The sequence below is a fragment of the Sitophilus oryzae genome, unplaced genomic scaffold (assembly GCF_002938485.1).
Source record: "Sitophilus oryzae breed Bouriz unplaced genomic scaffold, Soryzae_2.0 scaffold_1441_pilon_pilon, whole genome shotgun sequence".
Taxonomy (NCBI): domain Eukaryota; kingdom Metazoa; phylum Arthropoda; class Insecta; order Coleoptera; family Curculionidae; genus Sitophilus; species Sitophilus oryzae.
Window position 1 is genome coordinate 424,450 of NW_022146106.1, and position 60,948 is coordinate 485,397.

Below are 60,948 nucleotides of genomic sequence, written 5' to 3' on the forward strand. Positions count from 1 at the left end.
GCACGAAAACGAAACTTGTAGTGTACCGAGCAACAATAATCCCCACCATGTTATATGGAAGCGAAACATGTGTGCCGTACCGTCGCGCCAGCACATGAATGCATTAAAAGAGTTGCAACAGAGACACCTTAGACAACTCTTAAGAATCAAATGGTGCCACCATGTCTCAAACTTATCGGTCCTTAAAAAAGCTAACTGCGAAAGCGCTGAAGTCATGATAATTAAATCCTGCTTAAGATGCGCTGGCCACATATGGGACCATATGGGCACCGGGTGGACAACTCAAAAAATACAAGGATATTCTCAACGAAAACTTAAAAGGGATGAATGATTGAATGTCCGGAGTGCGGAAGAGAGATAATATTACGTATCGAGCTTTTCACTCACAGTAAAAGCTCATGAAAGAAAACGCCTTGCGTAACCATCTTCTGATGCGTGTTAAATACTCGTCAGCAAGTAATGGCAGTAGTAAATTGTATTATATATGCCAATACTAAATACTGACAGTTTAGTGTTGACCGTAAGTATTCTCCTAATTTACCAAATTATAGATCTATTGTGGTCATCTTTCTTATCTCTAGATCACATTATCCAGTCGTATCTTTCTCAAAAACTTTAATAACTTGGAGACTAAACGTTTTTACAGCTCTTTACCGATAGATTATCATTTCCTAGTACCAAGAACAAGAGATTTGCCAGGCTGTCGCACTGACGTAGAATGTTTTCTATCGTTTTTTCTTCTGATTCACTGAATCTACATATGACTTTGTCTGTCAATCCCATGACGTCGGTTTAGAACCTATTGAACTTGCAATTGAACTGCCTATTGAACTTGCAATGCTCTGTTGTTAGAATCACTAGAGTTGTAGGATATTTTCTGTCTTTGCTTATCAGGATTTGTTTATATAGTGGTGCTTTAAGCCCTTATGGGATACAAACCTCGGAATTCATTTACTGTGAACGAATTTTTATAAAAAATTTTGCATTGTGTTGTTAATAAGATATATTACAAAATTTACCCATTTAAATACTTTCACTTTAGTATTTAAATAAACACACATATACAAATGCATATATACAAGATAGCTCCGTGTTCCGGAAAAGCTCTGTATCACGATTTCTATTTGAGATTTTCACTCCAAACCTTTTACAAAATATGTATTTAATGGTAGCTCAAATTTCAAAAATCATTTTATATATATACAGGGTGCGCCAAATATATTTTACTCTCAACTCTCGTTTTAGTTTTTCAAATGAAATGCTTTATATTTGTTTAGTTCAGTAAATTTGCTATAAAAATCCGGTTTTAAAATTATCTTAATACCATAGAGTATACTGAGTGGTTTTTTAATTATAACCATGGGGACATCAATCTAGACGTCCAGGAACCTTCGTATGAGAACTTCTAATCGAGACGATCGACTTATTGTAAGTTTATCGCTAAGAAACCGCCGTTTGCCAGCTTTTCAAATTTATAATGAATTGCACTTAAGGAACGTACATATTAACTAACGGACTATAAGAAGAAGATATATAAGAATCGATTTTAAAACGTCCTTCGGTGTTGTGCAATGCCTAGTAGCCATCCCAGGTTTCGTTCATCCCAGTCTCCGTCACGCAGAGCCCTTGAGCTCATCGCCTTCTTGACACCCTCCATCCAGTTTGTCCTTGGTCTTCCCCGTTTCCTTCTCTTTTGTGGAAGCCAGCTTAGTACCTTTTGCGTGTTGTCTATCCTTCCCACATGTCCATACCACTTCAGTTGGGCAATCTCTATTTCCTCTACTATAGTTTTCTGTCTACCCATTTTGTCCCTGAGTGTCTCGTTTCGTACTCTATCCAGCCTTGATGTCCGTGCTGATCTCCTTATCGCGTCCATTTCTACCGCCAGTAATTTTCTTTTGTTATTCTCCGTTAACCTCCATCCTCCCATATTTCCGCCCCAAATAACAGATTGCTCTTGATTATTGCATCATAAATCCTGAGTTTTCTATCTTTACCTATTTCGTTACTCTAGAGTATATTATTCAAACATTTTATTGCATTTCTGGCCTTGACTATTCAAGAAGAAGACTAAATGAAGACTAATAAAATCTTATGTCAAGAAGCTTCGGGACCAGAATTTACTAGATCTGTCAACTAGGACCAAAAGAAAAGGCATGGTTTTAATGTAAAAATTACGAAAAAATGTTAGTGTCTTCTTCAAAAGCGAATATCTCCAATAAAAATAAAGCTAATGAGTTGAACAAAAAACAAACTATCAAGAAAGGGTGTATCTAGACGATAAAATAATTTTTAAATTTCTTGCTGTTTTAACATACTCCGCAGGGTGTTTCAAACTTTCACCAAAATATCAACAATTTGTTTTCCCTCGTATAATTAACAGATGGGGAGTTTTATGTTTAATTTAGAAAGAGATACTAAAAGGAAAAGGTCAAATAATTTGGCTACATACTGCTTAAAAAATCATCAAAATCGGCACACTAGAAAAAAATATATTAAACTTTAAAATACATCAAATAATTCAGTAATATTATGGCTCAAATTGCGATATATTCGACAAAATTCATAAAGTTTTCAAAATTGGTGGAAATAATCAGGACATCATATGTATTAATAAACTGAAAAGTTCCCACTCCTAAATAGTGTGCGTCATCCCCCAGGACATCGTTTCTACCCTCATTTTGAGTTTTTTTATATAATCTCGGCAAAGGTGCAATTATCGACAAAAATACCTATATAGAAAATTGTTCTTCATAAAATTCTCTATCAAAAAGATAATTACATTTTGTTTCTAAAGTTATTAATAAAGTGGCAAATAGGGCGCAAGTATAAGGGTTGGTTATGACTAGCACGATCTGCAGTTCAATCTAATTTAAAGTTTAATGTTTAACGCTAACAAAAAGCAGTAACCACTAAATTATACTTAGAATTTTAATATACGTTCTTCTCTCACACTCCTCTACCCCTATAAAAAGGGCGATTTGTACTTATTTCCACATCACCCTAGAGGTAAAGTATTTGATGCGTTTTTTTTAAAGTGGTGTCCCCTGTAGGCCTAGTCCACTAGTTATCAAATGTTAAAGATGGGATTTTATTTAAAAGTTTAAAAGTGCGTCGTGCAAATCGTGTAAAGCCGATATTTAGTTAGAGCAATACAATGAAAATTAATGGCAATGATGTTCAAGTTGACTCAACATTACTATTTCAAAGAATTATTTGCACCGTTCATTCTAGCCTGGAGTTAAAAAAGTGCTTTAGTTTCGAATTAGCTTCAGTACCTCTTTCTCTTTTCGATGCGAAAGGCCTAATGAGGAAAACTAATAAAGCAGCTTTATATCAGATTGTCAATAAAGTTCCAGAACGAGACCATATTTTTGAAAACAGCGAGTATGTCATTGATGGAGGATATTTGCTTCGCCGCGTAATATGGCCAAAAAAAGGGACATTTAACATTGTTTACAACGCTTACGTTAGTTACATTAAAAACATTATGGGAATAGAGTAACTGTCGTGTTGATGGTTATATGGAAAATGCAAACACCACTAAGAGCCTAGAACGACAGAGGCGGCTACTTCAAAGAAGCTGTCCTCAAATTATGTTTGACCAGAATACTGTTGTCTCTGAAACTCAGCAGAACTTCCTAAGTAATTTGTTTAACAAATAACTTTTAATCACAGAACTGGTAAACAAATTTAGGTAAGAAGGTATAGAATTAAAAAAGCTAACTGTGAAAGCGCTGAAGTTTAAAAGTGCGTCGTGCAAATCGTGTAAAGCCGATATCTAGTTTGAGCAATACAATGAAAATTAATGGCAATGATTATAGAATTATTTGCTGCTGGGGATGACGCCGATTTATTAATAATTCAAACTGCTATAGAAAACTCTAATAATTGCGATGCAACTGTTATAGTAGGGCAAGATATTGACAAAGATATCAAATTTTTAAAAGAAAAACAGGGTAATACTTGCAAAAGGATTTACAGTTCTCAAGATTTACAATCCGCAACTTTTTTAAAAAATTACAAAAACACTATATTATTTGTACACACCATTAGCGGTTGTGACACAACCTCGGCTTTTTTTCCAAAGGAAATTTTAATGCAATCAATGTATTCGCTAAAAGAAGCGATTTACAACATATTGTGCAAACTTTCAATAATGAGAAATCTACTCATGAAGAAATTGCAAACGTAGGAGAGCAATTTATTTTAGCTTTACACAACTGTACCTCAGCAGAAAGCAGTCTAGATGAATACTGATTTATGTACTTCAACAAACTTGTTGGTAAAGCCAACAACATTGTCATGTTGTCGAAACTACCACCAACTGCTGCTGCAGCTCGGCAACACTCGTATCGGGTTTTTTACTACGGTTATGCTCGAACCTACCGACTGGGGGTGGAAAAAAGTTGGAGGTATATTAACCCCAACAATGACAAACAAAGAGCCAGCTCCCGTATCTGTTTTAACGCTTATTTCATGTTCATGCAAATTAGGGTGCGAATATAGATGTAGCTGCAGAAGAGCAGGCTTGCGTTGCTCTACAGTGTGTTATCATTGCCATGGACAGTCATGCTTGAATGTTGAACCTGTGGAAGATGACGAAGATTACTAGTTAACATTTGATAATTAGTGGATTAGGCCTACAGAGTATACCACTTTAAAAAAAAAACGCATCAAATACTTTACTTCTGGGTGATGTGGAAATAAGTACAAATCACCCTTTTTATAGGGGTAGAGGAGTGTGAGAGAAGAACGTATATTAAAATTCTAAGTATAATTTAGTGGTTACTGCTTTTTGTTAGCGTTAAATATTAAACTTTATATTAGATTGAACTGCAGATAGTGCTAGTCATAACCAACCCTTATACTTGCGCCCTATTTGCCACTTTATTAATAACTTTATAAACAAAATGTAATTATCTTTTTGATAGAGAATTTTATGAAGAACAATTTTCTAGAGATTACCTAAAAAAACTCAAAATGGGGGTAGAAACGATGTCCTGGGGGATGACGTACACTATTTAGGGGTGGGAACTTTTCGGTTTAGTAATCCTCGTGCTATCCCCAACATACCTACCAGTTTTCAAAACTTTCTGAATTTTGTCGGGTTTAAATCGTAATATTACTGGATTAAAAGTTTTAAGGTGTCTATTTTTCCTGCCGGTGAATGTATTTCAAAAACTATAATTTTAGTCGTATAATTTTCTAATAAATCTCGCCTTTATTTTTTTACCAGAATCCGAAAATCAATTAATATACAGGGTGTTTCATTACAAAAACACAACTTTAATGTGTAACTTTTTTTGGGGACGCCCTGTAGAACTCTATATAATTTTAGAAAATGCTTTAAATTGACTTGCATAAGCTCCCAAAATTTCACTTCAATACAAACTTTTGTTCTCCTTGCAAAAACCGCGTCGTATATGACGCGCCACCCTGTATGATTCGATTTCAATCAAAATTTCAATGATTAGAATATAAACAGAATAGGTATAGCTCATGCATTTGATTCATTTATTTCAATAAATTTATTTAGAAAACAAATTAAAAAAAGTCCAAAAATTAAGAAGGAAATAAATAAGAATTTACTAAAATTATTAAAATAAAAAATTAAAAGCAACGGAAAAAATGGGTAAACATTTTAATATATTATCTATAAAACACAATACAGAAGGTTTCACATTAATACATTTACAGTAATTGAATTCCGAGGTAAAAGTCTCTGGGCACTTCACTAATAGGTCACTCTATGAATGGCATTATTGATATACCTTGTTTGGACATTTCATCTGTTTAAAGAATTTAGAAGAAACTGTCACACAATACTAACCTCTAAAATATTTTTGATTTAATCTGATTTAGTTGAGATTTTAACACGGTAAGTATTTTGTGTCACAATAGATAACTTTTGCACACTAACCCACTTCAAATTTTGAAAAAAGTGAATTTTCACTTCAGCCTAATGCACACATTGCATTCCTATTATACACAGGAAACATTGTATATTATTTGTATATTATAATATAGAATTATAATCTCTATAGACCCGAGTATCTTTAACATTGTTTGGCTATCCGTGAGTCTTCACAGTGCAGATGACAAATTATACAGTGTGTTTACTGTGTTTCCTCCTACAATTCATCTAATCAACATAAAAGATACTATATCGCATGCTCTAAAAGTTTTATGATCAAGCGAGCTATGACTTTGACTACAAAAGACTCTTGATCATAAAGAAAGCTTAAGAATGTCACTTTATAAAGGTACCCACGGGGGTGTCACTTGTATGGGAAAACAGGCAACAGTCAAATTTAAACGTGCCAGGACCAACGACAAAGAAAGCAACATCTGCCAGGCATTGGCTTTCTTTGTCACTCACATTGCTTAAATCATGATACCGCGGCCATTTTGCCAACAAAGAAGCTGGCCGGGCTGTCCTGGCAAGTGATTTAAAACAATTTTGCTTTTACAATATTAAATTACCATTTGGATGTATTTAATGCGATTATTCAATTAACTGGTAAGTCAGAAATTACACACAAATACTTTATTCGTAAATACAACTAAGATGTAAACGTAGTTTTGTATTTTTAGATTTCAACTTTTGCAAAGACCCGCCATAGAACTTGCCTGGCAGCGTACCTGTTTAATTAAACGTATTATTTCCTGATAATAATATCAAAACACGTAAGTACCTCTATAATTTATGATGAAAAATGATTTTGATTATGTTTTATATTATTTAAATACTTTATAACCTCAAATAATAGTAAGATCCTTGTTTATATCGCACAGCCCGTTCAAAACTGTATTGTCTTCAAAAAATGTTTACAGAACAAACAATTATTACAAAAACAATGTCCTTTTAATCTGATTTATACCTCAGAAGGATGCCAGTTAAATTTTTATTAAATCAACATTACATTATTTGGCCATTAATATGCAAAAAGGAGCATATTGCGTTAACTTAAATTTTCTTTTACTTCTCCTGACAATGTTCTCTATATTCTCTATTTTGAGTTAGTAAACTTTTGAACGGGATGTGCGATATATAAAATACATAATATATCCAAGGGCATGATCTGATAAAAGTATTTTTTGATGCATTTTTTGGTTGTTTATGCACATTGGCTTGGTTTATGTTTTATTCAGCTTATATTTATTTGGTATAACAGTTTTTTTTGCCTTTGGAATGGCATGCATTGAGGCTAGATAGTGTTTCATTAGACCATTAAAGAAATTTAAATTAGCATATATTTTTTGTGATGTTAGTGTGTTATCATGATACAGGTAGTTGTATCATAGTGCCTTATGCATGTTATTTACCTATTATATACTTATGTATTATCAGTAAATAGATGATAACATACTACTAAAATGTCTTTTTGATAGTATGTTTATCTTTCCAATTCACTAGTTATTTGCAAAATGTATTTTGAACTAATTTAAGTCATTAATTGATCATCTTTCTTTTTCAGGTTCCGAGATATTCTTTTTCATTGTTAAAAAAATATATATATTTCAATATTATTGTAATATAAATCGCAGCTCTAACAAATAAATGATATTGTTTACTATAATAATGTGTAATTTATTTACTATGAATTTTCTCTGAAAATAATAAGTCTTTAATAACATCATTGATTTGCAGTGTAAAGTTAATAGACATATTTTTAAATACATTAAATTATATTAAAGTAATAAAAAATATGTTTATTAACTTTAAACAGTAAGTCAGTGATACTTATAACAATATTTTTTTAAAAATTTCCCCTCTTTAAGCCCCGCCCCTCCAATTCCCCTCAATTTAGCTAGTACTGCCAGGCGACACCAGATGGCGTCTGTTTCCATTTTTTAACATGAAGTTAGCATTTCTTTAATGTACCTATTCTCTGAAGGTACCTAATAATCAAGCGAGCCTTAAAATGTATGTACTGTTTGGCTCTTTAGTTGTAGTTGTCACTTTCTCCTTCGACGTCAATAAAATTACGCAATAAAAAGCACCGTTTGCGAATATTCTGCTTCAAAATAGAACTATAAAACGGATGGAGTCGAGACCATTTTGTGCAATTTTATACTTTTAGTGCCATCAATAAAGTTGAATTTGCAAAGTTCTGAAATGTATTAAAAACGAAGAACGAATTTCTGGGAAAGGATCGGCACGAATTGGTCTAGTTTTGCGTCGAGAGTTGAATGGGGTGGAAGCAGTGGCGGCGATCCTAAGGGTAATCTTAATTTGACATCTTGTAATATCTTTATTTAATATTATTTATAAATAATCCAGATTTTTTACGTATTCTTATTTAGGAAATTTGAGTGATTTTTATAAATTTTATCAATTCTTGGAATCCCCGTATATTTTATTTAATTTTATTTCTTTATAAGCCAGAATTATATTGAATGCTAACATTCAACTTCCTGAAACGATTTCTGTTCTTATCCTTTCTCGTTTCTTTCTTCTTCTGTTCGCCAATAGAAGAAATTCTACAAAATAAAAAGTTATTTTTTGTAAGCACCGCATTGAATCCAAACGGAAATAAAAATGGAAAGAAATAACTTATATCTTTAATTATGTTAAAATACTAACAAACCTTCTTAATTGTTTTAATGTGTTCCATTCAAATTTCTTACTAATTAACTATCAAAAATCCTCGACGCTATAAACGACGCATCGTAAACTTTGAACGCAAATGTCTTGAAAACCGTTTACCGTTTCAAACTAAAGGAGCACCTTTCTTACGTAAATAAGTCCTAACTTTTTATGGCATTTGTTGAAGTTACTGTGTCCATTAAAATAAAAAACATCCACCATTACTACTGATATGGAAAGCACATGTTCGGAACTTTCAGAACAAATACTTTGGCCATAAAATGGGTGTAAAGCTTCATTCAGAACCTCGCAGTTAGTGGAATACATTAGTAGTTTCAATTACACTTTATACTTTTTAGTTTACGATCATTCACAATGTATAAAAATAGAATATTTCATACTGAGGAGGGAAGTGTTTCATTACTGTCGAGAGAATTAACTAAATCTCGAGACAATAATGAAAACTTTCCTCCGAGGTTTGTATACTATTTTATTTACAACCACATCATTAATTAAAAAATAGAGACAGTATTTGATTTTGAAAAAAAAATAAATATGCGAAAATTTGTAGTTTTCTGTTTTGGCATTTCCATATTTATAGTTACCGGTACCAGTGGTTGTTATGGCGCAAACCTTGTTCTTGTTCACTTTTTCAAATATATATAACAAGAAAGCCAGAATGTTGTCGGAAAGTTCTGATAATCAAGACTACTTTAATATTGGTACTCCATCATAACATGGTTTACCCAGTGTTCTCAAAAACAAACAAAATATATTACTTTAATTTACCCATTCGATCTACCTCGGGAAGCATCTTAGAGCCTATATGTTTATAGGAACTTTTTGTTTTATTTTTATCTGTAGAATCCCCTCATCACCCAATTAAGTTTGTTAGAAGACAATAGAATGTAGAATGTTTAGGTGGGGCATTAATCACTGCGACCCCCTTTCCGAGTTTTAACGGGTTATAACTCATTATACAGTCTCGGGGCTTTGACAAAAGCCAGTATCAGAGGCGGCTTTCCAGAGGCCAGCTCTCCATCTCCGACATCAGCCACACAAAGTTTATGCCACGAATGGTTGTCGCCTCGGTGCACTCAGTGATGAGATGTTCTGGAGTTTCCCCATTTTCCTCACAAAATCTGCATTTGCACTAGTTTCTTAGCTTGAGTCTACTGAGATGTTCGTTGAGGAGACAGTGCCCTGTTAAAACACCCTTGACAATCCCAAGATTGTTTCCAAAATCCATTGGGAGTTGGAGGACTGGAATTTTCTTTTAAAGGGTGTTCCAGGTCTCTGACCTGACAATTCTCCCAGGACTGTTACTCATTGTCGCATTGACATATTTTATCTACCAACGACAATGGACAGTGGTTTTTGGTCTAAAATGACCTCCATTGCTGCTGTTGAGCATGTCCTCATGGCACCTGTAATGCAGATGCATGACAGTCTGTACTTTGCACAGGTTTTGCTCTAGTATATACGCTGCTCTAGTTTTATGTACCAAGCAACTGCCCCATAGGTAATCATGGGTCTTACTATCATGGTATACATCAAGAGCAAAATGTTAAGGGCGCAGCCCCATCTATATCTATTTCCCGCCAGTCTTCTACATATCATGTTCTTAATATGCATGTTCCATAGAAGTTTACTGTCCATGGTTATTCGCAGATATTTGACTTTCCGTAATGGCAGTATTTCCTTTCCTTTTTGACACCCTGTATAAACATAAAAGTAAATGTTAGTTTCAGATCTAGGAATATTATTTTTCATTGAATAAAGGAAAAAAGAACGGTCCGCCTCTGGGTGAAAGTAAGGACATTCCCTTAAACGACCCTTTAAAGTGGTACCATACTTAAGCGTAACTAATGGTGAATATATATATATATATATATATATATATATATATATATATATATATATATATATATATATATATATATATATATATATATATATATATATATATATATATATATAATGATAAATACATCGAAATAAGTACATACATATGGCCAAAACAAACAATGTTACCTACAAGACGTAATCAATGGAAATACATTTCATTAATGTGTGAAAACAACAAAATGTTTTATTTTGTTGTTGTAAATGTTTGTACAGTTTGTTGTTTTTTAATAGAATTAATTTCATTTATCATTTAACCTTTCATAGTCAGTCATATATATTTCTTAATTTACAATACCCTAAAAAGTTTTATGATCAAGTGAGCATTTTGGCAGTTAAAAAAAATGTAATGTAAAGATTTGTATACTTTTAATGAAATATCCAATATGATTTATTTTTTCTGTACTTACACAGCAAAAGTCTACTGATTTTTCATCAATTAATTATTATTACATTAGATAAAAAATGTACCAAAAAAGTATCCTACAAATTTCGAACAAACTAATTTTAGGGCACATGGAGTTGTAAAACACAGTTATGAAAATTCTGTCTTTACATTTTTGCATTGCTCCCCAGCCTTTTTATTCCAAACTTTATAAAAACCGGAGATAACGCAAGCATTATAGAAAAAGTAAAACCAATTATAAAAGTTTTAAAGTGAAGGAGTAAACTTTTTTTATGTTTTTTCCTCGTCGAAAGTCAGAAGTTACATTAAGATTTCATATTAAGATACTTGCAAAAGCTTTTCAACTTTTGTCGTAAAAGGAAAGTTTGGCTATAATAAAAGGTCGATGATCAAATAAATAATTCAGCATATTTGGCCAGCAAATAAATAGAAAATGAGTTTGAAAATGTTTTGGATATTATACCAAACAAAGTAAATATAAGTGAAATTTTTACACAGTGTCACAAGTTCCTTCCAAGCCCTTGTATTCTCAATAAATAATAATTTTATAAATCTGTGAATATGGCCATCAAAATAATCATCATAATATCTTTGAAATTCAAAAAGAAATATTGACGAAATAAAAAGACAGGGCTGTAAAGATGTTATATTCCTATATACCTCGCAATTAGTGGAATCAAAGAATATTTTAATTCTTTGGTGGAATAAATTAGTGGTTTCAATCTAAGCGGGTTTCAATTGGCGTAGAAGTTTGTTAATTTCAATATAAATAATGTTTGTTTAATTTCAATATAAGCATTCGGAATGTCAAAATTAGTGGTAGACATTTTCAATTAGTAGAAAAAGTCACTTCCTGTTTCACCGGAAATGACTATAACTTTTGATTTTTAAATGGCACCCTCGGTGTTTTTTTACTTTATTCGATAGAAGATGACATTTTGAATAGAATGACATATCATATGTCAACTTTTGACATTCTCGCTTAAAACAAAATTGAATTTTAAAATTCAATCTAGAGTGCCATGGTTATGTTAAAAACACTAATTCTTAATCAAAGAGCCTTGGAAAAATAGATTTGATTGTCTAATATTTTTTGGAAAATGCTCAAATCACATTTTTAATCATATCTCAATTTTTTCAAATGGAACGTGGGTGGCTCATTACCATATTTGGAAAAGGCATTTTTTTACGAATAATTTGGTACCACACACTTGGTATTTCGAGTCAAATTTTCGTTACGAACCGCAAGTTATAATTTCAAATAAACCATATGCCAAAATGTCAAAAGTTGACATATGATATGTCATTCTATTAAGAGTGTTATTTCGTATCGAATAAAGTAAAAAAGTACCGAAGGTGCCACTTAAAAATCAAAAGTTGTAGTAATTTCCGGTGAAACAGGAAGTGACCGAAAACAATTGAATAAGTCAATCAATCCTAATTTATGTCATATACATACCAAATCTCATTTTTTTGACTGTAAAAATAAAAATATTATAGGGTTGAGCCACTTTTGAGACGCGCCCGGTATACGGTGACATATAGTATTACACCAAAGTTATATTAATTTAAATGCAAAACTTTATACAGGGTGCCCCAATATTCCGTGGACATAGAACTACTACGTATTTTTGGAATCAAAAAAAGTCTATTGGACACAATTTACTTTTATACAGAAGTGCTTCGTTTGTTAAGCTAGAGGGTATCAATCAAAAATAAACCCGAATATACTGGTATATGTTGGTATATTCCTGGTAATATTAGAATCCCCTTAAAAAACTAGCAGGTATTCATCTAAATTGCGTTAGGCTGTCGTGTTTTGATTGGCTTCTGTGCAATCTTTGTCTAACTGGTGATTGTATGAACTTTTAGATATTTCTTTGATGTCGAATTTAACTACAAATTGTTAAAGTTTGCTAGAGTATCTAAAATTAACAAAGTAAGTATACTTGGGTATATACCGGGTATAATAGTCTTTACCCAAATTCAATATACCAGGTATTTACCCGTTGGATATATTCCAGATATTTATCCGTTGGGTATATTTCGGTATTTAAACATATTTCATTATACCGGGGATTTGCCCATCACTGTATGTCACATTTCAACGATATACATAAATACAGTTTGTATATAATAATACAAGTGAGAACCAAAAATTCATGGCCAACAAAAATACCGGGTGCGTCTCGAATGTTCCTCACCTCTATACGCCTCTACTTTTTTATGTTTTCAGATAAAAAAAAACGAGATTTAGTATGTTAGTACATGACATAAATTAGAATTGATGGACGCATTCAATTGTTTTTGGTCACTTAGTTTTGGTTTCACCATAAATGACTACAAATTTTGATTTTTAAATGGCACCCTCGGTATTTTCCATCACTTTATTCCATAGAAAATGACACTCTGAATAGAATGACATATCATATGTCAACTTTTGACATTTTCGCTTAAAAAAATCCTATTTTAAATATCAATCTAGAGTGCCATGGTTGTGTTAAAAACACTAACTTTTAACAAGGAGCCTTGGAAAAATAGATTTGATCATCTGATGTTTTTAGTGTCTTGTCCTGGCCGGTTAAAAGATGCCCAAATCGTATTTTTAATCATATATCAATTTTTTTAAATGGAACGAGGGTGGCTCATTAGCATATTTGGAAAAAGCATTTTTTACGAATAATTTGGTACCACACATGTCATTCTATTCAGAGTGTCATTTTCTATTGAATAAAGTAAAAAAATACCATTTGATGGGTGCCATTTAAGAATCAAAAAGTGACCGAAAACAATTGAGCGTCCGGATTGCACAACGACCTTAGCGCGTGGCTGCAGGCAGCCCAGTAGGCAGGCGAGACAGCAACGCGCCGATTTAACAAAATAAATAATTTTCAACCTGCCGTCATTTCGTTAATAATTATCGTATCGTGTTGATTTTTGCATAGAAATACTCATGAGTGTTTAGCGCTTCCGACAAGCCTAAATAACTGGATTATTTTTTATATTTTCGATTTGTTTACATTGCCCGAGCATATTATAACTTTGAGATAAAAATCTCTGTTATAAATTTTAAAACTCACAGATATGAATACTATCATTTAATTAATTATACATTTAGTTACAACATATTCAAAATTTAGGTCTATCGGTTTATGCTAGCAGTAATAACGAGTATAAATAAAAAAATGTTCAGTACAACGCACGCCGTTTTTAGCGCACGTTCAGCTTTTTGGTTTTAGTTTTAGCGCTATTTTTACAGAAAATAAATTCTGAACTTTGATCAAATGACAAGAACATTATCACTGCCGATATCTTCTGGTTATAATGTAGTTCTTTTTTCAAAATATTGCATTGTTTTAGCTTTAAAAAAACTTGAATTATGCGGATTTTTTGTTAGAGCTGCCGGCGCGGCGCTGCGTTAATAAAGAGATGACTATGTACATCAATCGAAAGACAGTATTTGCGATAGTCTTTTGTTTACAAGGAGTATAGATAATTTTTGCCACAGCTTGTTTACTACCAGTTTGTGCGTTTTTTAAAATTATTTATTATTAAATAAAGGGAAATGGCGGCCGAAAAGAAAGGTCAAAAGTTAGTAGAAATCCGGATAAATAGTAGTGCATTATTTCCCAAAAATCTCGTGACGAGGTAAAATTACAGTCTATTGTGGCTATGATTGACGTACATAGCCATTTCTTTATTAACGCAGCTCCGGTAGCTCTCGCAAAAAAAACGCATAATTCAATTTTTTTAGGCTAAAACAATGCAATATTTTGAAAAAAGAACTACGTTATAACCATGAGATATTAGCAATGATAATATTCTTGTCATTTGATCAAAGTTCAGAATTTATTTTCTGTAAAAATAGCGCTAAAACTAAACCCAAAGCTGAACGTGCGCTAAAAATGGCGAGCGTTGTACTGACCATTTTTTTTATTTATACTCGTTATTACTGCTAGCTTAAACCGATAGACCTAAATTTTGAATATGTTGTAACTAAATGTATAACTAATTAAATGATAGTATTCATATTTGTCAGTTTTAAAATTTATAACAGCGATTCTTATCTCAAAGTTATAATATGCTCGGGCAATGTAAACAAATCGAAAATTTAAAAAATAATCCAGTTATTTAGGCTTGTCGGAAGCGCTAAAGACTCAAGAGTATTTCTATGCAAAAATCAGCACGATACGATAATTATTAACGAAATGAAGGCAGTTTTAAAATTATTTATTTTGTTAAATCGGCGCGCAGCATAGCGTCGATGTCTCGCTTGCCTACTGGGCTGCCCGCCGCCACACTCTAAGGTCGTTGTGCAATCCGGACGCTCAAATGAATACGAATACTAATATACAAAATATGTTTCTTTTACCTGAAAAAATAAAAAAATTATAGAGGTGAGCCACTTTGAGACGCACCCGGTATATAGAAATTATGATTTTGATTTTATAATCTACTAAATATATAAATGACCATAAATAATAATTTGGGTTTTAACTTTTTCCACTGCCTGAATATACACAAAATATTTGATACGTCTCAGTGTTAAATTAAAATTTCCATCATCAGTCTTGCTTCGTCCCTTTATAACTTTTTGAGAGAAAGTTCCCTGTAATTCCAGCCCCCTATTTACGGGTCTGGGCGATAAGGAAATAAGAATCTAATTTCCCTTTTCGTAACATTGATCAATGATTCCAAGATGGCCGCAGCCTCCGCCGCCCGCCGAATTAATTATTTATCCTTTATATTGCGTTTCCCCCTTTTTAACCATTTTGTTTTTTCCTGTCAGTTTCGGATCGCTATTTCCATGAACAATTGCCAGTTTTCTCTAAAGAAAAAAGGAGAAGAGAAAGACGCTCTGCGATATCTGGAATGGTGCTTTTATTAACGGCATCGCCATACCGTTCAAAGAGAATTCATTAATTCAGTTTCAAAAGGAACATGTTGATCTTTCAAGAAATTCTGTCGAAAATAATTAATTTTATCTGATTTATATGATTTTGACGTCTTTTGGCTTAAATTAAAAAAGGAGTCTTCAAAAAAGGATCCGTATCTGTTTTGTTTTGATTCTACATCCGTTCAATGTGTACAATATTAAAATAAGTACCTAGTGTAAAATTCGAACTATTAAATTGGTACATGAAGATCATTTCGATCGTGTACAGGATATCCCATTTTCGCGTGTTTTATGCGTTTTGTCGTTTAAGAGTAGATATATAAAGCGCAGGTTTTCACATGACGGGCTACTTTTAAGTGAAATTAAAGATGCTACACACAGATTTGTCCTAGCCCTCTTCGTTCCTGATATACAGGGCGAATTTGAAAATAGAAATATAGAATAGAATTTGCAGCTTTCGACGATCGACGGTTATATTATATCTTTTCAAAAAAGTGAAAACTGAGTACCGTAGATTTTTTCGCAAGTGAGTGGCGTAACTTTTTGTTTTTTCTTATCAGTTTCAGATAGTTATTTCCATGAACATTTTCCAACGGCGTATTTTAAGCGTGCCAGTTTTCTCTACCATAAAGAAAAAAAGAGAAAAGAAATACGCTCTGAGATATCTGGAATGGTGCTTTTATTAACGGCATCGCCATACCGTTCAAAGAGAATTCATTAATTCAGTTTCAAAAGGAACATGTTGACTTTTCAAGAAATTTTGTCGAAAATAATTAATTTTATCTGATTTATATGAATTTGACATCTTTTGGCTTAAATTAAAAAAGAGTGTTTAAATCAGGTTTCTTATCTGTTTTGTTTAATGCATAATAATATAATCGTTGATGTTTTTTTATACAGGGGTTTAGGTAATCTGCTGGCAGACTGTCCCCACCTGTTGGTCTAGCGGCGGGGGTTGTGTCGGGTTTGCTTGTACATCCTTTCAATGATACACATAAAAAATTTTTAATATACAACTGAGAACCAAACATTCATGACCATCAAAAAAATATAGAATGAAATTTTATTTTGATTTTATAATCTGCTAAATAAAATATAAATGACCCTAAAAGAATAATTTAGGTTTTTCTTTTTTACACTGCCTGAATATACACAAAATATTTGAAACGTCTCAGTGTTAAATTAAAATTTCGATCATCAGTCTTGCTTCCTCCCATTATAACTTTTTGAGAGAAAGTGTCCTGTAATTCCAGCCCCCTATTTACGGGTCTTGGCGATAAGAAAATAAGAATCTAATTTCCCTTTTCGTAACATTGATCAATGATTCCAAGATGGCCGCTGCCTCTGCCGCCCCCGCCCGCCGAATTAATTAGTTATCCTTTATATTGCGTTTCCCCCTTTTTAACCATTTTGTTTTTTCCTGTCAGTTTCGGATCGCTATTTCCATGAACATTTTCCAACGGCGTATTTTAAGCTTGCCAGTTTTCTTTACCATAAAGAAAAAAAGAGAAAAGAAATACGCTCTGAGATATCTGGAATGGTGCTTTTATTAACGGCATCGATATACCGTTCAAAGAGAATTCATTCATTCAGTTTCAAAAAGAACATGTTGACCTTTCAAGAAATTTTGTCGAAAATAATTAATTTTATCTGATTTATATGAATTTGACATCTTTTGGCTAAAATTAAAAAAGAGTGTTTAAATAAGGTTTCTTATCTGTTTTGTTTAATGCATAATAATATAATCGTTGATGTTTTTTTATACAGGGGTTTAGGTAATCTGCTGGCAGACTGTCCCCACCTGTTGGTCTAGCGGCGGGGGTTGTGTCGGGTTTGCTTGTACAGCCTTTCAATGATACACATAAAAATTTTCTAATATACAACTGAGAACCAAACATTCATGACCATCAAAAAAATATAGAATAAAATTTTATTTTGATTTTATAATCTGCTAAATAAAATATAAATGACCCTAAAAGAATAATTTAGGTTTTTCTTTTTTACACTGCCTGAATATACACAAAATATTTGAAACGTCTCAGTGTTAAATTAAAATTTCGATTATCAGTTTTGCTTCTTTCCATTATAACTTTTTGAGAGAAAGTTCCCTGTAATTCCAACCCCCTATTTACGAGTCTTGGCGATAAGGAAATAAGAATCTAATTTCCCTTTTGGTAACATTGATCAATGATTCCAAGATGGCCGCTGCCTCCGCCGCCCCCGCCAGCCGAATTAATTATTTATCCTTTATATTGCGCTTCCCCCTTTTTAAGCATTTTGTTTTTTCCTGTCAGTTTCGGATCGCTATTTCCATGAACATTTTCCAACGGCGTATTTTAAGCTTGCCAGTTTTCTCTAAAGAAAAAAAGAGAAGAGAAAGACGCTCTGAAATATCTGGAATGGTGCTTTTATTAACGGCATCGCCATACCGTTCAAAGAGAATTCATTAATTCAGTTTCAAAAGGAACATGCTGACCTTACAAGAAATTTTGTCGAAAATAATTAATTTTATCTGATTTATATGAATTTGAAGTCTTTTGGCTTAAATTAAAAATGGAGTCTTCAAAAAAGTATTCTTATCTGCTTTGTTTTGATTCTTTATTAGTTTAATGCGTATAGTATTAAACTAGGTAGTATAAAATTCGAACTATTAAATTGGTACATAAAGATTCTATCGATGGTGTACAGGGTGTCCTCGTCGGTGTTTTCTGGTTTAAGAGTAAAGATGTAAAGATGAGGTTTTCACATCACGGGCTACTTTTTAGTGAAATTAAAGATGCTACACATATTATAGATGTCCTAGCCCTCTTAGTTCCTGAAATACAGAACAAATATAATAATTTTGCAGTTTTCGAAGCTCCTCATATCTTGGTTGTGTTATACCTTCTCAAAAAGGTGAAAACTGAGTCCAGTAGATTTTTTCACGTAGAAATCAGTGGCATCACTTTTTGTTTTTTTCCTGTCAGTTTCTGATAGATATTTCCTTTTTTTTTGTTTATATTAAAAAAAGAGTCTTCTCAAGAAAGGATTTTTAACTGTTTTGTTTAATGCGTATAATATTAAAATGAGTACACTAAAATTCGAACTATTAAATTGGTACATGAAGATTCTTTCCATCATGTACCATTTTCGTGTGTTTTATGGGTTTTCTCGTTCAAGAGTAGATATATGAGGGGGAGTAACATTTTCCAACGGTGTATTTTAAGCTTGCCAGTTTTCTCTAAACAAAAAAGGAGAAGAGAAAGACGCCCTGAGATATCTGGAATGGTGCTTTTTTTAACGGCATCGCCATACCGCTCAAAGAGAATTCATTAATTCAGTTTCAAAAGGAACATGTTGTGAAATAACTGTTGTGCTAATGTTGTGTTCGAAAATAATAAATTTTATCTGATTTATATGAATTTGACGTCTTTTGACTTAAATTAAAAAAGACTGTTCAAATAAGGCTTCTTATCTGTTTTGTTAAATGCGTATAATCGTTGATTGAAGGAATAAGAAGATACGCAACCTTATGGGCGATTTCGTGACACACAACATGTCCGAGATGTAGCTTGCGTGTTACATATCCGAGATTTAGTTTAGCTCTGCGCCGCAGTCAGTCGACAGAGTGGGTGGTTGCGGGAGACAGAGTTTCCAGAACTACTAATTAATCCGTTGATTTACGGATTTTGGGTACAGTACTTTAATAATGGGGATTTTTTATCATTATACAATTTAAAATAATATTATATGATTAAACAAAAAACGGCGTCAGAGTTGGCTTTGAAATGAAGATCACTGTTATTTCATATGTAAAATATTAGCTATGGTAAATGTCAATAGTCACAATTTCCAAGCCAACTAAACGTCTAGAACTAGTTGTCTAGAATCGTATCTATTCAAATAACAACAAAAAGATCGAAGAAAAACAGATTTTATAAAAATGTTGCACTTCAAAAATGGCTTATTGAATGAACGTTAATAAATTCCTTTATTAAATATATTTTGAGGATATATAATATATAATAATAAATGAATTTAATATGTAATAATGTTGATCAGCGTAACTAAATATAGAATTATTTGATTTATAACTCTTCTACTTATGTTTATTCACTTAGTCCCGTATTCTCAGAAAAATAATAGTAGAATCTATTTTTTTTTGAGAACCGATATTTTTTTCACATTATTAACTACCCTATATCCACATTATCTACCCGTTCAACCGTTTCTTGACCCATTTAGCTACAGAGTGCCCTAGCAGCAGCGAACGTCGAAAAAAATTCCGACAAAAACTTTTGCATAAAAACGTAACGACACGGTCACTAAATAATAGTTCGGACAACAGAAAAGATTACGAAGGGGTGTGCGTTTCGGGAAAATGGCGTCCATTGCACACAGGAGGATATTTTTTATAGTGCCGGCTGCACGCCGGCCACCCTTTTATGTGGACCGGGTCCGGTGGCTACGGATCGCCATAAATTACGATGGCCAAGGAACGAGTGGACAACAACCCTTGGCGAGAGGGTAGATCTCGATACGCAACTACCGCTACGAGGGGTCCGAATTGCGAGGGTACTCTTTCGTCAGGTATCAGATTAGCATTATTGACCAGTCGCATATACTAAAATCGAATATATGTAGGCATTATACAGGATGGCCAACCAGTATACAGGGTGATTCACGGCTATGGCACGGTAGACGTTTCTGGAGAACCTGTGATAGGATTTTTTGAAAATTTGGATTTTTGCATAAAGGCACCTGCTCCATCTGCCAGGGGCGTAGATAGGTGTATGCTATGGGGGTGGTACTATGATTAAGTCGCAAAAAAATCGCCGTCGGAATTTTTTTGTCGAATTAAAACGACGGCGATTTTTTTGTCTTCAAAAAGATATAAAAACATAACACAAAAATTAAAATATAGATTTGTAAATAACATAAACAAAAATAAAACGTTTATTAGTTAATTTTCTATAAACTATAAAAAAAAACTCTAAACTATCAAAAAAAACTATAAAAACTATAAACTATAAATAAAACTACAAAACAAAATCAAGTTTTCTAGTACGCTGTTTGGAAAACCTATCAATAACAGCATCAACATTTATTTCAATATCTTTATGGATATTGATTAGAGTTAACCCCACTAATCTGTCCTGGTTAATAAGAACACTTTGTGTGCTTTTAATTAGGTCGAACATATTATAAACGATAAATCAACATAATTAAAAGCATACAAAGTGTTCTTATATATCGGATTTTAATTTAAAAAAATCCTTTCATAGTCAATGACTATTTCAATTCTCGTATCTCGTCAAGCGTCAGGGGGGTACTGTCCCCCAGTACCCCCCCTTATCTACGCCCTTGCCATCTGCCTAAATTATTTTTAAGATTACAGTGTTGCCGCTTCATACTAAAAGTGGTAACATATATTATTATAGTTTTACTAACAAAACTACTTCCATAACTCAAAATTTTTCCTTTATTCTAACCTATACCAATATCTAATAGTTTTCGAGATAAAAAATAAAACGTGTAAAATTGGCAAAAACAAGATCTTAAATCAGCATTGGTTAAATCATAAATTCGGCATATATTGAAAGCTGAAATTGGGTTTATAGGTTAAGGAAAGTCAACATATCCGATCCATATACGTATTATTTACAAATATACTCAGGGTTCCCTATTTAACCCCGTGTGCAATTTCTGTGCCGTAAGAAAAAGACAACATAATCCAGCTCCATATTAAAACTGCATAAGTCTATTTCACCCGGATATGGATTGAACTGCGATTGCGCCAAACTCCGATTGATTGTTGTTTTAGTTCTGTTTGGATTACATTTGTGCGCGTAAAAGAGTGATTTTGTTTAGTTTATTGTTTCCAACTATTTTTTGATATTTTTCCAACTCCCATGATAATGTGTTATAAATAATAAAAATATAAATAAAATTAAAGGTTAGGTGAAATGTCAACCACTTCCCTTTAAAAACATCGACCAATGAAAACTTCTTCAGGTGAGGCATGCTCAGTTAAATGAATATCCGGGTGAAATAGACTTATGCAGAATTCCATATTGTTCTTTCACTGTTTGGGCTTCACTTTTTGGAGATTAGGCTGAGTATATTTGTAAAAAGTAATACGTATATGATCCGATCTGCTTAACTCAACTGATTGGATATCAAACAGGGAGGTCAGAAAAAATAATTTATTTCCGTTTGTTATAAAATCGTTGAAATTATTGTTATTTTAAATTCAAGCCTATGTATATTATTTAAAAAATCGAAACCCAAATAAAATTGCTTTTCATCGATATATCAAGTTCCTGTACCAAAACCCTCCGGTTTCTTCAGTAAAGCCGTTTAAAAAATAATAATTCTATTAAAATCGTTTCGTTGAAAGAAAATCTTACGACCATGACAAATATTCAAACTTTATAAGTATTAATTAGACTTTGCGTGCTAAATTTCTAAAAGTGTCTCCATACTTTGAATAAGATACCTAAGGAAGGAGCATAATGCTATCCATGTATTCATGCATGGTGGGCGGAAAAAGCACTCCAGGGTGGGGATCTTTGACAGTTCTGTTTGACGATTCATTTGACACATTTGAATTTGATTTGAAATTTTGTGGATTTGTCAGTCTTTACATTGTTAATCTAAGATCTTTACTGAGCTTATTTTATGTTATTTATTATTTATTCTACTACTGATAGTTGTATAAAGGTAGTAAATCTAGATGGAAATTGTGGCAGAACTTAAATTAACAGTGTATCGCGATTTATCGAAAAAGACTCTAAAATAGTTGGTTGTGTAGCGTGCGGTAGATCTCGGCAAAAATTGAATGAAATAATGGAACAACTTTTCGCTAGTAAGTGACTATATAATATACATACGTGTAGTAAACCGATCATTTATGAAATTCACTTGAATTAACTAAATTACATATTTTTCTTGCATTTTAGCTTTTATTTATTACTTGTCAAAGATTAGATGTCAAAGAATTTAGATACGTTAATTTGACTTACCTGCTTCTATCGGATGTTTGTGTTAATAAATACTTATTATAACTTATCTATTTTTATTAGAATTATATATTTTTATAACAATTTTAATAACTACCAACATTTATTCACAACGTAAAATAAAACAACAAATTATTGAGTCTACCCCACGTCTACCCTACATCATAGTTTTACATTTTTTAAATAAAATTAGAACGACACTGATAAACCGGAATTTAAGTCAGCCATATTTGAGGCCCATCGCGGTGTACCTAAGATTTTTGATATGCTCCTTCCTTAGTCTTCTTATTCAAAGTCTCCATAAACGTCTAACGTACCATCGCCGTGAATCACTCTCTATAGGATCTGGCAACAGTGCGTCGGGCATCTCTAGTTCCTTTAATAAAAACTTTAAAATTTTGTTCAAACCTATAGTACAGTTAAGTACGTCTGCTGGATCTGTGGCTATGAAAGGAATGCGGACAAAAAACATTTAAATAAACAGCAATATATTTTATACGTCGACTTGACGAGTACGTCACCGCAAATCGCTCCGCCCACTCATTTTATTGGCTACTTGCAAATTTGTCGAATTTTTATTGATGGGACGCGTCGTCTAATTTTTTATGAAAAATATCGAGAGAATATCGTTTCCCCTCTCACGGATACCCCGTAGCTACAGAACGGACAGACGTACTGTATATATTAGCGTTATTAGGATGCATTTCAGCAAAATATTTTAACTTCTACAGGGTGGCTCAAAAAAGTGTGATATTATTGCATTTCTGGCTCCCTTTCTGGTCACTTTATATAATCCTAAGATAGTATTAAATACGTTTTGATAGTTTGAAGATATTAATAAAAAAATATTTTTCAGCTTTATAAAAAGAAATATTAAAAATACAAGAAATGTCCTGAAATCAAAACTATACTAGGTAATTACTATAGTTGGTATGTATTTACTTTGTTACAAATATCGTAATCTTATAAACCAAAAGGGTGTTCAAAGTTCTAGGCCTGACATTCTAAAATATAAAACACTTATTCTTCGGTTTTTTAAATGGAACACACTGTATATTATTTCTTTGTTAGATAGAGAATTAAAAAATACATTTTTTATATTTAAAATATTTTAAATTTTTGATCGGTTTCGCAAATATTCCTGGTTTTATTACATATGGCTCTTACAACGGTAAAATATACCATACAAAAATCATTAGGTTGCGTTGGTAAAAAATAACTGTTAAAAAACCCATATGTAATATAATAACAATAACACGAATATCCGCAAACTATTAATAATTTTGAAATATTTTAAATACAAAAGTGTATTTTAATTCCCCATTTAACAAAAGAATAATATACAGGGTGTTCCATTAAAAAAAACGAAGAAAAACTTATTTACATTTTAGAAAGTTTGGCATAGAATTTTGAGCACCCTGTATGGTCTAAGATTACGATATTTATAGCAAAGCACGTACAGACGAACTACAGTAAATACGTAGTATAGTTTTGATTTCAGGGCATTTCTTGTATTTTTAATAATTTCTTTAAAAAAGGTGGAAACTCGGGTGGAAACAAATATTTTTTTAGTTATTTATCTCTCTTCAAAACTATTAAAACATATTTAATACTATCTTAAGATTATGTAAAGTGATCAAAAAGGAAGTCAAAAATGTATTAGTATATAGGGTGTTCCATTTGGAATTATTATAATTTCAAACATGTAGTAAGTTCTTTTTAAAATAAAATATTTTTAATCCAGTTTTAAATTGGGAACGCATAGGTATACATACTTTAAGAATGTAATAAATGATAATATTAAAATTATATGAATAGATTTTTTAACAAGATAAGTATTAGAAAAAACATCTTAAATAGAAAAATAATTAAATTGGAAGAAAAAAAAAGGAATTATTTTGATTTAAACGCATATTTTTTAATTATGATATTTTTTTTATTTCGTTATAAATCATAATATAATAAAATGTCCACTAATAGTACTTAACATTATGCAAGCTTACACCTAATACAACCAGTAAATAAATAAGTAAAATCAGTTTTTAACATCCCAAAACTAGCATTCTATAACATTCAAACAAAATAATAATAATAAGTCATTTAAGTCAATGTCAAAAACTTCTTTCTTAGCTCTATTAGACAATTTTTGTTAACTAAAAATAAATAAATTAATAATAATTAGTAGATAGTACGTTAAAATTAAATTATAATAAATCAAAAACACTCAATTACTAACAACATAAACTTACTAACGATGTCAATAACAAATATTAGGTAAAAACAAATCTGTAAAAATAATATTAAAGAATAAACAAAATTGACGAAAAAGGTGCATCAAAAATAAAATATATTTATACCAATCAATCCAAAGACTTTTCGCAGTTTCTAAGCCGAATTTTGAGTTTTCACGATGCCACCCGAAAAACAAAACAATCTAGCGTCTGCAGCAGCCTCCGGATTTCTTGGAGTAGCGACAATCGTCTGAGTAATCGGAATCTGAGTATGAGCAAGTGGAACACGAGTCGTAACAATCTGAGTCGCTGGAGTAATCTGAGCTGCAGGAGGAGTAGTCGCAGCATCGACTCGTGCGTTTATAAGCTGGTTTTTTAATAGGAGCCTGTAAAAAATATATTTGAATTTGTAGAAATTAGACAACTCTAATATGTAAAATGTAGTTAAAATACAATATGATCGAAAAAAAACGGCGTCAGCGATGGCTATGAAATGAAAATCGCTATAATTTTATATGTAAGCCAACTAGACACCGTTTTTTTTAAAGAACCACCCTGTAGATTATTACATTTTAATTTTGTACGATTAAAATAACGGAAAAATTAAATGCCATTGTTTTATAAATCTCATCATTTTTCAATTAGTTATTTAAAATTTTGTGAAAATGCACTAATTTTGTAAAAATGCAACTATTCAAATGCTTCATTTCTTTTAGTGTATTTACTTTTTTAACGTGTACTGAAGATTTTTTATTTGCTAAGCATTGCCGTGTTGGCAAAAACAATTCCATACGATTGAAAAAAAATGGTGTCAAAGGCAGCTCCGTCACGTTGGAACTGGCTTTAAAATAAACTATTCGTTTTTTTGGGTTATGATCAACTACAACTACTTTTTTGTAGTACTAATAATTAGTGAGTAAAAGTAAACAATTGAGTGCAATGTAATGAAGAGAAAAAATATTGTTTTAACAAATGTCTAAAAATCTTCAAAATTGTCTGTAGTTTTATGTTAGTAGCAAAAAAATTCAATGAAAGTTTCTTGGAATTAATGAAGTTAATAGTCAGTTCTAATTACTAGTGCTACAAAAAAATTGGATTTACTGCAATCAATTGCATCGTTTGTAGTTTGTATACAACTAAAGACATTATGTCAAACTATGTTAATTTCCAAATTTTTTTTCCAAGAAACTTTCTTTGAGTTTTTTACTACTACATAAAACTATAAACGATTTTGAAGATTTTTAGTAAATGACGTCTAGAGATTGGCCTCGCCAAAATTATCGTCGATTGTCAGTCCCCAGCCGACTTTGGCGTTTTTTTTTCGGTCATACGGTACTAGCTTATGCAATATCTAAACATTAATTCTAAATAATTACTAACTTTAACCACCAGTAATTTATTTAATTTAAATTGAATACATTTTGCAAGTATTTAAGGCCAATATCGTCGTTGATAGCAAACATGAAAAAAATGTTTTATATCAACATTGCATGAATTTTAAAGGTGCATACCCTAAAAAATATTTCGTTGTACCTATACATGGTGTTCCAAAAAGTAACGATAAGGTTTTAAGTTTTTTTAATCCGCAGCCCCTTTTTTTCTGCTCAGAATTGGCTTCATCATAAAATTCTGCATATAGTACAGTACACTATTTTTATTGGAACACTATGCGATGTTGCCATGATATTTCTTATTTACTGAAATTTTCGTTAAAAACAGTATAACCGAAAAGTGGTTAGAAGCTGGATTTAATTTAACTTTTTTAATACTTAGCTGTATTTTTCTAAACATCAACAATATGTCTCCGATTTATCCTTACAAGAGAAAAAACTTTTTGGTTAATAACATTTTGAGAATCTTTTGAAAAATACCTTCTTTATAAAAAAAATTTGTTTGTTCTAAAATGGTTAATAATCCCGTTTATACTTTTTCAAATTTCCATAATGTTTTAGAAAAAAATAAAAAAAATTGGTTGAATTTTTCCTAAAAATTAAAACGCGTTTCTATGGTAATATATAGTCGTTTTCATTCTTTGATAAATGGTTATTATCATAGGTTATTATAGTAAACGCCACGAATGTTTGGGAGTGATTTATCGCTTGATGAAGTTAGAATCGACACGAGCGCTATCATTTTTACTTTAAAAACGTAAATTTTTACCGCAGACGTAGGTTTTTAAAGGCCCGGTCTAATCATCTACCTGCGCTCCTCCTACTTTTGTACATGCATGAGTAACATCCTTGTAAAATGTTAGCATGATTGACAAAGACGATATTATATCGCGTTTCTTTTATTGATTCGTTTTTGTGCGTCAGTCTATTGATGTGCTTGCAGTGCGACCAATGGGGCATTCCATTTTATATTTATAACCAAATATATGTTTTGACAAGACTTTGACAGTTAAAACAACAAATTACAACAGATTATATATTGATTATTATATGACTTGAAACACCACGTCACTGGAATTAAGTTTTATGTGACCTTGAACAGATTAGTTCACATGGTAGCGACCGATGAATCACTCCCAAACATTCGTGGCGTAAGGCTCTTTTTTTTTATTAAAGATTTATAGAAAGAGGAAATGAAATTAAAGTGTAGATCTAGTGGGGTCCTAAACCCCAAAAACTTGTCAATTCTCATCATTATAAATAAAAATTTAATTTATAAAGATTAAAATGATCTTAAATTAACATTATTAATAAAAGCTTAAAACTAAAACTAAAATAGCTAAAAAATAGCAAAAAAATTATATCTACGGGAGGGTTTGGATGTATCCGTAATACGTCGTCCGCCATTGACTTTATGCATTTTTATTGGTTTATTTCAAAAATGAAATCTCATACTTAAATACAATATGATCGAAATAAAACGGCGCGGCGCGGCGCGGCGTCAGCGATGGTTATGAAATAAAGATCGCCGTCATTTTATATGTAAATATTTATGGGGAATGTCATAGATGTTCATTTCCAAGCCAACTAGACGCCCTTTTTTTCGATCATACAGTACAAATGGATGCATATAAACTCACCTCAATTTAAAAAAACAATGTAGTAATACCAAAGACAATACAATCGAAAAAAAGGGCGTCAAAGAAAGCTAGAGAATCACAGCCGATGATAATTTTAGCGAGGTCAAGCTCTAGGCGTCATTACTTTGCCAGTACTCTTCTTTATTTTTTAATGGCGCTTACTGGCAGTTGGTCTTGTAAGATGGTTGTAATTTATTTTTATATTGATTAAAAATAATTATTATTAAATGGTGTAGTTTAAAATTCGAGAAAAATATTTTTTTTGGAAACAGATTTGTGTTTCTGGAAACGTTATATCCTTTTTTAATCTTTCTATAATTAGTGTTAATTTTTGACAAGTTTTATGCCAATTTTTAGTAAATGACGTCTAGCGATTGACCTCGCCAAAATTATCATCGATTGTCATTCCCCAGCCGTCTCTGACGCCGTTTTTATTCGATCATAGGGTTTTATAAAAATTATTTTAGCGAGGTTCAGTAATACTCCACGAAAAAATTGCTGTCAAGTTTCTATTGGAAAAATATTGATATACGATCCTACCTTTTTAACAGGCCTGGAACATCCTCCTGACGATTTTCTACATGACGATGACGGAGCCTTTTTGGAAGCGGACTTCTTTTTCGGCTTCGAAGACGACTTTTTGGTAGCGCTCCTCTTTGAAGGTTTGCAGGGTCCGCATGGTCCACATGGTCCACATGGTCCGCAACCGCCCGGCATTTCGTCAGATTATAGAGCAGTGATCTGCAAATATAATATTAAAAACTTTTATTATGTCATAATATGGTAAAAAAATGGAAAATAAACGGTTTATTTCGATAAAACCAAAAAATATAAAAAAGGTGTCAAATTGAAATTTTACACGAAAAAGTATATGGTGAATGTCATCAATCGTTATTTCTAGGTAGGTTGATGCTGTCTTGTTTTTTTGGATCATACGGTATTTGTTGAACTTAATTAAGAATTATTTATCTTGAAAAAATTTGACGGTACATTTTTTTAAACTATATCACAGCAAACTGCATTAGTGTAACTAGCAATTCATCCAGGGGGGGGGGGGCTAAGGCGCTTTTGTTTTTTAACAAATGAAAAATAATAATGTTAAGAAATAACCACATTTTTTGAATAAAAGGTTTACATGAATTTCCTATCAATAAATTTAATAGACTTAGTTATCAACTCATGTTCCCGTGGATTATTTAAATACCTAAAAAGTAACACACAATTTTTGAACAAAACAAAATAATATTAACTAAACAAAACTAGAAAAAGTAATTTTACTACATCACAAGCAAATGCCGTATGATCGAAAAAAACGGCGTCCAGTTGGCTTGGAAATGACGATCGATGACATTTCCCATATAAAATGACACCTATCTTTATTTCATAGCCATCGCTGACGCCGTTTTTATTCGATCATACGGTAAAATTGATGTTTGATAAAAAAAATACAATATTTCATACATAATCAAGAAGCCTTAGAACAATAGATAATAACACTAACTATCTAAGTAGAAGATTGAAATTTAAAATACAATTTTGTTTTAAGCGAAAATGTCAAAGATTGATATATGATATGTCATTATATATTCAGAGTGTCATTTTCTATTGAATAAAGTAAAAAAATACCGAGTGTACCACTTAAAAATCAAAAGTTTTAGCAATTTCCGGCGAAACAGGAAGTGGCCGAAAAGAATAATTAAATGCGTCAATCAATCCTAATTTATGTCATATACAAACATACCAAATCTCTTTTTTTATCTGAAAATATAAAAAAGTTATAGGGGTGAGCCACTTTTGAGACGCACCCGGTATAGTAAAAGTAATCAATCGTTATTTCTAAAATTAAATTGAAACTGATATTTGTGACAGGGATAAAAAAAGTAAAAAAAAACGCTAAATTTAGTAAGCATTATTTCAATCTATCAAATTTATTTATAAAAATAAAAGTATATATTTAAGAAGACCTTTTTGAAAGGCAACTTTATAATTTAAAAAAAAACTCACCCGTTTAAAAGTTGAAACTATATGGTAATGCACCGACAATAAGGTAAATATAAAACGAGATAGATGGTTGTACTTCAATTTATAAATTTTGTAGAATCTCTATAAAAAAATGTATAAGGTAGGGATAAAGAATGCAAATAGAAGCAAAAAGGATGTGGTACCAAAAGTCTAAAAAATACCACGATAAGGAACTATCCTCCAAATAAGTAACATTTAGAATATTTTTATTTTAAAATTATTATTACATTTTATTATTATTTGTTAGAATATTTTGAATCTCTCTTGAATTTTTACATATACCTAAAACAAGTTTTTTTATAAGTGCAACCAAACAAATTTTAAATTAAATAAATAATAAATAAAAATAAATAAGTAGGTAACGATTATAATAAATACAATTAGTTGTCACAAATATTATAAATGTATTTCAAATTTCAATTCGTATTATTTATATGTATTTCTAAGGTATTTCAAAAGATACTCTTTGTAGAAGTGTATCAAATTATAATTTTATACTTGTGGCTCCATCTATGAGGATGAATTGGCACCAAATAATACAGTTATGCAGGTGTCTTAAATTTCTATATGTGACAGTAGTATCCCCTATGAGTAGATGGCACTCGCATAAAAAATTTAAACAATCAAGTTTAGAGAACAAGAGTTGACTTCCTTTTAATAATAATTAATAATAATCATTTTACATAACAAAAATATAATAAACGTTAATAGTTTTACATTACAAATTATTGGTATTTCAAAAAGTTTAAATTAAATTAGGTATATTTTTATTTCAAGAAATTTCTATTTTAAAACTCATAGGTCCATCTATGAAGCACTTTTGACAACTGCCAAAACAATTTTACAGTGTGCTACGTCCGGAAATTCTGGTATAAATATAGTACGATGTGCTGCCCACAGAGGACGCGATGTTAGGAAATTCATGTGGCCAAGTTTGGATCGATTCGACTTTAATACACTTTTTAATAAATTATTATATTTAAACGTTAATTTAATAATTGGCCGATATTTTTTGTAATACATTAATACATACAATATACCATTTTTTGTTTTATTTAACTGATCAATAATAGTATTTCCCTTAAAAAAATAGATATACCTAGACACCGTTAGATGTCTTTATTATAATTTGTTAAGTTATATATTAATTGATAATTAGCTAAATTACATTAACAAAGGTATATACGCTTATATGTTTGGTAAACCATATGTTTAATTAATTAACACCAATAATTCAAATTAAACATTAAAATAGAGATATATTTTATTTTTTATTATATCTCTATAATAGGATTAAAGAGCTCTTTAATTATATACCTACTCTGCGATGTGACCTCTAGAGAACATTGGTAAAAAAATAGAATTTTTTTAATTCGCTTAATTAATTTCCTATATCTGTAAAACAGTGATCCTATATTATATTCTTTCCCTATATGAAGGTATAAGTTTTAAAGGGTTAAATTTACCTATTCATTGCAGAAAAATATAGTTACTGTAGTAAGCATTTTTATAACAACTATTTTTTAGGTATTTTGAATTATATTTTTTACATTACATTATTTTATTTATATTATTATATTTTAATATGAAAATTAAGGGTATTCTTCTATTTTATTTAAAGGTGTATTTATCAAACCTGTATTACTGGTTGCCTATACAAAAATATAGAATCCTTATAAAATCAATTTGTCTTCTAGACGAATAAATTGCTAATCTGATAAATTGTAATTTGATGTTATTATATTTGAAATAAAATGCTGTACGTATTATTATATTAATTAGGGCTTTATTTTTTAGAAACAAAACCAAATGAACAACGTAACTTATTAGTTTTATGTATTTATAGCAAAATATTAAGATAATATTTAAAATTATAAACGGGTAAATAATATTTTTTTTTAAATGTATAACTTAAAAAAAATATAAAATAATTAAAAAAAAATTATCAAGTCTCTATCTCAATGACGAAGTAAGAAATTTAACCATGAACTGCTAGTTTGTACAAAAAGCACATGATCTTTAAATCATATGAGATCTAATTTGTAAGTTATCCTTAATTCGGTAAATAACGTTTTAACAATAAAATAACCTTTTTTAAAATCAAAGTAATTTTGTGGAAAAACTTTAAATCATATAAAAAAATTAAATAATACGTCAGTATTAGAAAAATAAATAATGCATATTGGAAAAAATCATTTAAGAAAATTTTATAACATAATTTAGTTAAAATATGTTATGATGAGAAAGAAAAAAAAATAATTAAATTTTTATCACAACATTTTTACTTGCAATTGTTTTAGAATTATCAGGAGACAAATTATAAATAAATAATTACAAAATATTAAATAAATTTAAAATACAATATTTAAAAATTCAATTTATATTTCCCGCAAAAATATGCTTCCGGAGGAAATACCATCAGTCATCTGTCATGTGACTCAAATTAAGGTCTTTTGTAGTAAAAAAGGTTGAAAACCCCTTTTTACACTTTGATAGAAATTGATTAAAAATTATGCCAGAAATTTATAACGTACATAATTAATGTCTTCTTATGATATTTCCTGAGATAAAAATTCACGTCTGTGACGTAAACCCGTGACATCATCACTTATCGGCACCAATTGTCTCTGATTCGCTAAAATTCGACCTTAGATGGAAAAATAGCCAATAGGAAGTCAGAGTTCGTCCGCACTCCACCTGAATATTCTCTTATCGTCATATGACCTATTGCTGGTGCCAGTCGTGTAGGCCATATTAATAAGTAGTTTGTCTAATTCAGTGCTGTGTTGTGCACCTTTTGAAACCGTTCCCATTACCTGTAAATACTCCCCCAAATAAAACTTTACCATGGCTGACGCATTTACTGAAGCAGGCCCAGTCTACGGACCATTTTTTGGTGTTATGGGGGCCGCCTCTGCAATTATTTTCAGCTGTAAGTATAATCTTTCTGGCCTGTCTGCGAGATTATCGATTTATCCGTTTGTTCTTTTCTCTTCACTAATCTGTTAATATGTTCATATTAAACTTCATTGTTATAGTTAACAATGTAAAGAACAATTGGATTAGATGTCGATAATGTTAAAAACAGCGAAAAAGTGTAATTTTATGTGAAACAATTCATGGGCGTAGCATAAGTCATACCAAATTTGCTAACAAGAATCTTTCCTTATTGTTTTAGAAAACTAATGCATAAGTCATATTTTATAAGAATGAAAGAACTTTTCTGCGAAAATCTGTAATTACTAACATTATGTTTGAATGGTATTTACTTATTTGACGACTTTACATGGTCACATGCTTGCGTAGACCCACCCGTACCCCGTGCCCTTCAATTGAATATACCTAAATTTTTAACTTAAAACCTTTATAAATGATAGTAATTCATAGTTTCTAATAATATTAAGACATTTTTGCACCACAATTTATAACTGATATTGAATATAATCTTTGGTTAGAATCAATACTTTGTCCATACTTATTAATGCAGGCAAGCTCTTTTGTATCTGAAGACACTGTTGTAGTTACTACAAATAATAAGAATAATCATAGTAAATCGTATTTTCTAGGATACAGGTGTTTTTATATCTATATAAAAGAACCTCCTCTAATCATTTTTAGTGATAAATATAAAATACAATAAAACTTGTAAAAAGGCGTGTAACAAAACATCTGATTGCTAGGGTCATGTGACTTAAATTTTATTGATATCACATGAATGTTTTTTTTATCAGATTTCATTTACTGATGGCATGCTGTTCTCTAATTCTGGATAAAGAAGATTCTTCAGATTTTTAAATATAGTTTGCTCATAGCAGCAGTAATAAAATACCTACTACACATACAACTAGTCTAATGAAAAGAAAGTCATTTAACGATATAATAAATTATCCCTAGGAACACAGCGATGATTTTTTTACAGAAAAATTTAAGAGCAATATTATTTTTATATGACTGAATCTGTATTTTAAGCTTTTTAAACTCTTTAGATTCAAATTAGTAATAGAAAAAGCTTTTATTGCTTCTATAATATTAATTATTTTGTATGTTACAAGTAGGTATCATTGAATTCCAACCTAGTAATTGATGTCATTTGACTTTAGGGAGTGTAGTCATGTGACTTTAAAAGTAACATGATTAAATTAGGTTATGATATTTGTAAGTTTTTATCACTGAATTCTTGAATATTATAGATATATTTGACTTTATGAACGATTTATTAAAGCCATAATATAATATATTTGTTCTATTTTATGTTAAAAAGTACAAACGTTTCAAATTGTATTCTAAATATGCATTTTTTCTAGTCATATGACTTAAGTAATCCTAGATAAACATAAATTAATTCAGTCACAAGGGAATCAATTTAAGGTAAAAGATTTAGCTACACCAATAATTACTTTTAATTTTACAAAATAATTTGCAATAATTGAGGTAATTATAATAATGCTTCAGTGATTGACTGCTTATAAAAATTCAAGGTCTTACCATGAGATCAAATAGATTCAATTTTTTGATAGAAAATAGAATTTGATTTAATAGTTTTATGATCAAGTGTGCGTTGTAGCCTAACAATCTTTATGAGAAATTAACTGCCAAAGTTCAAGCACGCTTGATCATAAAACTTTTGAATCATACTGTACATCTCGATATTAATTTATACAATATAGGGGTATTTGTTTGACGTTCTTTTTGTAGAAGTACCTACTTTATTTCATGGGTATAACGTGTAATTATATTATGAAAAATAAGTTGAGTTGCTATATTCTTCAGTGATGAAAAATATTCAGGTGAAATGCTATTTTTAACTTGTGTTTAAAATCATTGTTTATATTTAAAGTATTAACTGATATAATCCAGTTTCAAACTCTAGTATGTAGTTTATAGTAAGTCCAGAAACTCAAAGTTATCCATTTTTTGTTAATAATATAATATAAATAATTAACGTTAACGTTATTGTAAAAAATCTTTTGATAGATTTTGTAGATTCATAGATTGATGTAGCATATCTAAAAAAATGTAAAATAAGTCTTTTAAAGTCTTAAATTAAGATTAAATTAACAAATATGTTTATGTAAATCCGATGAGAAACCAATAGTAAATCCAATGAGGTTTTGTCGTACTTGAAAGTATTTTTATACAATATTCGAACTAACTTCTCTTACGTATATTTATTTTTTCATTATATTATGTTTGTTAAACTGTCAATTTTGCTTTAAATATATTTTTACGATGAGGATCATGATGTGTGTCCAAAGACAGATCCATAATTTTGAGAAAAGGTCAAAAACCTTAATGTCATGTTATCATAAATAAATATAATTAAGGCCTTATGTCGAAATAAATATCATTCTCAATTTGATATTCTCTATTCTGTTGCTTGTGGCTCATTTATTTTTTTTTTAAATTTATTAACAATTTAATACACAGAGTCCAGCAATAGTGTGTCGAACATCTGTAGCTCCTAGAATAAAAACTTAGAAATTTTGTTTAAGTGCAAACCTAAAGTATGTACGAGGATGTATTTCAGGAAAATATTTCTATAGGGTGGATAAAAAAAAGTGCGCGTGGATCGGGAGGATTTTTTTTAAATGGAACACCCTGTATATTATTGCATTTTTGGTTTCCTTTCAGATCACTTTACATAATCCTAAGAGATGAGTAAATATATTTGGATAATTTTAGAGATATTAATAAATAAATAAAAATATATATTTTTCAACATTCCTTAAAAAAATTGTTAAAATACAAGAGTTGTCCTGAAATCATAACTATATCTATTAGGTATTTACTTTAAATGGTCTACTTACTTTACTATAAATATTGTAATCTTAAATCATACAGGGTGTTCAAAACTTATATTTTTTTTAATTGGAACACCCAGTATATAATTTTTTTGTTAGAGAGTTAAAAAATGACATCAATTTATCTTGGCAATTGGACGATATGATATTCTATTCTAATTAAAAAACTTTATTTTTAAGGGCTCTGTTTAGATTTACTTAGTAATCAAAATGGTAGATTATTCTTTTATAATGGTGCTGTGCAATTGCCAAGTCATTATAATTATTACAGAAATAAAGATGACGAATATTGATACTAACAATTTATAACAAAATTGTTGAATAGGTGATTCAATAGAAACTAAATAAAATAAACTTGACTTGGTTTTACATGAGATCTAACAACTTTTTATAGTGGAAGAATTTTGTTGCGAGACTTGGCATTTTTTACATTCTATGTTTTTGATGTTATTGTATTTGCTGTTTATATATTTCATAGATCCTTAATGATTTACATCAGATTTAGTTGAAAGAAATTAGCTAATGTGTTAAGGTTAAGTAAATTTATATGAAGTCTCGTCTTTTAAATTATATTGATTTCAACAGAAATGTAAATGTTAATCTGGCTTGTAATCTAATTAAAACACTTTTTTACACTATTTTATGTCCAGAACGTAATTCATTTTACACTATTTTAAGTAAGTAACCTTTTACTAAATAAAACATTACACTATATATTACACGATCAGTGACAGCTTTGTCAAAAATGACTACCATATGTCATTACAACATGGAATGTTTCTATGAATAATCGCCGATTAAGATAAATTTTATCTGAAATCAATAAGCTATTTTAAGACTAGCCAGCTTCTTTACAAGTTCATTTGATGCGAACTATCAGTTATTTATTTTTTATAACAAGGAAAAAGAACATAAATCTGTTATCACCTTCTTATTTAAGTTAGATCTCAAGAGAAATGTAAATATTCTTTCAGCACATTCATATAGTTAAAACATTTTTTCATCTTACATTATTTTAAATAAAGAAAAAGATCTATTTATTCGAAAACAGTTTAAAAGATCGTAATGGATTTTAAACATTAGTCCAAGAAAATAGGCCTTTAAAGTTAAAAAAGTTGCTTTGAAAGATCTAAAAACGAAGTGTGAAAGATTTTTTTTAAATTCACTCCCAAAAAGGGGTGAAATCAAAGACATTATAAAGATAGACCGAACATTTCATTCATAAATACTCGTTGGTAGTGTATCAAACATTCCAATGTGTCAGACAAGGACAGAAAGATAGAGAAGTCTAAAATTTCCGACCCCGGCAACTAGGCGCATTTGGATTGTTCTAATAGCCAGTGGCGTATCGTTTTTTGGAACGAATTTAATTAGTAAAGTAAAAGTAAAATAATTAGTAAAATTTTTACTCCATATTAATATACTACATTAACACTTTTTCGTCAGATGCGTTTTGTTCCGTTTGCCCCGAAGGGGCAGATACAAGATATAATTAAGCAATAAAATGTAATAAGGTCGGGTAAACACCTTTGTTTATTTGTTGAGCAAAATTCCTTTAGAATATCGTATATAATGACCAAAATATGACGCAATTAAAAAAAATGTTTCAAATGCAACGTTTATATTCAAATTTGTTATGATCTACAACAGTTAGGTAGTAATTGAGACGAATTATAATTCAATTACCGGCTACTATGTTCTTGTTTTAATAGATCAAAATTCAACAAATATAATTAGAAATTATTTTAATTTTGAGAGGCTCTCTTGTGGGACGCCTATGTACGATTACGGCGGAAACAAATACCTACCTGTGAAAAGACAAATTCCGGTAATTTGAGCTTATTTTTCCACACATTTGACACTGTCCTACCATATTGAAAATTCGCAGATTCAAAAGTACTTTAAACAAAAACAAAAACTACTGAACACCACTGAAAAGTTCACTTCGGCCTTGATTCCGACTTCAAACACACCGTAAGCTAAACGTAGTACGCTATAACGGACCAAGGGCCGGCGCGAGGGGTGGTAGGACGGACGGCTCATTTCATTCTGGAAGACTAGCAGCGACGTTGCCAATAGTTCTAGACGTTTCAGCACATTAAACAGTAAACATGTCCTTTAATAGTAACGCATATATCCTCTGGTTAATAACCATATTATTACGCATGCTTCTTTAAAAATAAACTATTATTTTAATTAAGAAATTGAGATTTATTGATATCCGGTGAATGTTTTAAAGTCACCTTTTCTGCAAATCAAACTAAGTAGATAGGCGCAAATTTGAGATGTGGCAATGTCGCCTTCTCTATCTCAGTTGGTTTTTACAGTACGTAGTCAACCTCCGGTTGTTTGATCGAGTTAAAATGCATAATGTGATATCTGTTCTTACTAAATCTATGGGTGAAATAAATAAATCTATTTTCTCGAAATTTCGGAGAAACGGTAAGAACTAGAAAAAAAGTTAAAATAAAAGTTGTAGAGCGTCCAATAAGCAGAAAGTATAGAGGCAATGAGAATTGCCTCTATACTTTTTTTGCTTAAATTAAAATTAAAATAAGGTGGCTAGAAGCTAGGGGATGATAGTAGAAATTTAAAAAATATATATATAAGTTGCTGAAAAATTCATATATTTAACATTTTTATTCAATTGTTTTGGAAAATTATAAATTTCAATTGAAAAAAATGTTTCAATAAAAGCTTTCCCCTAGCTTTTAGACACCCTATCTCGGTTAATTTTGATTTCAGCAAAAAAGTATAGAGACCATTTTTATGTAAAATTCCTCAACTCTTCCTACCCGCTACAGCTTTTTGAACTTTTCTTTCTAGTCCTTACCGTTTCTCCGAAATTTCGAAAAAATAATTTTATTTATTTATTTCACCCCTTCTCGGGGGTGAATTTAAAAGAATCTTTCACACTTCGTTTTTAGATCTTTCAAAGTACTTATATCAAAAATTTAAGTTTTTGCCAAAACTTCGTATTTAAAGGCTTATTTTCTTGGACTAATATCACAGTTTAATGAATATAAAATATATATTTTATATTCTTTAAACTGTGCTAATATTTTGCTCAGTATGTTTGGAATTAATATACTATACGATCAGAAGAAAGTGACGTCTGAATATACATAGAAATAATTTTGAGTTCAAGTTTTACTGTATCCCAGAAAGCTTATTACAAGGGTCGTCTTATATTCTTTTATGTTTACTCCTATTTCATCTAACCGTCCAAATAGTACTATAGGTGTATTTATCAACTAAATAGTTAATTTTCTTAAGACTTAAGTTATGACTCCCCGTTCGTCAAAAAGCTTTGTTCATTTATTGTCTACTATTTTATTTGTTCTTTGCTGAATAAATATAAATGACTGGGAGCTAAATCTGGCGATTACAAAGGGTGATTTGGCAGTTTAAACTCTTAAGTCGCACATTTTCGCCATGGCAACCGGTGAGGTGTAAGAGGTGCATTTTTTGGCGAAATAAAACTTTCTCCTTCGACAGATGAGGCTGTTTTGCTGTAGTGTTTTTTTGAACCTTTCTGAAGATAATCGATTAGGGACTCCACCGCGAAAAACAATCAGTATCAACTTACTTTGAAGCCATTTTTTAGCAGCGCACATTTGTGTGTAATAATGTATTCTATTCATGTTTCGTCTACAGTGATTAATCGGCGCCAAAATTCTCATTTATTTCATCTAAAATGCGCCAACAGAACGTTAGAAATTTTCATTCGAATATACTAGATGTAGACAGCTTTCTTGTGCTCAAATTTTTACTGAATACGTGACAAACGCGATCTTTAGGTATCGTCTGGGTTACTTTAATCCGACAATTGTCTTGCTCCATTTGGTGAACTTGGGCAATATTATCAGCAGAAGTTGGAGGTTTTTGACATACTTCAACTCGCAAGCTTCCGCCAAATCTAAATTCAACTGCCCAAAATATTAACAGTGATTAATTATGATGTAGAGTGTTATTATTCACTTGCACGATTCACCCAAACACTATACCTTTAAACATTGGACGTGCGTTTTGTTAACCATCATCAGCAGAGATTAATCACGTTTTGCTGATCATGTTGATTATCAGCAACTGTTTGGTTAGGTTGCTGGGGTTTGGGATTATGTTTGAACCCTCACTTGGGGGCCTTGGGCCCATTGCGATATCCCTGTATTGTTGTACCAAACCTTCCTCTCATTATTTCTTTGCGTTAAAGTTCCTGATGTCGCTGATGTTGGCTTCTGCTCCTCTAGTCCAAAAAACCTTGCCCTAAAGTTTTAAAGCGTCGGTACTCCAGTGCCGGACAGTGGCTCAGCAGATGCTCTATGGTTTCTTCTCCACTTCTCATTATCTGCAGTAGTCGTGGTGGATGGTCGTTAGTGATGACGCCTACAATTATGCGTACTAGTTTATTTTTGTGCTCTAGTAGTTTTGTCTTTTTGCTATCTACCACTGGTCATAGTCTTCGAGCTGTAGCGCAGTCCTCACGGTGTTGCCACGTCTCTAGCTGCTTGGTCTTGATGGTAGTTCCTATAATTTCCTTCAGTGTGTTGATCGTCAGAAGTGGTGGGTCATCTACCACAGCCTCTCCCCTGGCCCCCTCTTTGGCGAGTCTGTCTGCTTCTGGATTGACAATCACCACAATACACCAAAACACTTTTACTTTTACACTGGACGCGCGTTTCGCTAACCATGTTAGCATCATCAGCAGATGATTATAAACTAAAGTACAATCTACAAGTTGAGCGTTTATATACTCGCTCAGTGGGCACCGAGTGGGCGTGGCAAAATCTAGCCAACCGAGTCAGAGCCAACTGAGCGTAACAGTTAGATCTCCGCCACTAGAGTAGTAGGAACAAAGAACTTGAAGGAATTGGACCGTTGACTCTGTTCATACTATCTTTACATTTATTAATTCTGATGCTTTCATATGCATCAAAATTGCCTGTAATTTGAGACTTGTTTAATTATTATTATTACTCGGTGCCCACTGAGCGAGTATATAAACGCTTAACTTGTAGATTGTACTTTAGTTTATAATCATCTGCTGATGATGCTAACATGGTTAGCGAAACGCGCGTCCAGTGTAAAAGTAAAAGTGTTTTGGTGTATTGTGGTGATTTAGTGTTTTTATTTTGCTGTGTAATACCAAAGGTTCCAACCCTCAACTGTAATTATTATATTTGTAAAAGTAGATATGTTCAACCTTAAAACATTACCCTAGGTCAAAGTTTATAGAATAAAATATCCTAGGTCTTATAGTAACAGCTGATTGTTAAAAACTGACTTAAGATTTGTATTTCTATAATCAATAAAATATTTCAAGGCAAACACACGTCTCTGCAAATTTATTGGACGTTGAACTATCACTATATTTTATTTCGATTCATTAATTTATTTCATACACCGAGAAAAAGACCATACATGTGTTATTAAGTTATTATCAGTGTCTCTTTTAAGACTGTAGGGATTCGTAATTATCTTAAATATTATTGGAGCGGCGCCAAACGTCTATAGCGACGGTCTAGCCCGCTAAGTTTTCGAAATTCTTGGACACATCTCGTTTTTTGCCTACACAGTTGTAAATGTTTTGTAGTGACCACACACTGTGCGGGTTATCAAAACGCGACCGATATTTATACAGCAAATTATATAACTATTAACGGTTTTTTGAGGGTATTTTGAGGAAATCATCATTTCCGATATTAAATTGGAAGATTTTCACTTTTGCGTTGTTTTTTTTTTGGCTGGTGATCCGTCTAACCTCGAAAACATTTTTGGAACCTTTCTCTGGTCCAACGAAATTTAGAAATGAAATAATTACATTTCTACCGTAATTTATGCGTTTGTAATATTCATATTGTTCGAAGTAACAATGAAAAATGTTTCCTTGCGCATTGGAAGAAGCCTAGCAGATTATGAAGCCGTAATTTTTAAGCTAATCTATTACTTCAACATAAATGTTGAATTCATCACATTTTCTGTATCTATTTCAACTGACAATTATTGATCATAAGCTTGCTTTTATTAAAATTGATTTAACACATTTTAATATCAGCTACTAATATTTTTATATTACTACATTTTCTGCGTTTGACTAGCAAGAATGTGTCGAACTCTTGATTATAGACAACATTTTGATTTCTAATATATTATGTCTGATAATTTTTTACAATTAACATCTAAAACTATATGTTTATATTCTAAGCTGGATAATGGTAAACCCTAAATATTTGAAATAATTTATCATAAATCATAAGTGTGTAGCAGAGAATAATTATCATTTTGTTTTAACTTTGTCTCAGTGTTGATATATATTTGTGGCACAGTAGTCTTAATAGTAACTATAGTCAGTCCAGTGCAGAGAGCGAAGTATTTTATACGACATTTGACTTTGACATTTGTCAAATGATACAGAATTACTGTCGTCTATCCAATTAATTCTATATAGATTAATTAAGATCCCCAGTGTAAAAAATCAAATCGCCACTCTTAAATAATTATAGAAACAATAAAGATTTGAAACCAGTTATATTCATAATTCATCATGGTATAATGAATTCAGAGAAATATTACAGCATGATATAGCAATGATTGAATGAAACTGTGAATACGGGGTGCGTCGCAAAAGTGACTCACCTCTATAACTTTTTATTTTTTTATATAAAAAAACAAGATTTGGTATGTTAGTATATAACATAAATTAGGATCGATTGACGTATTCAATTGTTTTCGATCACTTCCTGTTCACCGGAAATAACTACAAATTTTGATTTTTAAATGACGTTGTCGGTATTTTTTTACATTATTCGATAGAACATGACCCTCCGAATAGAAGGATATATCACATGTCAACTTTTGACATTTTCGCATATGGTTTATTTGAAATTGTAACATGCAGTTCATAACGACAATTTGACTCGAAATACCAAGTGTGTGGTACCAAATTATTTGTAAAAAAATGCTTTTCCAAATAGGCTAATGAACCACTCTTGTTCCATTTGAAAAAAATGAGATATGATTAAAAATACGATTTGAGCATCTTTCAACCGGTCAGGACAAGACACGAAAAACATTAGACGATCAAATCTATTTTTTCAAGGCTCATTGATTAAAAATTTGTGTTTTTAACACAGCCATGGCACTCTAGATTGAAGTTTAAAATACAATATTTTTTTAAGTGAAAATGTCAAAAGTTGACATGTGATATGTCATTCTATTCAGAGTGTCATTTTCTATCGAATAAAGTAAAAATAAACCGAGGGTGCCATTTAAAAATCATAAGTTGTAGTTGTAGTCATTTCCGGTGAAACAAGAAGTGACCAAAAACAATTGAGTACGTCAATCAGTCCTAATTTATGTCATACACAAACATACCAAATCTAGTTTTTTTATCTGAAAAAATAAAAAAAAGTTATAGAGATGAGCCACTTTCGATGCGCACCTGGTATAGTATTATTTTGCGTTTGAAAAGTAGTACCGTAGTACATACCAGTCACATAAAATACAACGGATTTACAAAATATAATTATAAGCGAATCATATTTTATGACAGATACTAACAATGTTCTATCTATATCCAAGTTCTTGTTGTATATTGAAGTCAATAATTTCAACTCTAGTTCTGACAAATTACAATTTCAAAATCTCTTGATTTTTTTTAGCTAATTCCGTCTAATTTGAATGGTTATTTAATTAATAAATCTGTATTTTTAGCACTTGGTGCAGCCTATGGAACCGCCAAGTCAGGTACCGGTATTGCCGCCATGTCGGTGATGAGACCGGAGCTCATAATGAAATGTATTATCCCAGTTGTCATGGCTGGTATCATTGCCATCTACGGATTGGTCATATCAGTACTTATCGTCAGTAGTATCTCTACAGCACCGACTTACACGCTGTATAAGTAAGTATTTTTCATATTATTTTTCCCTACTTATTGAATTTTTTCAATAATAAAATCTTAGTCCTTATTATAAGTAGTAATCATACCTTAGCAGCCATATAATATATAAAATAGCTGAATGAAGAGTGACAAATACAATCTCCAGTCAGTAACGGTCAATTTATTTATATAAATAGAATAATTATCTAGAGTGGCCATCGGTCCTCACCTCTTGGAAGCTCGAAGGCAATGAAACTACTATTGTTGCCTTAGTAAAATATGGCGGATATTTATTTAAATTTAACATCCTATTTTTATTATATTTTTAGATTTTGCGCAAAACTCCATATTATTTTATATGTATATACAGGGTGTCCCAATATTCCCTGGACATGGATTAAATTAGATTCTTATAGGTGGCTTTCGGCCTGATCCACTGCGACCTTCTAGGATCTATTGTGTCTTCTGATCCTTAGATTACATTCTCCAATCCTATCCTTTTCACAAAGTTTAGCAACTTGGAGACTGAACCCTCCATGTAGCTCCCTGGCACTGGCCTATCATTGCCTATTACCAATAATCGCACAATTGTCAAGCTGTCGCACCGACATAAAATGTGTTCTGTCGTTTCTTCTTCAGAGCCTACATATAGCTTCGTCTGTCAGTCCCATCAGCTTTAGATACCTATTCAGCTTACAATGCCCTGTTAGTAGACCTACTACAGCTTTGACTGTCTTTCTGTCCTTGCTTATCAGGTCTACCTTGAATTTTGGTGAGTGTTCTACAATGAACTGTTTCGCCTGTCTCTGCCCTGGTGAGTTTCTCCACTATTCTAGAGATTTGTTGGCCACCCATTGTTCTGTGGCCATTCTCGTGACCGCCTTTGCAATGCCGCAGAAGGGTTCTGGGGCTATGAATGGCATTGATAAGCCTTTCCTGGCCCTTTCATCTGCCTTTTCGTTACCCTTGTGACTCTCGTGCCCTTTCACCCAGGCCAACGCAATAATGCTACGTTCGCCTAAAGTATTCAGAACACGCACACAGTTCCACTATTCTAAAATTGACCTCCGCGGAGCCGAGTGCCTTTAACGCTGCTTGGCTGTCTGTGAAGATGGCCACAGAACGATTTGTTCTTTGTTGCCTTGTTATTTCTTCTACACAATAGTGGATTGCAGTTATTTCTGCCTGGAAAATTGTGATATCCTTAGATAGGCTTGCGTGGAAGAATCTCCCTTGTTTCGGCTCTACTATCCCAGTTCTAACGTTTTTAAGGCGTCTGTATACCAGGTTGCCTCAGCTTGAATGGGACATCTTTACTCCAGTCCTGGTATGGTTATATTAAATTTGTTGTTGGAGCTATAACTTGTAGCTGTTGCATCAATTCAACACAGGCTTGCGTGCCTGTGTGTAACGGGGGCCATAAAAACCACTTCCACAAATGTGATGGAAGTCTTGTTGAACTTACCACCACTACATATTTTCATACAAGGCGAAGCCAGATCTGTTTTGCACAGGTTAATTCATGGTCAGCAGCACATAAGCCAGACGCATAGTGCTGAAAACCAGAAGCTAATCGAAGAGCTAAAAGCAAAGTATTGGGATTACCCTGGACTACTACGTATTTTTCGAATCAAAATAAGTATATTTGACACAGTTTACCTAGTCTTTATTTTAGTAGTTTATCTAGTAGGTATGCGCTAATAATCTAGTTGGCGAAAATATGGGATGTTATGTTAATATCAGAAATGATATTTGACAATATCCTTTTAAATTAATTAACGTACGGGCTATTTAACTGAAGCCCTCTAACGGATAAACGAAGTACTTTTGTACAGAGGTAAATTGTGTTCTTATTTTGATTCCAAAAATACGTAGTAGTTCTATGTCTACGGAATATTGGGACACCCTGTATACGTTTTTTAAATATTTCAATTTGTAACATTTCAGTGGTAGTCCTACTACCGCCGACTATTATTTACTATAATGTGTATAAAACAATGTACCACTTTAGAATTAAAGATTATTGATTTGTTTAAAATGTTAGATTTCAGTAGGGTAATAAATTGTTAGTGGCTCTGATCTATCCAATTTTGGTAGGAGAATTTTATAGAGAGGAAAAAAAGATATACCGATCTGGTCATCATCCGGTCTGCATGGTCTGGATTGTAACGTCTAAGACAGTGATGTAGACAGCTTAATGGAAAATCAAATGTACTAAAAAAAGATAAAAGTTGGGTTGATACATCTATTCTATGCGGTATTGCCGGATTTGACATCAAAATTTCAAACCGCACATGTAGGCGTTTATGAAAAATGTTGCATTTAGGGTTGGGGGTTGGAACTTTACTTTTTACAATTAGTTACTCATTTTACTACAGCTCTAATAGATTATTATTTATTTATTTTATTTTATTTTATATTATTATTACATATTAATATTATTAAAATACAGACCACGCAGATGAAGTGTCCAGGACGGTATGTAAAGAAATTTGAGTTTCATTCCGACAGGGTGTACAAAATATATTTATTTATATTGTAATTTTTTTTGGTATAGATTTTATAAAACAAAAGCATATCGTCTGTCTACAAGCAAAGATCATTAAACCCAATTTTTTTAATTTCTGACTTATACCGGGTGCGTCTCAAAAGTGGCTCAACCCTATAACTTTATTTTTTCAGATAAAAAACGAGATTTGGTATATTAGTATATGACATAAATTAGGATTGATTGACGTATTCAGTTGTTTTTGGTCACTTCCTATTTCACCAGAAATGACTACGACTTTTGATTTTTAAATGGCACCCTCGGTATTTTTTACTTTATTCGATAGAAAATGACATTCTGAATAGAATGACATGACATATCATATGTCAAATTTTGACATTCTCGCTTAAAACAAAATTCAATTTTAAAATTTAATCTAGAGTGCCATGACTGCCATGGTTATGTTAAAAACACTAATTCTTAATCAAGGAGCCTTGGAAAAATAGATTTGACTGTCTAATGTTTTTAGTGTCTTGTCCTGGCCAGTTAGAAAATGCTCAAATCGTATTTTTAATCATATCTCAATTTTTTCAAATGGAACGAGGGTGGCTCATTAACATATTTGGAAAAAGCATTTATTTATGAATAATTTGGTACCACATTCTTGATATTTCGAGTCAAATTTTCGTTACGAACCGCAAGTTATAATTTCAAATAAACCATATGCGAAAATGTCAAAAGTTGACATATGATATGTCATTCTATTCAGAGGGTTATTTTCTATTCAAAGAAGTAAAAAAATACCGAGGGTGCCATTCTTCCAAGTCTTCTAAAAACTATTACTTCAGTATAACATTATAATGCATTAAAAATTTATTTTATCTGTTAGACCTCATTTGCTTGTAGACATATGTACAGTACCGGCCAAAAGTGGAGAAACTTTTAATATTTTTACTATTTCAAAATACAGTTTACTCTCTGCAGAATAGGATATCAAGAAAATATTTCGCATTTAATCTGCTTTGTATAGCCATATAAAAACTGCTTATTTTGTGAATAAATTTGCAGGCAAAAAATTATTTACAAATTCCAGCGGACATAAGTGGAGAAACCTTATCTTCTTCTTAACATTCTGTGAGATATTCTCTTGTTAAAGCGTCTAGATCGTGGTATTGGGTTCACAGAGCGTTAAAAATATGCCGCGCGGGATAAATTTGACAGATCAAATAAAAAAATCATAACTGAGAAGTATCATTCAAGAATTAAACAAATTGATATTGCTAGTCACTTCAATTTACATAAAAGTGTTGTGTGCAAATAAATTAATTTGTATAGAAATCGTGGGACAACTGCCAGTATACCCAAGCCCGGAAGACCCAAAAAAAACAACTTTGGCGACAGAGAAAATAATAAGATATTCACTTAGAAATCCATTTTGCACTGCGGAGGATATAAGGAACGAATATCCCTTTATTTCAATATCTGTTAGGTCCATTAGACGGCGTCTGAAACAGGCACAACGAAATGCCAGAACACCTGCCCGAAAGCCGTTTATTTCTAAGAAAAATAGGCAGGCCCGACTACAATTTGCATTGGAACATGCAAATTGGACCTACAAGCAGTGGAAAAATGTACTCTGGTCAGACGAAAGCAAGTACAATCTTTTTGGTTCGGATGGTATTAGGTGGGTGAGACGGTCCTGCCAATGAGAGATTCAATCCCAAGTACACCATACCCACCATAAAACACGGAGGTGGGAACGTTCTAGTCTAGAGTTATTTTTCTGGGCATGGGGTCGGGCCCCTTGTTCAAATAAATGGAATTATGGATCGCTATATGTATTTAAATATTTTGCAAGAAACAATGGTACCTTATGCTGAATCCTCTCTCTCATTAACCTGGAAATTTATGCACCATAATGATCCGAAACACACTGCCAAACTTATTAAGGAATTTTTAACCGAGGAAAAAGTTGAAATGATCAAATGGCCAGCTCAAAGCTCCGACCTGAACCCTATAGAGAACCTATGGGATCAACTAGAAGTCGATGTTAGGCGTAAAAACAGGGACAAATTTAAAAATAATGACGTTTTGTTCGCTGCCCTATTACAAGCCTGGAATGAAATATCCGGGGACGTAATAAAGAACTTGATTGAGTCTATGCCCAAAAGGTGCCAAGCAGTTATCAAAAGTAAAGGCTATGCAGCCACATACTGAGACTACGACTACAAATGTATAAAAAATACCAGTTTCTCCATTTTTGTCCTCATAGAAATTAGTTTAATTTTTTCAAAATTTAATAGAGGCTTTTTCCAAAAAAATCTTGTGTGTATTTTTATGAGACAGTTATCCTATGTATAAATATATATGCTTTATAAACATTTTCGTTCTTGTAAAACGGCAGCAAATAAATTTAAAAAGTTTTTCCACTTTTGGCCGGTAATGTATATGTTATAACCGCCACACTTTTTTGAAGCATTTTGTATACTTAAAAATAATGTTGAATTGTGTAACTTAACACATACCCTAAAACTTTTCTAGTTAACATTTTTTGGTAATTCTTAAAACCAACAAGTTAATTAATTTTACTATATCGTTAACTGACCCTGTACTGTTTGATAATTTTTTTATGAACAAACGTGCTTTGACTTTTAAAATTAAATAAACATTTCTATATATATATGTTATTATATTTATATAATCTAATATTATATTTTAATATAAATTATATTAAAATCAAAATTTTAACGTAATTTTCTATAAGAAATGTTTATCTGTCATCACACAAAGCACGCTTCATCATAAAAATGTTTGATCATATTGTACATTTCGAGTTCAAATTTAAGTGTAGCTTAGATTATCTACTGTCAGTTGTTGTTACTAAAAACTACACTGTAAATTTATGACTTGGTTGTTATAGGACCATTACTTTTTTCATTCTATATTTTTTTTCGATTTCATTTTTTTTTATGCATATGTTTATTTTTATTAGATTTTGCAATTTCAATACAATGAAAACTATTATTTTGTTCGTTACTACGGCGATTATTCTATCTGATTTTTAAATTGATATACATTAAAATAACAATAGAGGAAAGGCTATCATTTCAGCCTTTTAGATGCTAAAACCATAGGCTTAGAGAAAAATTATATATTTGAAAGTTATTTTAAAGTATGTTCTTTCGGATTACACAAAAAATTGCGAGAAATATACTCACTCTGTAATTGTTAATATTTATTTTCAAATTATTAATAGTTAATTATTAATACCTAACATCTATACTAATATATAAAATCCTTAAGTGACTGATATACTGATTAATCACGATCCTGCTCAAACCACTCTATGTAAGAAGCTCAATTTTGGCATACAGGTTGATTCTAGGGTGTAGAGGTTCGATAAGAAGGGATTTGTCGAAATTCCAGTTCCAAGAGGGTGAAACCACCCCTCAAATATTACAATATTTTTTCATTTAAGAAACGGTCAAGTTTCCGAAAAAACGCTTAAACACGTATATTTTATTTTATTTTTTACATATTTTAAGATTTTTTAAAAATGTATACAGGGTGTTTCGAAAAATCTGGTCATTGATTAATCACGATCCTGCTTAAAGCGCTTGACGTAAAAAGCTGATTTTTGGAAAACAGATTGACTTTAGGGTGTAGAGGTTCGATAAGAAGGGATTTTTCGAAACTCGGATTCTAAGGGGGTGAAACTATCCCTCAAATATTAAAATATTTTTTATTTACAAAACCGGTGAGTTTTTCGGAAAAACTCTTAAACACGTATATTTTATTTTGTTGTTTTACATATTTTAAGATTTTTTATAAATTTATACAGGGTGTTTCATAAAATATGACCATTGAGTAATCACGATTCTGCTTAAACTGCTTGACGTTTGAAGCTGATTTTTGGTAAATGGATTGACTGTGGGGTGTAGAGGTTCGATAAGGAGGGGTTTCTCGAATCTCAAATTCTAAGAGGGTGAAAACGCCCCTCAAATATTACAATATTTGTTATTTAAAAAACGGTTAGTCTTTCGGGAAAACGCTTGGACTAGCATAATTTATTTGGTTTTTTTACATATTTTAAATTTTTTTAAAAAATCATACAGGTTGTTTCACAAAGTTGGGTAATTTCTTAACCACGATTCTGCTTAAACTGCTTGACGTAAATTTTTGGCAAACGGATTTTTCGAAAGTCAAATTCCAACGAGACGAAACTACCCCTCAAATATTACCAAGTTATATAATAATACCGCGATATTGTTTTTTCTCATGCTGACATAAATGTGAGAAAATTTTATCCAGTTTGTATGTTAATGGAAATTCTTGCTTTGCTTTATCATCACCATTACAAATGATTAATGCGACGCGAACGAAGTCGCTGGTACACGCTAGTACTATATCAAATATATTTAAGTCAATCACAACTTCAGATAACTGGAACACAAACTTATAATTCATTGTTACGCTTGTTCTAAGGTTTTTAGAATTTAGGAAAATTTCAATAAACTTCTTTAACCTTTTGTAGGTTATTCAGGATAAGAGGTCCTTATTTTAAATCAGGTCAATTCTCACCACATTCTATACTAACTAGTCAAAAACTCTTTATTTCTGACCAAAATTTGAGCTGTAGAACATAATTCTTTTAACAAACTATATTTAAACAACATATTTATAATTTAGGTATATGATAAAAATATACGATTATTTGTATAATTAGATTTTGTGTGATTTGTGTGGCTATAAAGGATTTTTATCTTTTATTTGCTTATATTAATGATGGAAAAGGGCATATTTCAGTTAATTATATTAAGGTGAACTGCACACTACTGCATTCTGTTAAATTCAATCTGAGTTATATCTGCTTAACCATGTTTAGTCAGAGAGTCCGGCTTATCATGTTTAGTCACATTACATCAAATTTATCACCATTTCCTTATAAATATTACTATGAAAACATGTAATTTATGCACTCACAATATTTTTAAAATTGATTCAAAACATTTTGCTTGTGTTGGTTAAATACAAATAATACTTAGATAACCTGCAGACAAGTTTCTGCCAACTTTATATTTGTTTAAAATTTAACATATTATTAGATAGGTTTTAAAATTTTTACATAAACAGAAGGTTACCCCTTATTGGGGAGAATCTCTTTTTCGTTTGTATTATATTATTTCACAATGAGGACTTTGTACAGTTGTACAAATATAGGAAGAGGCTTGGTATTTTATATTTCTCACGTCTCTAGCTATACTTGTTAAGTTGTAACTATTGTTACTGCATTGTAGGATAAATGATTGGTTTACTTAAAATTTATCACAACATATTCTTAAATACAGAGTACAATTCACTAGAAGGTTTAGTGGGAGTTTTCTAATATTGATATTCATAGTATGGGGTATATGAACATAACTTGCACATTTTATAATCATTCAAAATAAAACAAAATATATTTTTAACACCATGAAATTTCAGGGCTCTCTTTAGAAAACATAATAATTATTGAGTTAAAATGACAGACACACCTGTCACTGTCATGTGTCCTCTCGTTAGCTAGACTATACATTCTAAGGTATGCTATGGTCTCCCCTACGAGAGAATACATGATACTGACAGTTATAGTGTCTCTTGTATTTTTTGTCATTTTTTGGGTATTGTCTGTCAAGATATTCCCCTGGCTCATTGGACAAGCTCTAATTGTTTCAGTTGATTCTATAAGCATGATTTTTGAAACGGAAGTTGAGATTCACAACCTTCTCACATCTATTATACTATACCGATTTGGTCATCGAAACTCCGCAGTCTGATGAAGAGATAAAAACTGGGTTCATATATTTCTCCTATGCAGTATTGCCGGATTTTGCATCAAAATTTCAAACCATCTAGGGTTGGAACTGTATTTTTCACTATTAGTTACTCATTTTACTACAGCTGTAATAGATTATATTTAACTTAGATATATTATCTTCATTTCAATAGTATACATAAAACACGAAATGTTCAAATAGTTTATATTTTTCTACACACATTTTCCTACAAACGTAAAAAACCGACGACAACACTGTATGCCGCTTTTTAATTTGTCTCCGTGTGTGTCAACCTATCATTTATGTTATTAATAAATAAAATTAAGAAATATAAATTATTACCCTTGTGTAAGGGTATATTCTATCTTATTTATTTATTCTCATTTACAAAAAATTATTTTCGGATTTGAATAATAAGTTAAAAATGTCAAATGCTATTAAAACAATATCAGTGTACTTGAAGTGTTATTAGGTATTTACTGGCGTGTTATCTTGAATATTTTTTCGATATTGTTAATCAAGGAATAACAAACTTGATTTTCTCTGGTCATTTTATTGCAGTTAAAATCTAGAGTTTGTCTACAGAGGGAATATATTTTTTGGAATTCGTTTGCAGAAATCGCCTCTTCTCACATAAAAATTTTAGTAAAATTATAACTCTTGTTCACTAATTATGCATTTATATTTATGTATCTTTTTTACTTCGTATGCAGATGAATAGAACTAATCACTTTTATATATACATATAATAGTTTTAACCCTCTGGTAATGTTGGTTAGTCTAGTGTTAAGGTGTCTTGATTTATTGTCGTGAACTAGTGTTTTATTTTGCCATAATGGTGTATAAATCATTAGGTACTATTAGTTTCGTTCCAACTCCACGTTTTTGTACCGTCACGAAACGGTTACGGAACCCCTAGAATTGATTGCAATCGCATAACTTCGTACAGTTCTATTTCGGTACACCGGTTTTAGAACCGTTTTATAAGATGTAATTTGTCATTCCTCGTATAGAAGGTAGAGAAGGAAAAGAAGACTAGCTGGTCTAACCTAAATCAGATATCAGATCATAAATATATATGTTTTTTTGTTTTGTTTTTGTTGTTCACGTTCATAAATTTATATAACAAAAATTGCAAACAATAGTTTATATTACCACAGATTATACTAGATTAGGTTAGATTCGAGCTTCGAATGTTTAGACTAAAATTGCGCATGTCAATCATTTGTCGGCCCACATGGTTTCTGCTTTTCACCTGGGATCGAAAAAAAATGACGGTATCGAAACTGGTTTTTTGACAGTCACATGTTTGGTTGAAACAATGACTAAAGAATCCAAGGACAAATAACACCCGAGAGCAAATTGTGACGCTGTCACCAAACAGTGCCGTGGCACATATTTTTCTTAGCCTAGCTGTTTGAAGCAATATTTATATTTTTTGATAATTGTTTTGACTACGCCTATGGTGTATCATCCTAATTAATTACGAAAAAAACGTATTAAAATGTTAACAAAAGGTACAAAACTAGTATCGACGTATAGCACATATCAAGTACATATTAGATGTTAATTGAAATTGAAGAATAATTATCGAATTCAATAAGAAAACGCTAAAAAGTTGGAGTGGACTGTTTATTTACCTATGAAACGTAACTCCTAGCCCTTTCTTATCGCTGCTGCTTTTACACTTGAAAGCTGAACAACTAATCACCATTGTAATAAAGTTTATACAAAGTTTACTACACACAAACTATTAAAAATCGCTAAAATTGTCGCTGGTGACCAAATGATGACTCATTGTTTGCCACCAAAACAAAAAAAGTCACAAATTCTGCTGCAGCCCGTATAGGGGCGTTACATGTCCTTATATTCTTTAGTCATTGGGTTGGAACGTAAACGAAATCGTACGGTAAACGATCATCTCTCGGTTGGGATATAGGAACATAGTGCGCTTGACCGTGACTGTACATTGAACGGTTTTCGTCGAAGTTGGAACGAAGCTGTTATATGTGTTTATTCACGATCAACAAAGACTGCCTTGGAGTGCCGATTTTCCTCTGTACGAAAAGTAATTTCTCGAACGCATGAAATGTGCGCCGGATTAAGTTATGTAATAAACACTTTGCATTTATCTTGCAATGAAGATTGGCATAGCTATTCACTTCGGGTAGACAATTTAAATACCGACTCAAGTCTTTCTCTTGTCGACACAGTATATGTATACATATGGACATTTTTATACTCCCTTAACTTAATCATGTGACGAATATTACAGTTAAAGTTAAAGTAGTCTACTGTTTTTTGCCACTAGAAGAAAATCTACAAAATTAAATAGTTATTTTTTGTACACACCTCTGCGTTGGTGCAACGGAGACCAATTTGTCAGCGGTTTACTAATAAAACAAAATCTAAATAAATAAATCCATTACCCAAGTATCTGTAAAGGTTAGTAATGTATCGCTATCGCTTCTTTGATTTTAATAAATATAAGTAAAAATTAAATACAAACAAAAAAAATATACAGAAAGTTTGGAAGTTTTACCCCATTAAGTAATTGTTATCAGGTAGTAGTTTACAGTTGAGGGTTGGAACCTTTGGTGTTACACAGCAGTAGTAGTTAGTAGTTATTAATTTTGAAGACTTCATCTAATGTAATTTTAACAGAATGTCAACAGTTTATATTAGACGTATCTGCTAAAAAAACTAAAGTGTTTTTGAATTTCCATATTTATATATTTTAAATCGATTTTTCTTTGTTCTCTGTATTTTTTTGGAGGACATACTTCTCAAACTCCTGAAACGTTAAGCATGTTTTGTCCGTTAATCAAATTTATTTTATTGGTAAAATACCGGTGACATATTGGTCTCCGTTGACTCAGTGCATCGCAAACTGTCGCAGCGTTGTTTACAAAAATAATTATTTTATTTTCTCGATATTCTTCTAGTAGTAAAATACCTAGAAGTCTTTTTTGGAAAAGTATTTTATTTAATATCGTTGATTGAAAGATTTGGGAAGATACGCAACCTAATGGGCGTGACAAGGCTGATTTGATTTCCCCTTACGTCTCAAGTGCTGTACGGTGGATCCTCTACTCGTCTCGCGGCCAACGCATAAAACACTCAATTTCTCTAATTCGGCTAGCGAAGACGGTGTGGAACTGAAAGCGACAGTGTTCCCATATTAAAATGTGTAATATCTGTTATACATTTGACGAAAATATCTTTGGATGAAAAATCCGCTTTTATGAATTGGAAATTTATTCGTGTTAAATATAGAATAAACAATAAAAATAAAACTTCTTTTATAGGTACTGAATATTTCGTATGATCGAAAAAAGTCGTTTAGTTGGCTTGGAAATGACGACTATTGTCATTTACCATAATGTTTTATGTATGAAATAACAGCGATCTTCATTTCCAAGCCTCTGACGCCGTTCTTTGTTTAATTATATAATATATTAAATTGTTACATGATAGTATTAACGTAAATACGTATTAACGTAGTGTACCCAAAATCGGAAAATCTACGGATTAATCTGTACTTCTGGCAACTCCCAACTCTGTCGACTGAAAGTAGAACTACGGTACAGTATTCTTTATTCGCTGCGCCGTAAACGACTATCAGCGCGCAGCGGTGCAGAACTAAACTAAATCTCGGACGTGTAACGGTAACGCCAGCTACAGCTGGCGTACATGTATGTCGGACATGTTTTGTGTCACGAAATCGTCCATAAGGTTGCGCATCTTATTTCTTCAATCAACAATAATATATAATAATAATAGCTTCCGTATATAGCGTTTAACGCCTTGGTCACAATCAACATTATCAAATTACGTATAAACAAAATTTACTAAAGTAAGTAATTGAACTTGCAAAATTAATCTGTTAAAATGCCTCATTTCAAAAAACTGAAACTATAGATTTAAGGAAGCCAAAAAGCTAAAATCTGTAAAAGGATAGTTTAGACCGACGACATCCAAAAAAATTGGTCGAGTGCGAGTCAGACTCGCGCACGAAGGGTTCCGTACCATTCATTATCTATACAACATTTATTATATACCTTTTTTCCGATTTAGCTGAAATTTTGAATGCGCGTATAAGTAGTTTAAAAAAAATGAAGAAACACATAAAAATTGTATTAATCAATAATAAATATGTAAAAAGTAAAAATATTTATGTAAAAATTAAAAAAAAGTCGCCTTGACTAGGATTCGAACCGGCCTTACTACGGCTCCAACGTCATAGCAGCGTAAAGTCCTAACGCTTTAACCGCGCGGCCACCGAGGACTAGAAAGATTCTATGTAAAATTCTTAATTAAAAGATAATCTTTAGTGAAAGTACTTTTTTATTACAGTTGAGGGTTGGAACCTTTGGTGTTACACAGCAAAATAAAAACACTAAATCACCACAATACACCAAAACACTTTTACTTTTACACTGGACGCGCGTTTCGCTAACCATGCTAGCATCATCAGCAGATGATTATAAACTAAAGTACAATCTACAAGTTGAGCGTTTATATACTCGCTCAGTGGGCACCGAGTGGGCGTGGCAAAATCTAGCCAACCGAGTCAGAGCCCACCGAGCGTAACAGTCAGATTTCCGCCACTAGAGTAGTAGGAACAAAGAACTTGAAGGAATTGGACCGTTGTCTCTGTTCATAGTATTAAAGATACATTTATTAATTCTGATGCTTTCATGTGCATCTAATTGCCTGTAATTTGAGACTTGTTTAATTAATTTTAAATTATTAAGATCTATACAATGTTCTTTATCAACAATATGTTCGGCAACGCAAGATTTATCCGCTCTACCATATCTTATCTGAGCTAACTGTTCTTTAAATCTAGTTAATATTGATCTTCTAGTTTGCCCAACATATTTCTGATTACAATCTTTACAAGAAATTTCATAAATACCCGACCTTTCCAGTGGAGGTGTTTTATCCTTTGGATTACCTAATAATTGTTGTAATTTATTATTGGCACTATACACAAGTTTATAATTGACATTCTTAAAAATTCCTTTTAGACCACGGGATAACTATCAAACGGTATCGAAAAATATTTAGACGTGTCTTTCTCCACTTGAAAAGTCGAATTTTCAGAAATCACTATAACCTATACCTACGTTTTCTAATTAATTTATCAACTAGTGAAGGAGAATATCCATTACACTCAGCTACATTCCTAATGTAATCTCTTTTTATTTCATATCTTTCGTTGGAAAGAAAAAAAAATTACATGGTTAACGAAACGCGCGTCCAGTGTAAAAGTAAAAGTGTTTTGGTGTATTTTGTGGTGATTTAATGTTTTTATTTTACTTTTTGATTTATAAACATTTATTTAATTCTGTTTTTAGTATTTGTTCTTATAGCGGCAACATAGATACATTATCTGTAAAAATTTCAACTGTCTAGCTATAACGGTTCATAAGATAGACCTTTGTGACAGACGGACGGACGGACGGACAGCGAAGTCTTAGTAATAGGGTTCCCGTTTTTAACCTTTGGGTACGGAACCCTAAAAATGATTACTGCATTTGTTATTTACTTACCTGTACTTACTCACTTAAACCCGTCCATATCTGAATACGAATGGCCGCATGAATTCGGTTCCCATCCAAATATACCGAATTTATATTCGTTCGTCCGTTTGTTTCGGATAGTGAATAGGCACCTTAACCTGCCAAGAAAACAATAAATAAACAAATAAAACATGACAAACCGATTTTTTGGCACATTATTTACTTCAAGTCTTCAATTATTCTGATTTGTCAACTTGCACCACTGTCCTTATATTCCCAGATTTTAATTATATTTTCTATTTCCAGGGGCTTTTTGCATTTGGGGGCAGGTTTAGCCGTAGGATTTTCTGGATTGGCGGCCGGATTTGCTATTGGTATTGCGGGAGACGCCGGTGTCAGAGGAACAGCGCAACAACCAAGACTGTTCGTAGGAATGATCTTGATCCTCATTTTCGCTGAAGTATTAGGTCTTTACGGACTTATCGTCGCCATTTACTTGTACGCAAAATAATCTGTTACAATTCCCACCCCCATGTTCCGTTCAACTCCCTCTCAAAAAAACCTTCCGTGGTCGACAGTCTATAACTTTGGATGTTACTTGTGTAAAAACAAACTAAATAATGTAAACCATGGCGAAGGTGGCAGCATCATATTTAACTATGATAGGAGTACTGTTAAGGTCAACTATGAACAGTACCCCCATCATAATGTAAATAGATTTTTACATTGTTTCAGTCAGTTTCGCGAGGGTATACTTCATAATAAATTAATTATTGTTTAGTGTATAGATTTTAGGTTACCTTTATCTATAAAATATATTAAATGCTACTCCATTGAGTATGCAGTTAAATAAAGTGGAAAAAATAGCACAATTTATTTTTAATTTCATTTTAAGACATTATTATTGATTTTTGTTATATTGCATTGTAAGCTGTAATTTATTATATCTCCGCTTTAGTGGTTTGCGTTCTCTTAATTTTTATATTCATTCTACATATCATCAAAACGTATTCCATGATAAAAATTATATTACTTTGTTGTGCTATGTTCTTAGTCATCATTAAAAATATTATATAGGGATATATTTCAACAGCTTATAGTAAGTATACCATCTTTTTTTGAGAACAATTGTGTGCAACCCAGTATTACATTATATTAAGTTTAATATAAAATCGGTGTCTAAAATAAATCTGTACAAAAGTTATCACAAGTTGCTGTTTTTAGTATTTGGTTTCATATATATCTTAGATGATTTCAGCTATCCACATATGTAGGTAGTTGACAAAATTGTTGTAAATAAATGTCAGCATATGTATTGATAGTTTGATGTCCAGCTACTTTAAAACATAACTACATGGTGCACGTCAACCGTCATTAAAGGACGGTATTCCGTGCAGCTGAGATTTGTAACTTAGCATTAAGATGGTATATATATTCTGTTTTATTTTAGTCACCTTAATCTTTGTATAATGCGGTGTTAAATCTTTATGGATGTCGTTTGTCCAGTTGTTTTGTCGACAGAATTTGGGGGCTGAGCTTGCCTTAGTGTGATTAGTTCAAGGACAGGGACATCCACTTGTAGATTATTAAGATGTAGAATGGTTTCTGTAATGAAGGGAACAGCGAAATTATGTTGAAAATAAATAATTTGTACATTCCATTACAATTTCTGTTTGTCAATTCTTGTTTTTCATTTTAACCATTTTATTGCTTTTTATTTAGACAGAACTTTGTTTTATGTATATATTCAGTATAAATAGATCTTAAAAAGAGGCTTTTTATATTGTGTTGTTGACTTTTAGTTGAATTTATTAGGCCTAATCCCATATATTCATATTGTAGTTTTTCCAAAAACCGTCAGCATGTTATTAAAGTAAAACTTTAAACCTCAAGTGTTTTGTATTATTCGTCACGCGTATTTTCCAAAGTAGTTTATGCAAAGGCAAAAATATGTTTAGTAGTTAATTATAAGCCTCTCTAGTATGCACTCCTCTGGAAACGACACTAACGCTTTCAATAACAATATATCGCAAAGCTTTTGTAATCCAAATTAAGTACATGATGTTCATGTATATTTTAGCCAATAAAATCTCATTGGGTTTACGAAAAAAATAAATTATGAAATTTTTAGTGTTGTCTGAATCGTCATATATTCTAATTTTCTAAATATCAAAAACTCTTTGAACTGTCAATCTTTGACATAAGTTGCATTTTTTAAATAGAATGTCCTATATCTGATGTATCAGTTAAATAGACATTTTATTTCTGATTTCAAAAATTGTACATTTTTTAAAAATAATAAAACCTTTTTTTTTAGTTTTAATAATTCTATGCAGTTTCAAGACAATGTAAAATAAGTATTCTTTCAAATCAATCACATAGACGGATAGTTTATTTAAAATTTATGTCAAAATTTGCCAAGGAAAAGGTTTTTTTATTTCGAAATTTTATATTCTAGCAATTCAGACAAAACATTTATAATTTATACTTTCTAAAAACAATATTTACAGAGATGGTTATTGGCTAAAATATACGTGAACACCCTGTACAAAGTGCTAAAATTTAATAACTGCGTGTTGCCGTTATTACAATTTGTAATAGGTATCATTAATTGTGTACAATATAACACAAATTTTTGGGAATTTCATTTAATCATCTATTGCAAAAGTCTGTGTCAGTGCATCAAAATTTTATATGGCATCTAAACTAAATTTGCTGAATAATTAGAGTAGCTGATGACATAAATTTTAATCTCCAAAGAAGGAAAAAAATATTAAATAATTTAAAATAACATCGACGAATTCAGGTACATTCTTATTTAATAGTGATGAAATTAAAGTTTAGTTACACTCAAAGGTAATTATAATTATTCATTATTTTATTAATCGGGAGAAATACGTAAAACAATAAGATATTTATCATACAATACAGATAATACTCTTCTAGCACATAAACGTGTATGTTTGTAGATTAAATTATTTTCCAGATTTATCCCAAATAAGTTTTTAGAAACCTTTAAATATGTACTTATATACGTAAGAGATAAATATAAGCTTTAAATGTTTACTATACGTTTTAGAAGATTTATTGAGAATAGGTATAATATATTTTTGTGTTTATGTAACTTGTAAAATATTGACTCATTTGTAATCCTTCCCTTTAAAAGGCTATATATAATTTGATATTAAATAATGCATGAAAAATCTTCCAGATTAACAGCGTTTTCAGATTAAATATCCAGATGACGGCGTTCTCGAGAGTACTATAAAATATACTATTACTTTACATGTTTTATCTGTTTGGTCAAAAAGTATCAAGTAAAATAAATAATAATATAATAAGTTAAT

General features: G+C 31.4%; 2 protein-coding genes across 2 annotated transcripts; one reads left to right on the top strand and one right to left on the bottom strand.

Annotated features, from left to right (window-relative positions):
* Nucleotides 1-24,716: 24,716 nt before the first annotated feature.
* LOC115876949 (keratin-associated protein 5-5-like) lies at nt 24,717-30,206 on the bottom strand. Its single transcript, XM_030892993.1, has 3 exons — nt 30,069-30,206; nt 28,605-28,805; nt 24,717-25,419 (listed from the first exon to the last, which is right to left on the bottom strand). Exons 2-3 carry the CDS (start codon nt 28,779-28,781, stop codon nt 25,237-25,239), a joined length of 360 nt encoding a protein of 119 aa, XP_030748853.1. The 5' UTR covers nt 28,782-28,805; nt 30,069-30,206; the 3' UTR covers nt 24,717-25,236.
* Nucleotides 30,207-32,784: 2,578 nt separating this feature from the next.
* Nucleotides 32,785-59,493, top strand: LOC115876950 (V-type proton ATPase 16 kDa proteolipid subunit). The gene is made up of 3 exons (XM_030892994.1): nt 32,785-33,018; nt 43,601-43,790; nt 57,908-59,493. Exons 1-3 carry the CDS (start codon nt 32,934-32,936, stop codon nt 58,110-58,112), a joined length of 480 nt encoding a protein of 159 aa, XP_030748854.1. The 5' UTR covers nt 32,785-32,933; the 3' UTR covers nt 58,113-59,493.
* Nucleotides 59,494-60,948: the final 1,455 nt, after the last annotated feature.

What these genes read in the sequence shown, in the direction of transcription:
- LOC115876950 (XM_030892994.1), top strand. Translation starts at nt 32,934, where the DNA reads ATGGCTGACGCATTTACTGAAGCAGGCCCAGTCTACGGACCATTTTTT. An exon ending in CTCTGCAATTATTTTCAGCT is followed by an intron (nt 33,019 to 43,600) that starts GTAAGTATAATC and finishes CTGTATTTTTAG; the next exon opens with CACTTGGTGCAGCCTATGGA. An exon ending in CCGACTTACACGCTGTATAA is followed by an intron (nt 43,791 to 57,907) that starts GTAAGTATTTTT and finishes TTCTATTTCCAG; the next exon opens with GGGCTTTTTGCATTTGGGGG.
- LOC115876949 (XM_030892993.1), bottom strand. Translation starts at nt 28,781, where the DNA reads ATGCCGGGCGGTTGCGGACCATGTGGACCATGTGGACCATGCGGACCC. An exon ending in GTTCCAGGCCTGTTAAAAAG is followed by an intron (nt 25,420 to 28,604) that starts GTAGGATCGTAT and finishes TATTTTTTACAG; the next exon opens with GCTCCTATTAAAAAACCAGC.